A 72,089-nucleotide genomic window follows, 5' to 3' on the forward strand; every position below is an offset into this window, starting at 1 on the left:
ATAATAAATAAATTATTGATTATTAATAATGAATAATTAATGATTAGTTATGAAATTATTATTATTATCATAAAATAATACAAATTAAATAATAAAAGAACAAGCATATGTCTATGCTTATAAATATTAAATTAATTAATAATAATACATTCATAAATTATCATACGATAATACAATTAAATATTAATTTATTACTAATATATTAAAATAAACAAATAAAGCATATGCCTATGGTATCTGCTCTTCAGTTGAGAATTAATAAATTAATAATAATTAATAAATAAATAATGAATTATTATTATTAATAATAGTAATTAATAATACTACTAATACTATATTAATAATATAAAATTTGAATAATAAAACAATACAATTAAGCAATAATAATATATTTAAATAATAATAAAAAAACATATGCCTATGTCCTTTGCGCTTCAGTTGAGAATTAATAATAAATGTAATAAATTAATAATACATTATTATCATTATCATAAAGTAATCAAACTAGATAATAATAATAATAATAATAATAATAATATATTAAAATAATAAAATAATATAAAATTGATATGCCTATGTCTTCTGCTCTTCAGTTGCTCTTCATAAATTAGTAATAATAAATTAATAAAAATATTAGGGTTAGGTTATGGTTAATATTAAATAATAATAATAATAATAATAATAAAACAACAGTACAATTAAATAATAATATAACAAAAATATATTAAAATAATAATAAAAATCATTTGCGCTCTTCAGTAGAGAATACCAAATCTCAATCTCTTTGGCATTATAATATTTAGGTATACATTTTGTTTTTCAGAAATATAATATGAATATAAAATTTGCTGTGGTTTAAATTTAAATGAAAAAGTGTTTTTATTTTATTTATTTATTTGAGCATCTGAGCTGACTTTCTGATCATATCTGATATGTGTTTCCATTAGATATGAATGACAAAAAACCCCAAAAAACCCTTTTAGCTCACAACACTGCCATCTTGTGTCCAGCTGAACATGCACAAGTCTCTCCATGATCTCATCGCTCTAATTAGCTTCAAGGGATTCACAGCGAGCTGTAGTCTTCTGGTCTTCGATTTCCATTTGAGAATCAACCAGTTCATGTACATCTGACTTCTGTCCCGCAGCATTATCCTGCTCATCCTGTCGTCGTGTTACCTGGCCTTTCGTGTCTGCAGCCTGGAGCAGCAGCTCTCTTTCCTCAGCAACAACCCTGCACTGACTCTCAGAGAGAGGTAAATGTAATTCCACACTCTCTTACATCATTCACGCCGGTCTTACAGCTCATTTACCAGCGCTGTCTGTCTGCCCACTCAGGTAACTACTGACCGTCACCGCTGCACTTCACAGGAACGTCGTCCAGCGCCGGCGCTCTCTCTCTCTCTCTCTCTCTCTCTCTCTCTCTGTGGCCACCTTGCAACTATGCAAACAAACTCTCCTATGTATTGATGCAAAGTCTTTCTTGGATTGTGTTGACAATGAGCCTGAAGACTGGAAGTGTTCTCAAATAGTCATTGTGTTACTGGACCTAAAAGACGAAAAGGACCTGACCGGCCTACACAGGATGTAGACTGCAAGCCCTGTGTACATTATAAACAAAATGAAGGGCTGTTTCCCCAACACAAACTGTTTGTGTGGTCATTCGTCACCTAATAAGGGCAAACGTATCAATCGCTGTACAGTCAAATGACTTTCAATAGGTTATAAATCTCTTGAATATGTATAGCTCAGGATCTAATGCAGTATATTTAGATAAGATTATTTTATTTATTTATATGCAAGCCACTTGCCATGTCCTAGCACTTCCAGTAGGATTTAGCTGAACTGAAAATCTCTATTATGTACAGTATGCATACGGTTTGATCAGGTCGTGTGATCAGTCTTACTGTATTCACACCTGGCGAGAATGTTTATGGCATAATGAATGTTTACTCAAGTAAATCCAGAAGCTGTAGAATTCATGGACAATAAAATCATGCATTTTCATGTACTGTCCTAAGGTTATCGTTGTGCTGTTGTTGTTTCCTAAAGCATATTATGCAGATTTGATATGCTTAACCCTGTAATGCATGACATATGAAATAATAGTCAGAAAAATATATATATTTTTGAAATGGAACAGTTTATTAAATCTTTAGGCAAAATACAAAAAAGGTAAAAATTTGCTTCATTTTTTTGAGTATCATTTTTAATAAATCAGGCTCATATAGTATGATTATGGAACTCAAACTGGAGGAGGAAAAAACAGCTCAATTTTATTCAGATGCCCAAACTGAGCAAAATTTGGTGCAATTGCTGATAAAAAGAGGAAATTGTGATAGTTTAATGTAAATCAATGAGATCAACAGTGTAGCAGACTACTTACATAAAATATAAATATCAGTTGTCAAAGAGAAAATATATGAAATATATATATATATATATATATATATATATATATATATATATATATATATTATTATTATTAATTTTAAGCCAGAGTAACAGCTCTTGCACCACATATTTTCCTAATATAATTATTTTTTTATTAATAATAGGATTCATACATGATATTATGATGTTAATTTCAACATTTAATAGTGTTTAAATCACTTCATATGCTCCATCCACGTTTTCTTATTCTGTCCTGTTATGTTTTTACTTGTGTATATGTAGAGGTAAGTGTTCAGATCTGCCAAAAATTATTTATTATTAATTTCCCTTAAAAATGTCAACCAAATCCAATGTGCAGAACATGCCCACTGAGGACATCTGCTGGTCAAACACGTGCAAAATGGAGAGTTATTGTAAGGCAATCCCACTGCTTTACAATAACAAATAGCTATTAATGAGGCAGACACAAAACAAATACTGAACAGTCATTTAGTGGACATCATGTGACAGTCGAACCTTCTCACATTGCCTAAATAGAACCCATATGTAGAAATAAACTCAATTCACAAATGAATCTATGCTGCTGTATAACAAGTAAGCATGTTTTGCTTTATGTAACAGAGACCAGCTAGTTAGAGCTGTGCAGGTAAAACCTCAACCTCCCCTGATCTCTCTAGCGACTGATGCTAGTGACTGCGGTCTTTAGCCTCCTTGTTAGAGCACCCGACTCCCATGCCGGTGGACCCGGGTTTAAGTCCTGCTTAGAGCGGGCGGTTCAAACTGGAGGGGTTACATTGGTGCCGTGACCCGGATGGGAGTGAGGTTTAGGGGGGTGAGTGTAATGGAGACCAGCTAGTAAGAGCTGTTAGGGTAAAACCTCACGAGGCGCTCTAGCGACTGATGCTAGAGACTGCGGTCTTCAGTCTCCTTGTTAGAGCACCTGACTTCAAACAGGAGGGGTTACATTTACATGTATGCAGCTTTTGTCTATTTTAGTTCTTTCCTTCCTGATTTAGTCAAATCTTCTTCAACACACTGGAGTTCTGAAGATCCTTCTATCTAACTGAGAACTGCTTCATCCGGAAAGGCGTTAAAGTCACACCTGTTTTGCAAATGTCTCTCCAACTCAGGACCAGTTCAGCTGTTCAGTCTGTCTGGATCTACTGAAGGTTCCAGTGACCCTTTCCTGTGGACACAGGTACTGTATGAGCTGCATTACAAGCTGCTTTGATCAGGATGAACAGAAGGAAGTTTATAGCTGCCCCCAGTGCAGACAGACATTCACTCAAAGACCGGTGTTAGGAAAAAATGTGGTGCTTGCCGAAATGTTAGATAAACTGGTGAAGCTAAAACTCCAAACTGTGGTTCCTGCTTATTCATTATTATATTACACTCCAAATATCAACCAAATCCAATGTGCAGAACATGCCCACTGAGGACATCTGCTGGTCAAACAAAATGCGTGCAAAATGGACAGAAAAGATTCAGCATGGTATTTCTACCAGATGTAGTTTTTTTTCCCTTTCAGACACTTTTGGGGCCCTTAAAGGATTAGTTCACTTTTAAATAAACTTTTGCTTATAATTTACTCACCCCCATGTCATCCAAGATGTCCATGTCCTTCTTTCTTCAGTCGAAAAGAAATTAAGGTTTTTGATGAAAACATTCCAGGATTTTTCTCCATACAATGGGCTTGAATGGGCACCAGACGGTTCAAGGTCCTAAAGACAGTTTCAGTGCAGCTTCAAAGGGCTTTAAACAATACCAGACGATGAATAAGAGTCTTATCTAGCGAAACGATCAGTCATTTTTTTTAAATAAAAAAAAAATTAAGTTTTATAAGCACAAATGTTCTCCTTGCTCTGTTCTCGGATGCGCGTTCGTGACGTCACGTAATACGCAATTACGTTGAAAAGGTCACGCTTGACATAGGCGGAAGTACAGATTCGGTGTTTACAACTTAAACGTGCAAATACTAAGTGAAACGCCGTTTACAAAAAAAGGTAAAACAACAATGTCGGACGAGGAGAAGATGAGTTTTTCGCCTGCCCTACCCTTTGAACCGGAATACACAGAGGAAGAAATTAGGCAGATGGAAGAGACTGCTGCGGCGACACACACCTCTCAAGCATCGGGCAGACGAAGATCTAACGAGACGTGGTGGTGCACATGTGGCAAATGCCAACCATTGCCAACAGAGGAAGAATCTAGATGCTGCCACGACTGGACCATTTCAATCCCGCCATTAGAATCAGTCGGTGAGTCCCTGTTTCCATCTCGCTGCATTACCAGACAAAATTTCCACCGTTACTGATCAACAGCGTTTTAAGGGGGTCGCACACCGGACGCGAAGCTCAGCGCAGAGCCACGTCTTTAAAATTCGAACGCATTGTTTTTTATGAGTGTCCGCACACCGGCGGCGACATTCGGTGCCTGTCCGCGGCGCCCAGGAAGTTGTTCAAAATCCTGCTGCGCCACAGAGCGCCATGTACATTGTTTACATTAAATGTATAATTTCTTTTCGACTGAAGAAAGAAGGACATGGACATCTTGGATGACATGGGGGTGAGTAAATTATAAGCAAAAGTTTATTTAAAAATGAACTAATCCTTTAACACGATTAAAAGCTTCTGAACTTTGCACAGATGTTGGAATCGTCAGCCATTAGGCACTGGCACAAGTTGATTCAAATGATTCGGACGTGGCAAGGCAACAAATTTATGGTGAAAAAAGGGAAACAGGAAGTTTGTTGTAACTTCTGCATACATTGACTGATTTTGATGAAACTTAATTGTAGGAGGCTGATCACATGGATGTGACTATTGTGTTAAAGCCATAGCACCACTGCGTTCTGCTTTCAAAATGCTTTGAAATGGCCCTCTTATTTTTACCCGATTTGCTTCAAACTTCATCAGAATAATGTCAAGACACTGCAGATGTACACCTGTGAAAAGATTCTAATCTATATCTTGAATGCTGTTGTCATGGCAATGCATCAAACTTTAATATTCTTTTTGGGTGTTATTGAGACTCTTGGCGTACTACAATTTGAATGAAACTTATCGACCAGTAGACATGGGCAAAGCCTTAGAAACGGGCCAGTAGGAGGGGCTCAATAGTGCCACATTTTGACTAAAGTGGGGGGTGGTAGTTTTACCTACAGTCACCAAACTCGGTACATGTATTGTTCTCATTGAGCCGGACAACTTTCTAATTTACAGTCATTAGCTCCGACAAACAGGAAGTCAGCTATTTTTGTTTGAATGTGGATTTTTAAAATCAAGCTCTGATTTTTTTTTAACTACAGCTCCAAAGGGATTCACACCAAACTTCTTCAACATGATGCCAATATATTGAAGATGCTAAATTGTGAATTGGATATCCTGAATGGTGTTGCCATGGTTGAGGGATTAAAGTAATGACAAAAAGGGAAACTGGAAGTGTCTCATGTCTTCTAAATAATAAATTATACACCATTTATTTTTTATTATTTATATAATGAATGCATTATGTGCAAGTTAAAATATATGCAGATTTCGTGCTATCTGGTTGAAAGAAAGAAATAAAATCAAATGTAATGCATAGTATAACCACTTGATGGCAGCACAGGCCTTTTTAAACAGGGTTGAGAAAAGCCTTGTTGCTGAGAAGTGTGTTTTCAGACATAATTAATTACTTTTATAGCTATTGCATTAGGATATATTTAGACAATCAAAGACTACTTTCTGTCACAGTTTAGATTTTACTTTTTTGTAAATGTTGTTGAATTTACTGGCTCAACTAATAAAGAGTCTCCAACTTATCCCTGATCTCACTCTGCCTCTGTGGCACTGTTTCTACCTGGTATTAAGATGCATTTTGGTCAGTCAAATCACAAGTGGACGACGCTAAATACAGGTGTAAACGGGGTCTAAAATGTTTTGAGCTTGTCCACCTTCGACCGCTTCCAGAGGATACACATTTGACAGTATTAAATTTGTAAACGCTCATGTGGTCGAATGTGTTCAAACAGCCACAAAAGACCATCTAATCTCCACCAACTGACTTAATATGTAAGCATTATGGAAAGCACACTAGCCAGACGAGATTTAAACTTGTCAGCTGAAGACCCAAGTTTGGTTTGAAGATAAAAATGTACCAAGCACAATGTTCTCTCACCATTCCTGATTTCTAACACACTCACAGCTTTCGGCGTGGCCTTTCGGCTATCAGAGCAGAAACGAAAGCTGATGCTCTCTGTATGTTTTCCGTCATCTCTGGGCGAGTTCATATGTAAATTGTGTGAGCTTATTTTATCCATTAGATCGAAAGATCTGAAAAAACTTTTGGCTTTTGCCTGCATTCATGGATAAAAAATCTCTTAGGCCTTCTCTTTTTCTATCAATTTGAATAACAAAATGAAGACATAGATCCAGTTTATTTGTGCACTGACAGCACAGTTTTATATAATTAGTTTAATAATTAGTTTAATAAAAATATAAAAAGACTTTAAGATAAATACTTCTGGACTTACAATATTTTGAGCAGCAAATGCTAACTTCACGCTCATTTGAAATTTACCTATGTTGCTGAGAAAAGTGTTTTCAGACATAATGACTTGCTTTTATTAGGTATTGCATTTGGATATACTGTATATTAGACATTATCAAAATCTACTTTCTGTCACAGTTTAGATTTTTATTTTTTAAATGTTGTTGAATTTTAGGACTTAGGACAGGGATGGGCAACGTCAGTCCTGTAGTGCCACTGTCCTGCAGAGTTAAAAAAAAAAAAAACCTCACCTGCAAGTGACATATGATATCCTATGACATGAAATTCATCTAAATTTAATTGATCTCATGGATGTAGCTGTTGTGGTTCACAGTCATAGTGGCACCAGCTGGCTGCACTAAATTTGGACATAGTTCTTCTTTTACATTTACTTGCTTTAAATGAGCCCGCCATGCACAGTTGTCTTAAAGCCATCAGGGCTTGGGCCCATCACTGCATGCAGCTTTTATCATTTTATTTACGTTAAAAATAATAATAATACATTTAAAAAATCCTGGGGACAGGTTACAGTGGGAAACTGCCTTACAGTAACAAATAGCTAATAATAATAATAATAATAATGAGGCACACATAAAACAAATGCTGAACACTTAACTAAACGGTCATTTAGTGGACAACATGTATCATAATCTCATCTGCTCACATTGCTTAAATAGTGGCACCAATACGGGAACCCAGATGTACAAATAAATGCAATTCACAAATCACTCAATAACACATTCCCCAATACACCACAGTATGTGTGTTGAATCTATGCTGCTGAATAACAATTAATCACGTTTTTCTTTACATGCACAGTGCACAGCATAAATGAGTACACCCCTTCTGAACAAGTATAAAAGATGTATTTTCTTTATGATCACTATTACAATTCATGGAAAGATGGCAAAACTAAAATGTATTAAACATATACATAATAAAAACTGAGAAATATATGTCATTAATAGCCATAAAATAAGTAAATTAGCCAATTTTGTTTAAATTAAAGATTTTTAATTCAACAAATGTATAATGTTCTAGTACTTAGTATGCCCTCCATAATTTTGAATGTACTGCTCTGACCCTTCTTGGCACAGAGGGTACAAGTTCATGACAAATTGTCACATCTGTCCTGTTTAACTCCTGGATGATGAGCTCCTTAAATGATCTTTAATGGGGAGTGTTGCTCAACTCGTCTCTACAGAATCCCCCACATGTTTTTCACCTTGGGAAAATGCATATCCTCATTGTCATGTTGAAAAAATGCCCAGCAATGCAGGGAACGAGGAAAGGGTAACATCTTCTGTTTCAAGTTTGTGTATTAAATTACACAGTGGTGTGTGAATTCATGACAGCATTGATAAAACACAACTCCCTCACACCCTCAGCACTCATACATCCCTATATAAGAGCTTTACTACCACTGAACTTTACTGTGGGAACCAGGCACTTCTCACTGTACTCCTCCTCTAGCAACACCAGAACATTTTGGATGCTGTTAGATCCAAAATGATTGATTTAGTCTCATGAGACCAGAGTATTGATTCCCAGAATCTATATTTTGTAAATATGGGCTTTGGAAATGTCTAACTGACTTTATTGTGCTTTGGCTACAGTAGTTAGTTCCAGTGAGAACAACAACCATGCATGTCATTTCTGCAGGCTGCATCTTACTCTGTGAGATAAACAGTCACTCTTTTGATTTGGTTCAACATATTTACCTGTTCAAACATTGTCCAGTGTGATCAAACATTACCTTAAACTTGCACCAGAACATTTTTATTTTGTTTTATTTAGTAACTTTTAGGAGGGTGTACTCATTTTTGCTACACAACATTTTATCACCTTGATAAGAAAATCTTATTTTACTGAATAATTTTGACATGCTTCTTTGGCAATTGATTAAGCAGACTTGCTGGAACATTATATTGCTAAAGAACGCTAACATGTCTTCTAAGTAACTGAGTAATTGCTGACATTCATAAGTTTCAGAGGGGGTGTACTCATTTATGTTGTGCATTGTATGCAGCCTTTGTCTATTTAATTAACTTTCCTTCCTTTTAGTCAAATCTTCTTCACCACACTGGCGTTCCAAAGCTCCTTCTGTACTGAGTCAAAGTGCCAAATTTGATTGCAGAACAGCTTCAACTGGAAAATCATTAAAGACACACCCATTTTGCCTCACCAACACAGAACCAGTATATCAGGTGATATTTGAGAGAAACTAAAACTTCAGTGTTATTGAACTGTTGTTTGTCGCTCTTCATCCATGTGTACTTGCAGTGAAATGGCGGAGACTACTTTTTTCCAGGACCAGTTCAGCTGTTCAATCTGTCTGGATCTACTGAAGGTTCCAGTGACCCTTTCCTGTGGACACAGTTACTGTATGAGCTGCATTACAAGCTGCTTTGATCAGGATGAACAGAAGGAAGTTTATAGCTGCCCCCAGTGCAGACAGACCTTCACTCCAAGACCAGTCTTAGGAAAAAATGTGGTGCTTGCCGAAATGTTAGATAAACTGGTGAAGCTAAAACTCCAAACTGTGGTTCCTGCTCAGTGTTATGCTGGACCTGGAGAAGTAGAGTGTGATGTCTGTACTGGAAGAAAGTACAAAGCTGTCAAGTCCTGTCTTGTGTGTATGGAGTCTTACTGTCAAAGTCATTTTGAACGTCATGAGGAATTTCGTTCAGGAAAGCAACACAAAATAACTGATGCCACAGGACAAATCCAGGAGATGATCTGTCATGAGCATAATAGGATTTTAGAGGTTTATTGTCATAAAGATCAGCAGTTTATTTGTGTGCTGTGTATGGTGGATGAACATAAAAATCACGACACTGTATCGGTTGCAGTACAGAGGAAAGAGAAAGAGGTATGAATTGACTTTGGTTAATTCTGATACTAATTCTTAATGACCAATACGTGCATCTTCAAAGATTATCATATAGGGGTTCACAATCACAACTAATAGCACAACTAAATGTATGTCATGGTAACTTTTTGGCTTTGGCTTTCTTTCTCTCTTTCTTTTGTCCTGCAGAAAAACTTTAAGGAGACTCTGAGAAAATTCCAGCAGAGAATCCAGGAGAAGGAGAAAAATCTTCAGGAGCTGAGAAGTGCTGTGGAGTCTTATAAGGTGAGTTTTTAGAAGGACAACTGCTGGCAGTTGGAAGAGCTGTTTCAGACCCAGTCCAAACTCTCCTCCAATCATTCAGTGAAGAGCCTGGACCACTTTCAGTAGCACTGAAGCCCAGTTTGGGTAACCCAGTTAGAGCTGAGGTAGTAATGAACCAATGTTTGTCCTAACAGTGCTCTGCACAGACCGCAGTGACGGAAAGTGAGAGGATCTTTACGGAGCTGATCCGCTCTATTGAGAGAAGATGCTCTGAAGTAACACAGCTCATAATAGATCAGGAAAAGGCTGCAGTGAGTCAAGCTGAAGAATTCCTGACGCAACTGGAGCAGGAGATTGCTAATCTGAGGAGGAGAGATGCTGAGCTGCAGGAGATTTCACATGCAGAGGACATCCAGTTCCTCCAGGTAACAAGAGCTCTCATAAATGGGTCAGTGATCTTTAATAATGTCTTGTAAAGCTTTTGACAATTGTAATGTCAGGAATTTAGTCAGGTGATGCCGTGTGATCTCATTCTGTAATCATGTCACTGATTGGCAACTGTGGCGAAGTAATCACAGCGAATGATAGGCGTTTATAGTCTGGGTAAACCCAGCCTGACCTGCCGGCGATTTGATTTCGCTCGGCAACTCAGTCTGGAAACCCGTGCATTCATTTCTACTGCTCCTGTTACACTTTTGCGGGAACCAATCACAGACTGGCTTATCCACCTTGCTCGCTATTGGCGGGTATAACACGATGACGATAGAGAAGCGACGGCAAGCAGCTTTCAAACTCTATCTGATCTACCCGTCACTCCAAAATAACAATCACAGTGACGCAGATTGTGTTAAACATTTACCTTATCTGAGAGAAATGTAGCAGAGCGTTGATCCGACAGTCTCTTCATAGGAAGATTACAAACAGCGATTAATGACACACAATGATTTGCTTCACGATGTGAGTACAAGACTCTTTTACTTCAATGCCCCTTGATGGTAGACAATATTTTTTATTATTTGCTCTGTTTCGTCTCCCTGCTTGTTGAATCTCGCACCGCCTGAGCTGACTGGAATTCTTTTTGGTTGTCATGACAATGACGTAGTTTAGGGCGGCTATATTCCGCGTTCATTTACACGGAACCAGAACAGTATCAGAGTCGCCTTTATACTCTCGACGATGCTGAATGACTTCTTTAGTTAGCAAACAAATTGCTCGAGTGGGTGTAAATACCGATCACTTTCATGTTTTTTTGCACAACCTGCAAAAATCGCTCGATGCCATTGCTGCTTCTGCAAACCGCGGATCAAAGCTACAAACCAATACAAACTGAACCTGCGTCTCAATCAGCTCCCTAGGTCGTGAATCAGTATATCATGAAAGTGAATGTGGCTGATTCCCTGATCAGTGCCCTGACTATTGAACTAGGGAGCTGATTGAGACACACGGTAAACATGGAGTTTTCGCATCGCTCTGCAAAGTACGTCACCCGAATCGTTGATCTGATTGGTTGAAGGACTATCCAATTGCGTGACTAATGCTCGTTGATCACGCCTCTTGTGCAGTAGGAAATACATACAGACTCCCCAGACCAATGTTCAATTTTAAATTGAGCTTGGTCTGGTGATAGCCAGACTAAGGCGTTTACATTTTTAAAGAAGTTTGTAAATGAAACATGCTAAGAAAGAAAAAAATGTGTATTGAGAAATGGCCCATCAGATTGAACGTGTTAAGCTATTGATACATGTGAGTTTGGATGCTTAGTGAGCATGACCTTTTACACTTTTCATGTGAAATTGCTCTGTTGTTTGTGTGTCCGTAGAGTTTCCAGTCTCTCTCTGTCCTGCCTACGGACTCACCCAACATCACTGTTAGTTCTCTCCTCTCCTTTGATAATGTACAAAAATCTGTCTCTCATCTGAGAAAGAAACTTGAGGATTTCTGCCAAGAGGAGATAAAAATTATGTCTGGTAGAGGTAAAGTACTGCATGGTGTATTAACTCTCAGAAATACAGTAGGTCAATGTGCAAGCAAGTACAAAGGTGAAATTACAAAGTACTCTATAAGACATTTACATCAGTCAGTGAGTGTTTACATGAACATTTTACAAAACCATCATAAGTCTAAGTAGATCGTAGAAACCATTGACACTGCAAGGCCCACCCAAATGGCCCAGTGACAGTTTCCCATAGAGCGGGTAAAGGTTTTCATGTATATTCTGTGTCTTTTCAGTGCACAAAGTAGTTTTATTCCAAATAAACTTTTATGTGACTCCATTTTATCACAGTCTCGAATTTGGGTTAGAATGCCAATTGATTATTGACATTTATATAATAATCTAGACACTCAATTACTCTTTTTAACTCTTTACTTTCATTGTACTTGTTCATTTGGATACCAATGTCACTCAGGGTCTTGTGCCAGCTGTTCTTTTATGCAGATACAAACTCGCCAGTCTTGGTCACTAGACAGAGGTCATTGACTTTACTATTTAGATGGCCGCTCCTATGCTTTCTCTCTCTAAAAATATTTTGTGTAGTCCTCATAGATCCGTATGCACTTGAATAAAGCAGTACTATCTCAGAGGTCACAACCACTACTATAGATATAACCTGACCAATATTACATTCTCTGATTGTCAGAAAGTCCGTCCTGGAACGGAAAACAGGCAGCGGTTTCTGGCTAATTTAACAGTTGTTGCCAGCAGACTGATGTGAGAAAACAGCTTTACCTGTGTGCTCCGGATATTGTTTATGTTGTGAGTTCATGCAAACATGAACAACACAACTTTCCATAACTCCCCACAATTATTATATTGTAAATGGATATCACTGACTGCCTGACAAGTTTGAAGTAGATAAATTTCCTCCAGTGCCGGAATCATTGTCCATATTCGTCCGCCATCAGATCAGTGAATTAAAGTAAATGTTGGGAGGTGCTTCCCCACTCTGATTGTAGCTTTAGTGGTCATGCCATGGTTTCCCATGTACATCTATCTAGAGTAACATTATTAAACAGAGGTAAGGCTCACACTATTTAGGTTGGTCGATCAACATTCTGTTGTCCTAAACAGAAATTCCCTTTTTAGCCTTTACAGTCTAAGTGCACTTGAAGTCTTGAACCAGTGCCAAGTGTTAGTCAGAGCTCTATAATCTCAGCTGGCATGCCCTATGCTCAACTCAAAACTGAACTTTAGTCTGTTACTAACCTGAACGCAAATTTGCGGTAACAATGGATACAATGTAATTCACTAGGGTTAATAATTTCAGAGTAAGTCAGAATAAATTCAAATGTAAGGTAAATGTATCATTCCAATTTCATAATTAATTCAAAGTTGATCAATACAAAACATCAAATGCTCAGAAATAAAGAGTAAAAGATGCATACCTGACCTCAGAAAAATACATAATTCAGAGGACATTCAGCATTACAGACTAATCTCGATACAGAATCGCTCTGAGCCTTTTGAAAAACTTTAAATACTCCAAGACCAAGACAAAACATCCTCCAAATGGAGGCATGAACTAACAATTTTAATATACATTAATCAACCCATAGGGTACATTAATGTACCCTAAGGGCACACCCTCTACAGTAAGCAAAGTATTTCTAAACTCACTAACTTGCATTACCTTTGGTTTATCTCTCTGGACAAGAGACTATTGGTACAGTCACAATGAGACATTTCAAATGATGCCAAATATGATGGTTAATTCAAGCGCATTAACACAGAACATTATATTTTTTAATATAATCATTTTGAGGTAATGAGTGAAGAGAAGAATATGTAATGGGAAGGAAGTGGGAGAGAAGGAACAAATACAAAGGAAGGACAGAGGGAAAGAAGTTTCCCCACATCTTCACTCTGTGAGGTGTGGAGACAATTGCCTGTACTGTGTGTGTTTGTATTGTCCATATCTCAGGAGATCAAAGTATCTGAGGTTCTTTCAGCCTTACAACACCAACGGTCTCAATGATTTACTCTGGCTTACGATGCCTTTGGAAAATGCAGACACATTTTTATATATATATATATATATATATATATATATATATATATAAATAAAACTTACATCACAAGAAAACTGATTGCATGAAATGTTGAAATTGTTGGATTTTTCTTTTTATTATCAAATGTAAAGAGACGTGCAAAAGACATGTGCACAATAAATAAGCTTCCAGAACATTATATGTTCCCTTTCAAAAGCTACACTCAACTTTGCACTTTGGGAACAGCTTTGCATGGCCATCTGTGAATACTGTGTATAAAGGCAGGAACACACCAAGCCGTCGCCGACGAACTAGTGGCGACTGCGGGGTTGGCGCATGTCGGCAGCCCCGCAGTCGCCACTAGTTCGTCGGCGACGGCTTGGTGTGGTGGGTCCAAAGTTGCCCTGACACACCAAACCGACAGCCAACAGCCAAGTAGCACGTCCATTCTGCGCCTGCGTAAGATGAAATGTCTTTCCGTACAAGCAGGTGGCAGTAGCTGAACAGCCAATCAGCATGATCAGGTGGCCCGACAGACCGACGAGCTCCGACGGCGATTCAACATGTCGAATCGGCCAAAAAAAGCTGATGTGGACCAACTTCAGCCGACGGTGCGGAACACTGTGAAAACTGTGAAAACTGCCCGACGGCCAACCGTCAGCTTGGTGTGTTCCTGCCTTAACACGTCAATGAAACTGACATTGAACTTGACAGCCTCAGACGGTAAAGTCATAGTAATGCGTGTTCGTCTAAGGCTATAATTAGATGTGCCACAGATACATCTTCAGGTATCACTCTGTCTGAAGAATGGTCCTGGAACGGTCCAAAATGGACATCAGTGTGACAATGAACTGCAGCATCTCGTTCCCGTTTTATCAGGGAACAGGGTTACAGTCAAATAACCCGAGATGTTCACTTTCAAAAGCTACACTCAATGCTGCGCTTTGCGCTTTGGGAACGAGAATACCTATGCCACCGCACTGTGGATGTCTGGAACCCTTACGGTTGTGTAGTGTGTGTGCTCACAAGCATGCAAAAGGTCTTAGACATGAGCTTGTAATGTTGACTCAAGGACGTGAGAGCCCGGATTAACATGAAAATCCAAACTATAAAATCTTATGAATGTGTGCGGAGAGGTCCAACCTGCCGCATCACATACTTGTTGCAACACCCCTGGTGGAATGAACCCCAACTCCTAGAGGCGAAGCTTGACCGGACGCCTCATAGGCTAGACCAATGGCATCCCTCACCCAATTTGACATTGTTTGCTTGTTTGCCCCCCTATTTTGACCTCTATATCAGATGAAGAGTTGCTCTGACTTATGCCACTGGCAAGTGTGGTGGACGAAGGCCTGAAGAGCACAGACTGGACAGTATGTGAAGTCTCTCCTGATTCTGCGTTGTGAACGGTGGAGGGCAGAAGGCTTCAAGAGTGACCGGATGGCTGGTTGAGAAAGGAACCTTAAGCAGGTAGTCAGGATGAGGATGCAAGATCATTTTCACCATTCCTGGGGCAAAATCTAAGCAAGATGGTGAGATAGACAAGAGCCTGCAAATCCCCAATTCCCCAAAGTGATAGCCATAAGAAAAAACATTTTCAGAGTTTAGAAGCTTGTCATAAGCTGACTCTAATGGTTCAAAGGGGGTCTGAACCAGACGTTCAAGGACTATGGCCAAGTCCCTTTGTTCTAACAGGAGGCCTCAGCCACCTCACCCTACGAATGAAGGCGAGCAGAGGATGTTTCCCCAGTGGCACCCAGTCAATCAAGGGGTGGCAAGCTGATAAAGCGGCCACATAAACCCTGAGAGTGGGCGGGGCATGTGCCTGCTGATAAGGCACAAGCCCCACCAGAACTGTACCAATCTTCTTCTAGTGGAGGGAGCCCTAGCACTTAGTGTCCTTCATTTGGTACCCCTCAGGAGCCAAACATGAAGGTTCTACAGTTCGGGCCGGGGATGAAATATTGTCCCCTGCGCCCAAGGCGAGTCGCTGAGGAGAGATAATCTCCGAGATCCATACTCTGTTCAGCCAACACGGTGCTATCAGAAAGAGGCAAGACCCTTGTTGGTGACTCTGGCTAGAACTCCCAGGAGCAGAGAAACCAGAGGAAACACATACAAGCGCATTCTGCCATATATGCATCTAGACCCAGGGATGAATCAGAGAGAAGTAGAGGGGACATTGCGCTGTCTGTTGGGAGGTGAAGCGATCCATATCTCAGTTTCATAAAATCTTAACCAGATTTGCTTTACTACCTTGGGGTGGAGTTTTCTACTCCCTCATCGATATGCACTGTCTGGACAGTAGAAATGCTCCCACATTGAGATATCTGGAACTTGTCCTGAACCCAAAGAAGCTGCACTAGCCTGTTCAGATGGCGCAAAAGCAAACCACCCTTGCGATTTGTATTAGAGGCTACCGCAGTGATGTCCACCCGCATTAGGACATGGTAACCCATTGACTGCTGGAGGAAGTACTTCAGGGCCAGAAATACAGCCATCAATTTTAGGCAATTGATTTGCCAATCGAGATAATTACCTCACCATATCCCTTGGTCTGGACGGCCACCTAAGACCGCTCCCCAGCCCGTACGGGAAGTGTCTGTTGTTAGCATCTTGCAATGTCAACGCACTCAGAGTGGGACCCAAGGTGAGGAAACGGGGTCTGAGCCACATAGAAAGGGAATGAAGCCGCAGTGCTTAACCCTTACCATAAACATGGATTTTTGAAAGTGCACGAAGCGTTCAGCGTGTGACTTACCATAAACATGGATTTTTAGAAAGGGCATGAAGCACTCAGCACATGCCTTTGCCCTGTGTTAGTATTCACAGATGGTCACGCAAAGCTGTTCCCAAAGCACAAAGTGCAGCATCTCGTTCCCGCTCTATCAGGGAACAGGGTTGCAGTCAAGTAACCCGAGACATTTCATATGTTGAAAGGATATTGCTTGTTGTTGGTTTATTAAGGATAATTAGTCATAAGATTGTGATTGTTGTTGTGACGGAAACTGATATAACATTCATGTTCATTATTATTATTTTTTGTACATAAATGTCTACTGTTTATTGATTTTCATAGTGAACCACATCCAGATTATTCCCGTTCCTGAACCCAAGACCAGGGAAGAGTTCCTCCAGTGTAAGTTCATTTGAATATATACAAACACAGAAAGATAGATATTTCAGTGGCTCTAAAATAGTGGCTCAAAAATGTCACATGTCTGATAAGCTGGGGGGGGGGGGGGGGGGGGGACAATGCTGAATATAAAAAATTAAATGCAACTAACCATATAGTAATCATCATATACTCTAAAAAAGTGTTGGGTTGAAAATGGACAAACCCAGTGATGGGGTTGTTTTAACCCAGTTTTATTTAACTCAACTATTGTTAAAAAATTACTGTATTACCTAAAATGAACCCGAAATGTATTAATATGATTCAAAATGAATAATAATTAAACAATAAACAATTTATTCAATTGGTTATTAATAAATATTCACCTTTTGATTATTATTGTTGTCTCTAGTAATTATGTGTCTGATTTTTAATTTCCAACATATTTGGGGTTCATTTTAAGCCAGACATATAGTAATTTTTAAACAATAGTTGAGTTAAATAAAACTGCCCAGCACATTGGGCAAACATTTAACCCAAATGCTGGGTTAAAACAACCCAATCACTGGGTTTGTTTTTAACCCAGCATTTTTTAGAGTGTAGGGAGGCCAAAAAAGAGATGAGAAAAAAGAGACTTCCATATCTTCTATTGATGTCCAGTCAAACACTCTTTCGCTTTTTTTTGCTAATACAATGTTTGATTTAGAGTTTGTCATGAGATAAACTGGTAAATCACAGTTCTGCTGTTGTTAATGCATTTACAAAATATCAGTTTTCCAATTCAGACTGTCATATTATTGAGCCCATTGTCATTTTTTTAAGGACATTTCTGTATTATTGGTCCTCAAAATAAATAAATAAAATCTTTGTTTGGAACATTTAACATTACACATGTTAAAACACAGGCAACTAAACTAAACTAAAAAACAGCAACTGTGGCCAATAACACATACACATTCATTCTTGTACCATCAATATCAGTGAGACACAATGGTCTCAACTTTTTTCTCTAAAGCATCCTATTTTTTTTACCTTTATTAGACCATAGTCGCTTTACTCTGGATCCAAACACGGTGAACAAAAAACTCAGCCTGTCTGAAGGGAACAGAATGGCTACTTACACTAACAAATTCAGCCAGTATCCTGATCATCCAGACCGATTTGATTATTGGGAGCAGGTGTTGTGTAGAGAGAGAGAGTGTGTGGACGCTGTTACTGGGAGGTTGAGCTGAGCAGTGGTGTGGGTATATCAGTGGCATATAAGGGCATCAGCAGAAAAGGAACAGCTAATGCATGTTTGCTGGGATGTAATGGTCAGTCCTGGAAACTGTCTTGTAATCCCTGGAATAGCTCATTTTACCACAATAACAGAGAGACCAAACTGCCTCTAGTGCCCAGCTCCTGTATAGGTGTGTATGTGGATCACAGTGCAGGAACTCTGTCCTTCTACAATGTCTCTGATTCAATGACCCTCATTCACAGAGAACAGACCACATTCACTGAGCCTCTCTATCCTGGGTTCAGGGTTATTGAGAAATCATCAGTGAAATTGTGTGATCTATAAGTATCACGGGTGTAAAAGATATATTGTTCCGCACGTAGCATAAATGAGTACACCCCCTCTGAAACTTCTGAAAGTCATTACTCAATTACTTAGAAGACATGTTAGGGTTCTTTAGCAATATAATGTTCCAGCAAGTCTGCTTAATCAATTACCAAAGAAGCATGTCAAAATTATTCTGGAAAATAAGATTTTCTTATCAAGGTGATAAAATGTTGTGTAGCAAAAATGAGTACACCCTCTTAAAAGTTACTAAATAAAATGAAATAAAAATTTTCTGGTGTAAGTTTAAAGCAAAGTTTGATCAACAGGTAAGTATGTTGAACCAAACCACTTAAAGAGAAGTAATTTCTTGACAATTAAAAGTGTTATAAAAGTGCAGACTTAATGCTAACAACAATGGAAGCACTTGGGAGAGAACTGTCAGGAGACTTATTTCCTAGCACAAAAGAGGACAGTGGTACAAGAGGATTACCAAATCATTGTTTTAAGTGTGAAAATATAGCAAAATGATCACAGAAATTCAAAAACAATTTATTTTAGTGATGAGGGATTTTTTTGTTAGACAAAGAGCAGGAGAAATACCAAGTGAGTGTCTCAGAGCCAGCAAACGCTAAGAAAAGAGTGACTGTTTATCTCACAGAGTAAGATGCAGCCTGCAGAAATGACATGCATGGTTGCTGTTCTCACTGGAACTAACTACTGTAGCCAAAGCACAATAAAGTCAGTTAGCCATTTCCAAAGCCCATATTTACAAAATATAGATTCTGGGAATCAATACTCTGGTCTCATGAGACTAAATCAATCATTTTGGATCTAACAGCATCCAAAATGTTCTGGTGTTGCTAGAGGAGGAGTACAGTGAGAAGTGCCTGGTTCCCACAGTAAAGTTCAGTGGTAGTAAAGCTCTTATATAGGGATGTATGAGTGCTGAGGGTGTGAGGGAGTTGTGCTTTATCAATGCTGTCATGAATTCACCACACCACCGTGTAATTTAATACACAAACTTGAAACAGAAGATGTTACCCTTTCCTCATTCCCTGCATTGGGGATTTTTTCAACATGACAATGAGGATATGCATTCTCCCATGGTGAAAAACCTTCTGTGCACATGTATTGCATTCAATCTTAACACTCTTGAGCGCCTGTGGGGGATTCTGTAGAGACGAGTTGAGCAACACTAACCATAAAGATCAGGGCATTTAAAGAGCTCATCATCCAGGAGTTAATCAGGACAGATGTGACAATTTGTCATGAACTTCTACACTCCGTGCCAAGAAGGGTCAGAGCAGTACATTTGCTGAATTAAATATAGGGTGTACTCATTTCTGCAATCCTTAATTTAAACAAAATTGGCTAATTTACTTATTTTATGGCTATTAATGACATATTTCTCAGTTTTTATTATGTATATGTTTAATACATTTTAGTTTTGCCATCTTTCCATGAATTGTATTAGCGATCATAAAGAAAATATATTTGTTTAGAGGGGGTGTACTCATTTCTGTGCACTGTAGTTAGGTTAAAGCACAGGTACTTTGTTTTACTCAAAAGTCAAAGCATCTAACAAAAAATTTAGAAATTAAAAGTAGGCCCATCTACTTTTAATTAAACGTATAAGCCAAATTAATACCCGTTGGTCACTTTATTTTTACTTTTCGAATATTTTCAACAGAAATGTTTTGGGTGAGTTTGGGTCAGTTGTGTCAAAGGTGAAATTACTGTCCTAATAATAAGAATTCTAATATAATTCTTCTAATACAATAATTCTACGGAGGTTTTTTTTAGTTCAAAACTAGAATATAATCATTACTTCTTTTGTTTAAATTTAGGGTTAGGATGTGTGATTTTAAATTGTGATGTGCAAATTTGTACAATATTTTTAAGTTGGGCCAACTCAGATTTAAAAATACACATTAAATTGCACAACATTGTATGTTCAAGTGTTCTTTTCACTTTTATGCTAGCTAAACTACGAATAGTAGCTTCAACATTTAAATTCCTCCACTTTCATTAAACAGCTTCAATAAACACTTAAAGGCACGATATGTATTTTTTTCCCCGCTAGGGGTCACTAACTCTTCAAAACAATAACAAAGGCGTAGATTGATGATGCAGTGAATGAGCGTGGAATCATGGAACTTGTCGTCATGCCGATGGATCTAATAATGTTTATGGGGAAATAATGTTTATGCATGAGTGAATGCATTCATGTTTTTAACATGACTGTGGTATGAAGCAGGGCGTGGCCGAGAATCACGGGTGTGATTGATAATGACAGACAGATATCAGTGCCACACACGAGTCCCAGGGGATAGAAAGGAATGAGGACATTTCATTCTACCGAACTGCTCGTAAGTGCTAAAACACGACTAATACAGGTCAGTTTATTTGACAAATTAAAATTGTGAGGTAACGCAGCGCTGTTTTACTTGGTCTCAACTTACACACTTTCTAAAACTGCATTTGAGTGTGTTGAAAGTTGTATTGTTATTCTGTGTATTAGTTTGTTGGCTGTATGAGACTAACAGTAAGCTAGATCAACATTAGAATATCATAATGATTCATTTGAACAGATATCTACTAAGTATAAAATTCCAAGAAAACACTTCTTTAAATACTTACAGATAAGGAGTTTTGTTCTTTCTATGCAGAACCACTCATTAAACTTGCCAGTACTTTCTTCTTTGGAGGAATTAATTACTAAAAAATGTAATAATAAAGGATTAATATCAGTTTTTTATAACTGGCTTGCATCAGGGTCTACTGAATCATCAACTCCGAAACTTGAATTATGGAAGGTGGGATTGAATGAGGATATTTCTGAGGATGAATGGAGACAAGTCTGTAAAAATTCTCAGAAACAGTTAGGTAGCGTTAGCCTAAAACTACTTCAATATAACTGGTTGATGCAGACTTACATAACTCCTATCAAACTAAATAGGTTTAATAAAAATATTCCTGATACATGCTTTAAATGCAGAGAGGCTCAAGGATCATTTGTGCACTGTGTTTGGGAATGCAATATTATTAGAGACTTTTGGGTGGAAGTGATTAATATTACAAAGATAATTTTATCCTTGAATATTCCTCTAGATGCAAAAATGATTCTGTTACATTTATATCCAAAGGACCTTAAACTAAATCCTCAGCAGAGTAAATTTATAGATTATGCTATATTACAAGATAAAAGAATGATAGCTCTAAGCTGGAAAAGGCCTGACCCTCCAGTTATTGGAGCGTGATTAAGGCCATGACGCAGTGTATGGCCATGGAAAAAATAACATATTTTATTAAGAACAAAATGGGTAGATATTTGTCTTTTTTAATATATCTGCATCGGCCGATATCTGTGTTTAGTAGCGCCGATTTAAAGCCAGGCATGTCCGCGGGCAGCCCTGTGTTATTTTTCACAGCGCATCACCGCATAACTGACGTGCTGTGAGGATAATAAAAGATTAGACTATCAGCTCCTCTTTGAAAATGTTTTAAACATTTTAAAACAAGCTGTTTAATACTATTCTTCTCATTTCTTTCAATATGTACGGGCCACAAGATAAATAATGGAATAAATTAAGACAGTTATATAGGCTACCGTTATCAGCATGTTATGTTGAAAATCGACTCTGAGGGAAAACGCTTCGTTACTGCAGCGTCAGGCAGCTCCGTCACTTTTACTTTCACTTTGAATACTGACCGAGGTTGATCTTTTACCGGCATAACTCTTCCGCCAAGTTTGCACGTTGCTTCTTGTGTGATATCCATTGGCTCCCCTTCTTGGTTGAAACTTTCGGCTCGCCATAGCGGGGGGGCCGTGCGGATTTGCGCTATACGCCACTGCGCATGAAGTGTATGACATTTGTTCGGAAGCATGGTTTGATGCAGACAATAGCCGGGTTTCCATCCAACTTTGAATTAATGAAATTCAGCTCAAGAATATGCGCATCTGCGTGTGTTTCCATCAACTGTGTAATAAAAATGGACATCAGACTAATAAAGTGATATGTTCCGACCAATGACTATATATATATATATATGCCGCACAATTATCCTCATTAAACCTGTCTAACGTTAACCGTCAAGAATGTCAGAAATCGGTAAAAGTTTAGAACTGTTCATGCATACAAGGCTGTGCAACATGACAACGTTTTTAATTGATTTTTATTTATAAAGTTGTATTTATTCTATTTAAATGTTTAAGTTTACATTTATGTTCCAACAAAATTCTGCTTGATAAATGCTCTAAAAATTATGTAAATGATTGACAGATTTTGTTTATATTAGCCTACCTGTTTTATATATTTAATACTTGGTCAGTTTATTGATTTGTTTGGTTAACTTTGGATAAATATTTTATTTTAATACAGTGCAGTGCACAAAAAGATTAAGATTCGAGAGATGGTTCAAGTCAGTGTTCAATAAATAATGTTTAAGTTTAGAAATGTTGTGCATCCACTTGTTATTAGTGTGACATTTTAGCATGCAAATGAAGGGGAAAACTTCAAGATATCGGCCCTAAAAATCGGCAGCACATATCGGCCATCGGCTGACCCTGACCTCTAAAAATCGGCATCGGCATCGGCTATAGAAAAACCCATATCGGTCGATCTCTAAAAATGGGTGTATATGAAGAAATATGGAAGCCATTTAACTACTACATTAACAACAATAATATTGGTTATTTATTACAGGAGATGTAACTTTGTATGAGTGTTTGTTAGTTTCTGTTTTGTGTTTTGCAGGAAAATGTAACTTATGTGTAAAGTACAGTAATGTATATTTGGTTTTTGGGTACCCTGTGATAGCTGTTTTGCATTTAGTTTGTTTCTTGTTTGAGACTTTTGTGTATTTCTATATGGGAGGAACGAGTGATGTGTTCTATTGTTGGGGTGGGAAATAACTGTGACAAATTGGAAATGTGTTTCCCTGTTACCTGTCATGTATAATTAAAAACAATAAACACATTGTTCAAAAAAAAAAAGAATATCATAATGATGATATTCTAACATTTCATCGTGTTGAGCTATATAACATTGATTCGTCTTATGTACATTTGCTTACCTGTCTAATAACGTGCAAGAGCGGTGTCTCTGTCAAGTCAAAGTTTATTGCAAAGCTCTTGCCATCTCTGAAACGCCACGCCGATATTGATCCTGGTTTTATTCCTCCTTTTGTCCCAAAGTTTGCTTGCCATGGTCCATAATGTTCGAACGAAACAACAATGTGCCGCTAGACGTTACGCAGCTGTCCGCGTCTGTTGCCATGTTTACTATGCAGTACAAGGGGAAACCAGGGATAACGCAGATATTACGTCATTGACAGGCGACAAGTGACAAGGGAGGGACGGGCGCTATTAAAAATTGTGAATTTCTCAGAATTTACAAATTCTTGGAAACATTCAGGATAATGTAAGTACACAGCTGAACGAAGTATATAACACTATGCAATTGTTTTTTGAATATTTTAATATAAAAATCTTACATATTGTGCCTTTAACAAACCCACAACCATAAACAAAATCTTGTGTAGTAAACTATAGATTAAAACTTGCCAATGTGTACTGCAAATATTGTTGCTTCATTGTTTGTGATGTTCCTTATTTGTAAGTTGGTTTGGATAAATGTGTTTGTCAAATGAATAAATGTAAATGTATATCCAACATAATTTCATCGGATTTACTTATTTAGTCAACTATGAAAGAACCAATTTATACTGCATATAAGTTTAAATACGACATAAAACTTTTTTCTAGATTTTAATTGGATTACTTTAAATTTAAGCTGGATATATGGTAAGAGAGAGAGAGAGAAAGCACACAGACACAAAAATAACATCTAAAAAATTCAAAAAGGCATATGGTAATGTCTGCCACAGTCCTGCAGTGTGTAACTCTACATTTGTGTCCCAAAACTATGCAGCTTTTGCAATGTGTTCATTTTACACCGTTTCATTACCAGCCACCAGATGGAGGCATTACTCCCTATCTAGACACCAAACAAGATGAGAACAAAGTTAGACGGAAAGACGAGACAACCCAGAAACACAGATTCAACCTACAAAAATATGTTTATTTGTCATTATACTGTACAATATTTTGAAAGAAATATATTTAGAAATCTCCACCTTCATATCATCACATACATGGACTGATTTACCAGTAATTACTATACTGGAATAATGACATGTACGTGAAGATATAAAAACAGCAGTGATTACTAAAGATGAATCATGATGCAGATACAACAATACAGAAACTCATAGATGCATGTTGATTTTGTGAAGCAAATAGTTAAACTTATAACAACCAGAAACAAAAAATAAGCTTTTATAAAGTGCATTTAAGGCTACAGTCTTGTCTCTGGTCCACACTACAATAATACGTCAATTTATAGAGCCACTACTACACAAACACATAAAAACATCTGTTGAGACCAGTCTAGAAGGAACAGTTCATCATTTCATTAATCACCTTTTCTTTTCTTTGTTGCGTGAAATATATAAGGAGATGTTGAGCAGAATGTTCATGCTGCTCTTTCCCATACAATTTTCCCATACAAATACAACCAGTTAATTTTCACTTTTGGGTGAACCATTTCCTTCATGTCAAACTTTAGAGAGTTAATCTATAAAAGAAATATATTGTTACACACTTAAGAGGCTCTGAGAAGTAAAAAATAACTGCAATAGAGCCTAGGCCTCAGGTGAAGAAATCTTTAGATATGGCCTCTACGAAGTTCGGGGCAGACATTAAGATACCAATGGTGCAGAGAATGGTGAACAGGGAAAAGGCCATGAGACAAAGACGGTCAATAACAGATGCTGCAAACTTCCACTCGTTACACAAAGTCTCTTCCTCGTCTTGGTCCCGGAAGCGTTTGGCAATGTACCGAACCTCATCTAAGATTTTGGAGATGTCAGTTTCGCCAGGGCCGCTGCTAACGGAAGACGCCTGAGCCCCAGGGAGCAGCACATCCTCCTCACCTGCGGCGACGAGCCGGCTGCAGATCACCCCTGAATCTGGTGAAGTGGCGTAGTGAATAGTGTCCATTCCACGGAAGCCGATGTACAGCAGGTTTCCGTTGGTGGACTGTGCGGCTCCAGTGCTGATGTTCAGATCCACGCTGGAGAAGCTGCTGCGCGGCTGCTTATTGTGACAAGCTGAGCGAACTCTGTCCTCGCCGGGCCTCTTCATCCGCAGGAACCAGGCGCACCAGTTCAACAGCACCACACGGGTCTAATGGGAAAATTAACTGTTAAATACAGGGTTTGTATGTTTATGAAAAGTCGTGGAGTTTTAAAATAGCAATTTCCAGGCCTGATTTTGTCTTCTCTCTCCCTTGCTTTCTCTCTCTTATGATGCACAAATGGCTGCACTACAAGCGAGCTGCACACTCTCTGGACAATTGACAGAATTGTCACTCACCCAGTCGGGCAAGTTTTGCATCAGTTTATCTTTTGCAAGTCTTTTTAAGTCTTCTTAAGTATCCTCTTTAACAAAGTCAATTATGTCTTAAGTGAACGGAAACATTTGAGAGAGAAAACATGTGTGTATTAGTATATTGGGCCCTGTTTCCACCTGGTATTAGGATGCGTTTTGGTCGATCGGATCACAAGTGGAGGAGGAAGACGCATTCTTGTTTACACCTGGTGTGTTAATTCATCTCTTTTGTCCACTTTCAAACATTTCTGTCCTGATTTCTTTGAGGGGAGGGTATTTGGGTAGGTAAATATAAGTTTTTTTTTTTTTTTCAGATCTTTTAATCTATTGAACAAAATAAGCTCATGCAATGTACATATGAATGTGCCCAGAAATGACGGAAAAACATGGGGCATCAGCTTTCGTTTCTGCTCTGACAGCTGCAAGTCCACACCAAACGCTGTGAATGCGTGTTAGAAATCAGGAACGTTGAGAGAACATTGTGCTTGGTACATTTTTCATCTTCAAACCAAACTTGGGTTTTCAGTCGTCAAAGTTTAAATCCTGTCTGGCTAGAGCGCTTCCAATAATGTTTGGCATTAGGTCAGTCGGTGTAGAGTAGGTGGTTTTGAGGCTGTCTGAACACATTCAACCACATGAGCGTCTAGACTACGAAAGTAATCCTGTCGAATGGGTTTTCAACTATCTCTGGATGCGGTCAAAAGTGAACAAGCTCAAAACGTTTTAAACCATGTTTACACCTGTATTTAGCGCCATCCACTTGTGATTCAATTGACCAAAATCTTAATACCAGGTGTAAACGGCCTTGGATCCATGCATTCACTCTTAAAGTGACAGCAGCCTAAAAAACATGCTGCCATCTGTGTCATTAACGGTGATCAAACAACAAAAGTCAAAGAGAAAATCACTCACTGCTCTTGAATGAATAACTTTTGTAACTTTAAGGATTAATCTGTTTTCAATTTACAGTAAATTTATGTTTTTTAATATACAGTGAAGACTTTCTAGTGTTATTTTTCATTTGATTATTCAATTGCTGTAGTATTTCTGTACCTGAATACTACTGTTAGGCCCACCTAAAAGAACTTTAATTTCTATCTTTATTCTTTTGTACATATTTGTACTACTGCTTGTAATTTATTTGTTCATATTTTACTGACTGTTTGTAAATTCAATTCAAAATTTTAAATCAAGCTTCCTTGTGCTGTCTGTAAGCTTTTGCAAAAAAAAAAAAAAAAAAAACATTGTAAAACACAAATACAAAGAGTGAGAAAATATTTAGAATTTAGGTGAGATAATTGTTTTGTTTTTTGGTTTTTTTTTAAATGTAAAGAAAATTACATTTTATTCTTAGTTTACATGTATACATAAAAACGGAACATTAGGACATGAATATTTGCCTCAAGTGTCATGAAAAATTCAAGGAAAATTATTGGTAAATTTGTGTACGAAACCTGTATATACCACTGTTTTCCAAACACAAACATGGAAGTAAACATTAAACTACTAAATTCAACCAGATGGGTTTATACGTCAAATAGAAATAGAAGCAAGAACAAGAGCCTCACCCATTTTGGCATTTTTCCTCCATCAGGATCATGGTAGTGGTATTGTAATACCCAGACTGTGGCTATCACAGACAGTCCAACAATCACCATGGTGGTGGCGAAATACTGAGCTAATCAGAGGATAGAGAGAATTACATGAACAAACTAGAGAAAAACCTACTAAAGACAAAAAAATTAAGTCAAGTTACATTTATTTGTATTGTGCTTTATACAAAAAAGATGGTCTCAAAGCAAAAACAAAAATAAATGGAAAATAACAGTGTTCCAAAATTAATCGATTATGAAATCACTTAAATTTCAGTTAAGTTGCAATTTTTTTTAGCAATTTAGTCTAAGTCAAGTACTTAACATGATTTAGTATGTTAGTTTAGTACCTTTAAACATGACAAAAGTATTTTAAAGTAAAACTTTTTTATAATTAGACATTACAAAGTGGACTTTTTAAAAGTGTGTTAAGAAACAGTCATTAGAGTGTACTCTTTAAGTACACTTAATTGGCCTTTTATTTCATTAATATTACATTATCTGCAAGTAGTTAAGATTTGAAGTGCACTTCTTTTTAACAAGTGCCTAATAGGGCAGGTCAGAAATGTTGTGAAGTTTATTTGAACAAATTCTTTTATTGAGATGGGGTGTATCAATGAACTGGTTCAAATGAGTCATTTGAATCATCGCATAAAAGTGTTCCTGAATGTTATACAGATAAAGCTTCAAACTCACAGTTTTACTCCAATACAAAAGCTCTCCTTTACAGTGATTAATAAAGGTTTTGCAAAGTGGTTTAACCAAATAAATTATTAGAAAGTACAAAACTATTTGATCACAAATCATCATTACAAATTTGACTCACCTATTAAGGGTACAGAGTCTGATGTCGCCGGCATTATCTCTGCTACCAGAAGCATGAAAACTGTCAATGAGAGCAGGACGGTGATCCCTGACAATCAAAATATATATATATATATATTACTCCCCCTCCAACACTGTGACAGTTTTCAAATGAAATCACAACACTGAAGACAAATAAAGAGAGGAAACTTGGGCTAGTGGTAACTCTGAATAGTTTTAGCATATTAGATATGACAATGTTAATGTATTTGGTCTTGGCGGACTAAATCTGCTACACATATGGACATGGACAAGTATGGACTTGCTGCTACTGCCAAAAGATACAGACAAGCTGCTGTGAACATGCAAGATATGATGCTGTTGCATTAATAGGCATATGTAAATCCCGTAGCAGATCTAGGCAGGTGGAGCTGGGGAGGTGGAGGCAAGTTGGCTGGAGAATTAGCAGAGGACAATCAGCTTGTGCCATGTAGTAATTATGTGACTGCTTGCAGATTTTCAGCCTGTGCCATCTAGAGTTTCACTGAACTACATATATGTATGTATATACATATGTGTTTCAAACAGCTAGAGTACACTACACTATATTTCTGTGAATTCTATCTCTCTAACATTTGACTATACAGTAACTGTCATTATGAGAAATATTCAGTTGGAGTAAAAAAACTAGCAACTATCCCCAGTATACTGTAGCTACTGTCAAGATGACCCAAGAGAATGCAAAATACATAATTGAGTGCCCTAATTAGATCAGAAAATAAGCAGAGCTATATAAGGTGAAACTTAAAAGTACTGTATCATACACAGTCGGCTAACTGCTGGTATTTAGAGTATTGATCTTGAGTAACTCACAGAGCAACGGCCAATGACTCACTCGGTGGAAAGTAATGTTGGCAGCCTCACCACACTAATACCATTTAGGAATGACAAAATGAAAAAAAAAAAAAAATGCGTTCTGCGGTGGGTTCAGTCTCTTCCAGAGCGCTCCCTCACTCGGTGCGACAGCATCCTCTAAAATAAATCCTGCAGGCCAGATAAATTGAGGCATTTGGCCTTCAAAGCTCTCCAACTGCATTAATCACTGAAGCGATCTTTGGTAAGCCATCAATCTCACTACACGCCACTTACAGTAGCTTACAGGGATGCCGACATAAATCGTGTGCCGCCTGTGCCAAAATGAATTTCATATGATGTTGGTTTAAATGTGGATATTTCACTAAGTCAGCAAAAAAAGGAAGTGTGAGAAATAAAATTAATGATTCAAAATGGCAAATGTGACATTTATGCACTTCCATTTACAGCAGTACAAGAGTGAGGCTCCCATAATAAACCCCTTTTAAAGGTGAAGTGTTTCATTTCTTTCAAAAGGCGCTTTTCCACTGTTAGGCCAAACAGTTCAAAGAACGGTGAGGAACGTTTACAGTTATATTTCCACTTGAGCTTGGCCTGGAATTCTAGAATGCGTGTAGTGACGTTGCAGCTCAGGGTTGGTCACTTGTCTATTGCCTGGCTACCAGTTTCTCTGTAGTTGGCCAAGCGCAGTATATGAGTGAAATGAAAAAAAAAAAAAAAAAAAAAAAAATATGATCATGCTTCAAAACGCAGACCCCATTTACATCTCATACCATCTGTAAACTCATTATCAAGGCAACAACTGACAGATTTGTATTACATTCCAAAGCGGAATCCATTATCAGAACCACAGTGGAAATTGAAACCATATGGAATCGAATGAAACAGTTAAAGGGATAGTTCACCCAAAAAATTACCCCATGATTTACTCATCTTCAAGCCATCCTAGGTGTATATGACTTTCAGAAGAACACAATCAGAGTTATGTTAAATAATATCCAAGCTTTATAATGGCAGTAAATAGAGGATGCGATTTTGAAGCCCAAAAAGTGCATCCATCCATCATAAAAGATATCGACACAGCTTTGAGGGGTTAATAAAGGCCTTCTGAAGCAAAGCGATGCATTAAACATCCATATTTAAAACTTTAAAAATTAAAATAACTAGCTTCCGGCAGACAATTTACAATTTACAGCGAAAGAGTGACCTCTAAATGGGAATTTTTAAAGAGAAATGTCTGAGGATTTCGATATAAGAGAAGAGGAGCTTGAGTTTGTTGCACAGCCTCAATTGTTTGAACAGCGAGAGCCGTCAAAGCTTATGATACTCCTGCTTCAAACATCGCGTCAGGGGTTATTCTTGTGGTGCAAGTCAACTCGCGTACGGCCCTTACTGGAAGCTAGTTATTTTAGTATTTAAACTTTTAAACATGGATATTTTTCTTACACAAACCCATCGCTTTGCTTCAGAAGGCCTTTATGAACCCCCCGAAGCCGTCTGGAGTACTTTTATGATGGATGGATGCACTTTTTTGGGCTTCAAAATCTCATCCTCTATTCACTGCCATTATGAAGTTTGGAAGAGCCAGGACATTATTTAATATAACTCCGATTGTATTCCTCTGAAAGGTTAAAGTCATATACACCTAGGATGGCTTGAGAGTGAGTAAATCATGGGGTAATTTTCATTTTTGGGTGAACTATTCCTTTAAGCAATGAGAATGGTTTGGCTTGACGGTGGAAAAGCAGATAATGTCTTGGTGGTTTCCCAAAAGGAGTGGAAGGTAGAAACAGTTTTTCCTTCCCAAAAATTCAAGTCAAGGATATTTAGGAAAACATGACATTTCAAACTAATTACAGATTTGTAAAGTGCACATTAACATTTTAAAATGATGACAGAGTCATTCTGTGTGTAGCTCACCAAGAGAGATCTTCTCGCCTGAGTCAGCAGGCAACAGGAAGACGAGCAGAGCCAGAGTAGAGATGAGCACACAGGGAATAAGCAGATTAAGACCGTAGTATAGCGTCCGTCTCCGCATCACCACAGTGAAAGTCACATCTGGGTACGGCTCCTTGCAGCAGTCATAGAATCTCTCATTCCTTCGACCTGGAACCTCTACAGTACATATTATTGGCAACCTTATAAAGGGAATGTTTTGTGAAATGACCAATCACACCTGTTACTGTACATTCACCTTACAGTCATGGGTCGACTGTCACAAGGTTGAAGGTCAGTGCAAAAATGCTTAATATCGCCATTAATATCGCAATTAGCAAATGCGATGCTGTCAGAGTTAAACAAAAACAGATCACTGGGATTAATTTCCCATAACAGAGTTGAACTATTGTATGGAAGCTTGTTTCCACCACTAAATAAAAATAAAAAAGGTATTTGCGACTTTTTATCTCACACTTCTGACTTTTTTCTCTCAATTGCGAGTTATAATTTCAGAATTGTGAGATGTAAACTGGAAATTCTGACTTCTTTTCTCAGAATTGTGGGATATAAGTTTGCAATGGCGAGTTATAAAGTCCATTTCTGAGGTAAAAAAAAAAGACTGATACAAAAGTGGCAATTCTGACTTTATCTCATAATTGTGAGTTTATATCATGCAATTCTGAGAAAAAAAATTAAAAGTTAAAATTGCATGATAAAAAGCTGCAATTACACCTTTTTTATTTTTTATAACAAGCTTCCATACTACTGAGCTTGATAACCCTTGTGAAAAAGAAGTAAACTTTAGCAAACTTTTAAAAAGAGTACTTATTACTGAAATGTACTTTGAAACTGAACGTGATGTTTTTGGACAGTTAATTGCATGAAAATATATTATAGTTTAAATTTATATTAAATGTAGCTGAAATCTTTATATGTAATTTCAAAATTCTATTGTCTTTGAAATATGTTTAAAGTGTATTGCTGAATGTACTGACAAGCATTTATAATAATTAAGATATACTTTAATGTCATTTCTATTGAAACTTGTATGTCATTTGCAACAATAAATTGGCAGTTTAGTACAATTTTAAATATATTCATTTAAATGTAATATCGAATAACATACTACAGTTGAGAATTTTAAATATGTACTTTAGTCAACACATCAAGAAAGTGTCAAGCTTCTTTAAACAAAATGTATTTTAAAGTAAAAATTTTAGTTATAAAAGTGCATTTTTAAAAGAAACAGTCATAAAAATGTGCTCTCTTTAAAGGATTAGTTCACTTTTAAATAAAATTTCAATGGCCTCCAGATGGTTGAAGGTCAAAATTACAGTTTCAGTGCAGCTTCAAAAGGCTTTAAACGATACCAGACGAGGAATAAGGGGCTTATCTAGTGAAATCAAGTCAGTCATTTATCGAAAAAAATACAACTGTATACTTCATATAAACAAACGTTCGCCTTCTAAGTGCCTCCGGCAAAACCGCATTTCTGTATTCTCCAAAAAGTTTACGCTGTATGTCCTACGCCTTCCCTATTCTACTTACGGTTACATCTAAAAATGTAACTGGTGCTGCGTTCGTTCCGTAAGTAGAATAGGGAAGGCGTAGGACATACAGCGTAAACTTTTTGGAGAATACAGAAATGCGGTTTTGGCAGAGGCACTTACACTCAAAAAAAAAGAACTTTCACTGTTGTTAGTTTCACTCAAACCACCCTTGTTCACATTACTTAAAAAACTCATGTAACTACATGAACGTAATTTAACTGTGTTGTTTCTACTAAAATTGAGTATTGTCAGCTTTACTTAGTAAGTGTTCAGTCAACTTAACATTGGGGATTAAAGTGTTATTTTATGTGTTTTTCAGTAAAGGGAAATATGTTGTTAGTTTATGTTAGTGTTTAATGTTCAGTTATGTTGGACATTTAGAGTAGTTTCTGTAATGTTTTTTAATTTTGTGGTTACCATCATGCAGAAGAGCGTCGCCTGTGTTTAGGCTGTGAGCGCTCATATACGCATGTTTATATAGGATGAAATTCCTGCTCTCAATTCAATTGAGTTTGTTCAATTAGTCCTTTTTTGAGTGCATTTTGGGGTAAGGGGCTGCATTCTGATATGTTGTATCCTTTTTATTTAAATGATTATTCAAAAAATCAACATAACATTATTAAGTAAACTGCACATATAAATATTATGTAACAGTGACGTTCAAATGATTTGTATTTACTCAAAGAAATTTTGTCAACTTTACTTGAATTCTTTTGTTCATTCAACTAAATAGTTTTTTGTACAAACTTGAGTGTAGAAGGTGAACGTTTGTTTATATAAAGCATATACAGTTGTATTTTTTTCGAAAATGACTGATTGTTTCGCTAGATAAGACCCTTATTCCTCGTCTGGTATCGTTTAAAGCCCTTTGAAGCTGCATTGAAACTGTAATTTTGACCTTCAACCTGGAATGTTTTCATCAAAAACCTTAATTTATTTTCGACTGAAGAGAGAAAGACATGAACATCTTGGATGACATGGGGGTGAGTAAATTATCAGGAAAAGTTTATTTGAAAGTGGTACTAATCCTTTAAATACAATTAAGTAGCCTTTTGTTTCATTAATATTATCTACAGATATATTTTTTTGGGGGGAAAAAATATACTTTTAAGATTTTAAGTGCACTTTTTTACAAGGGAAGGCTAAAATACTGTAAGCAATGAAAACAATAAAATACTGATAAAGTCTGTAAGAGAAATGTCTGTTCTATTAAATATACATACATATATATAAGTATATCACCTTACCCACAAGGTCCCACTCTCCATTAGCGATATATCCTGTGATGTCAGCATCAATCATCTGCAGGTCCAGAGACCATCCCCCATACGTCCAGGAGCCAAATTTCAAATCACACCTCTGAAGATCAAAGGGGAACCAGCGAACATCGATGTGGCAGGTGCTTTTGAATATCCCTGTGAACATATATGTGAGCTGACTGCTGTGGAACATTTTCATTGCAGGGTAATAAAACAACCCGCAGCACATCTGAGAGCACTTTATAGCCATAATAGTAAAAACTATAATAAAAATGCATATCATTGTTCATCATTACTATTACTGCAATGGTAGGAACATTATTATAAATAACAATCTCATGCAAAAATGTGAAAATTTGATCTATATGAACCATAACGTTGATGAAAATGAACATCTGGGGAACTGTTCAATTAGAAGACTGCCACAACATACATTCAAGGTCCCAGTAAAGACATGCGTATGTAATTTAGTTTAGCACGGATGGTTCAGTACATCATCTTCCATCCATGTTCTTTCATTGCCATAAAGCATAACTAGGCATCTGACAAAGCTTTATGGAGGTTCAAGAGGAGGCAATCTTTTCAATGTCACCACATAGAGAATTTACTGCAAACTCACTGCCAGGACTACATCTGCTCATGAATCAAATGTTTATCTCAGGACAGAGCCTGCTAAAGCTTTCACAGCAAGAAACAAGAGGTGAAAAGTAAAGGATGCAGTGGGGGCAAATGCCGCACAGGCAGATCTCCATTCACATCAGATAGTTTATCAATGAGACAACTCTTTAAACTAAAAATATAAGTAACAACTTTAGCTTTCCATATAATCATACTTGCTGATTTTCTTGCATAAAAGAAATAAATTTAAAGGTGCACTACGTAATGTTTTTGGTTCATGTTGTTGTGCTGGCCAATACAAAAGATTTTATTTCACTGACACTTATTGATTCTGGTTTGTGACACCATTGCATAAATATCCTATTTCTCACACATAATTATTTGTTACCAATATAAATTTTATTTCCACAGCAAAAAAAGTGTCTTATAATATTGAGCTTATCAAAATTAAATGAGTAGTGATGTGTTTCTGCCAGGTAATTGTGACTTTATTTCTTTGTAAATGTGACTTTATAGAGTTTATACTTTAGTGTGTTCACACTTGGCAGCTTTGGGGCTCGATTTGGTTCTCTTGGTTCTTTTGGTCGAGACCAAAAAAGAAAATAATATATTTAGTCCTGATTCACTTAGCATTGACACTGTCATTTTTAACACCAAACCTAAAGATATATATATATAAAAAAAAAAAAAAAAAAAAGGTCTTTTATGACGTATATTTTGTGATTGAACTTGTCGAGCATCCAAAACAATGCTGTGTCCTGGACTAAATGCACTCGCTGTTACATATGATGGTATTTTGACCTGCTTAGAACTTGTGAAAAGCTTATGAAATGTGTAAAGGAGTCAAAAAAGCAGCAAGGAGACGTTGTTCAGACGCAACATCGCGACTATGACGAGAAGAACCAGGTACGCTTGAGCATCCTGTCCTTTTTAGGGTCGCATCCTATGACATCACGTCCTGTTTTTGGTTCGTTTACATGTTTTTGTTCCATGTTGCGTTCATATTTCAGTCGAACTGCAGCAGAGTTTGGAAGCGGAGCGAGTCCCACCTTTTCAGCTCACTTGTTTGTTGCACACCTGGGTTTGGATGGCAGTGTTCACATTTATTCAAATGAACCGAACTAACAGAGCAATCGCACTAGAGTTCGTTTTTATCAAACCAAACCTGCCAAGTGTGAACACACCCTAAAACGAATGCTCTGTTAATGTGGTTCATTTGAATAAGTGTGAACTGTTGAACACTGCAATCCCAACCCTGTTGGACACAAAACAATCGAACTCTGGTGCGGTTCGACTGAAACATGAAAGCAATATGGACCAAAGACATCTAAGGACGTGATGTCACAAGATTCGACCATAAAAAAAGGACAGAATGCTCAAGAAATCCAGGCTCTTCTTGTCATAGTCACAATGTTGCCCATTAAGCCCAAAGTATACTTCACTTTTTACGCGTACGCGAGGGTCAGCGTACAGTGCACGTGACGCGAATTTCATCATAAGAATAGTATGCACGTACTGTACGTTTTTTGTAACCGGACATTCTTTTTCCAGTAATTATTTTATCCACAAGGTGGCAACCGTGCCTTGGGGATATCGATTCACAAGGTAGTCAAAGAAAAACTGCACAAACACAACCGATCAGAACACATGCAAGCTACAGTGACAATGGAGGCCTACATAGACCAGAGATTGTGTGAAGAGGTTAGAAAGTACCCTCATTTGTAAAACTCTAGCATGAAAGAATACAAAGATGTTTACATGGGTTGTAACTCATAGCGAGAGATTGCTTAAAACTGCGAATGCGTCAAACGGCGGTGTATGCATACGAGTTAAATGAAGTATGCTTTGCAAGGCTGTGCATTCGACTGTGCACATACACTAGCATACGTGTAAAAAAAAACAAAGTATACTTACTGCTTTACTGTTCGGTGCAGGCGTTTGAACCGCATCTCCTTGCAGCAGATCTGTGTTTGTGTGTGACAGAGGAATTCCTGCCACTGTTATTACTCCTTTACACATTTTATAAACTCTTCGCAAGTTCTCAACTGGTAAAAATACCACAATACGAACACATTTAGCCCAGCACACAGCATTGTTTGGATGTTCAGTAAGTTCCGTAACAAAACATGCGCCATAAAAGCTGTAAAAGAACTAAATGTAGCCTATCATTTTCTTTTTTGGTCCAGACCAAAAGAACCAAGAGAACCAAACTACAAGTGTGAACCAAGGTTATAATCGTTAACAAAAACGAACGAAAAAAACGAAAACTAGGTGGGAAAAAACATTGTCGTTAACTGAAATAAAATAAAAACGAGGCATTACAAAAAAACGATAACTAACTAAAACTGTAATGTGTGTTTGGCAAAACTAACTAAAATAAAATAAAATTATAGATTAAATGACGCGAGAAGCGATTGCTACTATAGCAAGTTAATTTTTTTTTTTCAAATCTTTTGCGTTCCCTCGCAAAGATTGCGTTCCCTCGCAAAGATGTTTTGCGTTCCCTCGCAAAGATTGCGTTCCCTCGCAAAGATGTTTTGCGTTCCCTCGCAAAGATGTTTTGCGTTCCCTCGCAAAGATGTTTTGCGTTCCCTCGCAAAGATTGCGTTCCCTCGCAAAGATGTTTTGCGTTCCCTCGCAAAGATGTTTTGCGTTCCCTCGCAAAGATTGCGTTCCCTCGCAAAGATGTTTTGCGTTCCCTCGCAAAGATGTTTTGCGTTCCCTCGCAAAGATGTTTTGCGTTCCCTCGCAAAGATTGCGTTCCCTCGCAAAGATGTTTTGCGTTCCCTCGCAAAGATGTTTTGCGTTCCCTCGCAAAGTTATAATCGTTGCCTTGCTGTGAGCTCAGACAAACACTTCCTCTTTAATGTCCCGCTGGCTGGCAGTAGTGTTTTAGTTAGTAACATACGTTAATAATGCACACAAATAATGCGCGGCTCATAGAGTTTGAACTTGTTGGACTCAAAAATGAATGCAGTCAGTGCTTATGTCAAGCAGTTCGGTTGGTAATATATTCACAGATTCGAGCTTCCCGGATTAATAATTCGTGAGCTAAACGTTGTTAAAACACAAATGCAGCTACTTCCAATCATAGTAGCCTAGACAACAAGCTACAACAACCCAATTTTCCTCAAATGTGTTTTATAATAAATTGGTCTCTATGAGCAGGCGGCGGAGATACACGCCTGAAGGGACCGTCTGAAAAGTGCAAAACCCGAAACCCTTTTGCTCATTTTATATTACGAAAAATACTCAATAACTTCACTGTAACATACTGTACTGGCACCAAATTCAGTTCATACATCACTGCTCTCCTGCTGGTTATAGGTACTACAACACTTAGTTTGGCAAGTAGCACTTAAAGGCCTTCTTTACACAAATGATGTTGGTACACAGCTTACATACAACAGCTTTTGCATGATAATGGCTTACTGGATTTGATGGCATTACAATTTATTTAATATTTTTACTAATAACAGTTAAGTTATTATTATATTATTTTATTTAATAATTAATAATCATAAACGTTATGCATTTTTTTTATTTTTTTTTTTATCAAACTAAGTGTTGGGTTTTGCACTTTTCAGACGGTCCCTTCAGGCGTGTATCTCCGCCGCCTGCTCATAGAGACCAATTTATTATAAAACACATTTGAGGAAAATTGGGTTGTTGTAGCTTGTTGTCTAGGTTACTATGATTGGAAGTAGCTTCATTTGTGTTTTTAACAACGTTTAGCTCACGAGTTACTAATCCGGGAAGCTCGAATCTGTGAATATATTGCCAACTGAACTGCTTGACATAAGCACTGACTGCATTTCTTCATTTTTGAGTCCAACAAGTTCAAACTCTATGAGCCGCGCATTATTTGTGTGCATTATTAACGTATGTTACTAACTGAAACACTACTGTCAGCCAGCGGGACATTAAAGAGGAAGTGTTTGTCCGAGTTCACAGCAAGGGAACGATTATAACTTTGCGAGGGAACGCAAAAGTTTTGCGTGGGAACGCAAAACATCTTTGCGAGGGAACGCAATCTTTGCGAGGGAACGCAAAACATCTTTGCGAGGGAACGCAAAAGATTTGAAAAAAAAAAATTCCTCCCATCCCAAATTTTTTTTCCACCACCACGTAAAATTTCCTTCCTTCCCTTTTTTTTTTCTACCACCATGTCCCTTTAGGGGCTCCGTAATGTATGTCTTCTTTAGTCTGTTGGCTCTTTAGGTTTTTTACTGGCACACGTCACTTACACATTTTGCACTTACTGCGGAGTGTTGAGACTGTTTACATATTTGTGCCCATATGTACATTTTATGTACTGGTTTTATTTTTGAATGAATATTTTCTAAAATTGTATGATGTTTTTGTTGAGTTATTATTACACAATACTTTTTCTGACCTTTTTGAACCTTGCCCCTGACAAATAACCCAAATTACAAAAAAAGACTAAAACTAACACTAAAACTAATAAAAACTAAACTAAAACTAAGCATTTTCAAAAAATAAAAACTAAATTAAACTAGCAAACCCACTTTAAAAACTAATTAAAACTAAACTGAATTTGAAAACAAAAAGTCAAAATGAAATAAAAATAAAAACTAATGAAAAATGCAAAACTATAATAACCTTGGTGTGAACACACCCATCTGAGCTTTAAATGGGCTTCCACAGCAATCCAACCATTGTAGAATAAAAAAATAAAAAAAATTCTAGACCAAGTGGGAAAAATCACTTGAGGCACTATAAACAGTGAAAAGTACCTGGTGGAAGGTATTGGCAGGCACCGGAGGAGTTCACCAGCACATTAGTATGAAATGTGGCATCAAACCTTTCATCAGCACTGTGGAGAACACAACAGTGATATATGAACATCTCAGAGAAACACTTCTGATTAGTCCAATATAAATGGAATGCATTATTTTACACCACTAAAAGGAAACAGTCAAATTAAAATTGCTCCATGTTCAATTTCGTAAATGTGTTTGTCTAAATGAATTCTCATTCAGATAATGGAGGCATGTTCAAGAATAAAGGAATTCAGTCTCAGAAAATACCACGATTGTCCAGGCTGCTAGACCAATACAACCAATAAATAAATAAAATGAAATTGCTACTCTGCACCAGTGGTTTCATTTGATTCCATTTTAGTTTCCATGTACACTCTAAAAAATGCTGGGTTAAAAACAACCCAAGTTGGGTTGAAAATGGACAAACCCAGTGATTGGGTTGTTTTAACCCAGTGGTTGGGTTAAATGTTTGCCCAACCTGCTGGGTAGTTTTATTTAAACCAACTATTGTTTAAAAATTGCTATATAGCTAGCTTAAAATGAACCCAAAATAGTTGGGAAATTAAAAACCAGATGCAATTAGAGGCAACAATAATAGACAAAAGTTGAATGTTTATTAATAAGCGTTAATATTTTATTAATATAAATTTAATAGTTTAATAGTTTATTAATATAAATTGTATTAATAAGCAATTTAATAAATGCTTATTGTTTAATAATTATTCATTGAACATTAATAAATGTTCATTTCCAACATACTTTGGGTTAATTTTAATTAAGCAATACAGTCATTTTTAAACAATAGTTGAGTTAAATAAAACTACCCAGCAGGTTGGGCAAACATTTAACCCTACCGCTGGGTTAAAACAACCCAATTGCTGGGTTTGTCCATTTTCAACCCAACTTGGGTTGTTTTTAACCCAGCATTTTTTAGAGTGTAGTGATTCACTGACCTGATTTGTTTGACCTCAATGTAGAGGCGAATTCTGCATTTTCTCTGGCAGATTCACTTGAAGCAAATTCTATACCATCTATGCTTCTTTTCCAGTAGACAGGGATAAATGAGGCCAAACCTTTGTTTTCCATGACAGTGCAAACTCAGTGTCCAATCTCTGTTACCAGCACTTCTTTCCAGGCAATTTAGCACCCTTCAAGAAATCCTTCATGAACAGGATTTACACTTTACACAGGAAAAGCGTTTGGAACCCCTTAGTGAAGAACAAACCTGTTATAAAGTAAGATGTCAGGCTTCCAGATCTGACTGTCAGGGAATCTTACACTCGTCACTCCAGGATATTCAGAGGAGTTCCACTGAAGATAGTAGTCATACCAGTACTAAAATAAAGAGAATCAGGAACAACATGGAAATGTATGCTTAAAAATTATAATGTATAAATTGTGATAACAATTATTTTATGAAGCAAAGTCAAAGAAATGTAATTTAGACACAATTTATATGGAATAGACCGCAGAGATCTTCATAAAAACTGTAGATTATATATATGTAGATATACACCGATCAGGCATGACATTATGAGCAGTGACAGGTGAAGTGAATCACACTGATTATCTCTTCATCATGGCACCTGTTAGTGGGTGGATATATTAGGCAGCAAGTGAACATTTTGTCCTCAAAGTTGATGTGTTAGAAGAAAAATGGGCAAGCGTAAGGATTTGAGCGAGGGCCAAATTGTGATGGCTAGACGACTGGGTCAGAGCATCTCCAAAACTGCAGCTCTTGTGGGGTGTTCCTGGTCTGCAGTGGTCAGTATCTATCAAGAGTGGTCCAAGGAAGGAACAGTGGTGAACCGGCGACAGGGTCATGGGCGGCTGAGGCTCATTGATGTACGTAGACAGCGAAAGCTGGACCCGTGTGGTCCGATCCAACAGACGAGCTACTGTAGCTCAGATTGCTCAAGAAGTTAATGCTGGTTCTGATAGAAAGGTGTCAGAATACACAGTGCATCACAGTTTGTTGTGTATGGAGCTGCATAGCTGCAGACCAGTCAGGGTGCCCATGCTGACCCCTGTCCAACAGTGGACACGTGAGCATCAGAACTGGACCACGGAGCAATTGAAGACACCACTGGTCTGATGAATCACGTTTTCTTTTACATCACATGGATGGCCGGGTGTGTGTGCGTCACTTACCTGGGGAACACATGACACCAGGATGCACTATGGGAAGAAGGCAAGCCGGCGGAGGCAGTGTGATGCTTTGGGCAATGTTCTGCTGGGAAACCTTGGGTCCTGCCATCCATGTGGATGTTACTTTGACACGTACCACCTACCTAAGCATTGTTGCAGACCATTTACACCCTTTCTTGGAAACGGTATTCCCTGGTGGCTGTGGCTCTTTCAGCAGGATAATGCTCCTGCCACAAAGCAAAAATGGTTCAGGAATGGTTTGAGGAGCACAACAACAAGTTTGAGGTGTTGACTTGGCCTCCAAATTCCCCAGATCTCAATCCAATCGAGCATCTGTAGGATGTGCTGAACAAACAAGTCCAATCCATGGAGGCTCCACCTCGCAACTTACAGGATTAAAGGATCTGCTGCTAACATCTTGGTGTCAGATACCACAGCACACCTTCAGGGGTCTAGTGGAGTCCATGCCTCAACAGGTCAGGGCTGTTTTGGCAGCAAAAGGGGGACCAACACAATATTAGGAAGGTGGTCATAATGTTATGCCTGACCGGTGTATATATCAAGTATATCTACATACATAGAGTATAATCACGTAAAGTAATATATACCATATAGCAAATCTCAACAGCTTGATTACTTGTATCATCACAAAATGTTAAGTATTATCACCCAGCTCTAATCTGCTAAATGTGACTATAAGGCATTAAGATATTATGAATATTAAAATTACTTTCTGTAAAGCTGCTTTGAAACAATGTGTATTGTGAAATGCGCTATACACATAACATTTGACTTGACTTGACGGTGAGTGTTAATGTCTTACCAGCTGTAACCAGATGTTGGTTGTAAGTACTTGATTCTTCTCATCCTGTAGTAGATGGACAAAGATGCACTTTTATAAATAAATCATATTTTACATAGTCTTAACTCTTAAGACACAAGAGTACACTTCTGCATACTTTTTACTGAAATAATATACTTCAAAAGTGCAAAGTCGATGTAATGTTTATGGACACTTAGTTGCATGTTAACGGCAATTAAATGAAAATGTATTATAGATTACATTTTAAATGCTTTAAAGGGTCAGTTCACCTAAAAATGAAATATGTTGTATAGACTATGAAGAATGAACTATAGACTGTCAATGGAGGGACAGAAATGGTTCAGATTTCATTAAAAAGATCTTCATTTGTGTTCAAAAAATGAACGAAAGGGGTTGTTGAGTAATTAATGACATTGTACATCTATCCCTCACAGCTGCATTTTCATGAGTGTAAAATTCAAGCATAGCATTGATTGGGAAATGTTCTGAACAATTCAACATCACAAGTGCCAGGTTTTGTGAACAAGACACATGATATGGTGTAACGGAACAAATTTACTTGGATTATCATAAAGCATCATTCATGGTCACATGAACAATGGGAATATTCAGTGTCCCATCTCTTATTACTGAGTGAATAAACTTACCACATCCATAATCTGCATGAGACTGAAGGTGAAATACACAGTGAGTGATTGTGTGTCATTAAACACAGGTCTCTCCAGTGGGTTATAGTCTTTCATCAGGATCTCTGTAGAGTCTCCTCTGATGCTCTCCCTGAAGTGACACTGCCGGAGAATGAACAATGTGTCACGGTTGCAGAGATTCACCTTCACTGCTAACTGCTTTCAGAAGAGGTTTGCAGCGTGAAGTGAATGAGATATTCAAGAGAATGCTTGCACATCAGCACAGGCAGCTGCTCAAGCTCATTTGGAGGTACGTGTATTGATCTGAAACTCTCATCAAAGCTTTTCTGCTGGGTTTCAGTGATTAAATCTCCAGTAGGAAGTCTGACTGATTAGACTCAAGCACTTTCCCCTAAGTATGCATCTAACTTCCTGTATTTTTGTTTTACATTTGACAGATTTGGACAGCGAACAGCATTGTGCTCTTTCCAGAAAACTTTGATAAACCTCATCAAGATATTATGTTAAAGATGATTAACCTTCTGCCGCCGTTTGTAAATTTTACTTTTTTTTTTTTCGGAATGGTACGAAACTTGGTAAAGATTTTGGCACCTGGTGTGTGAACACAAAAGAAAGAAAAAATAAAATTCTTGTAGTCACACTTGTATTGTTCATGGTCAAAAATGACGCCATTGGAAATGAATGGGAGACGAATTTCATCTATTGGAAACGTTTGGTACTGCACCCAAACAAAATCTTACTGAAAGCTCAGTTTTTGAGATATCAACCTCAAATTTGGAACACAACTTGTTTAGATTTATGGCTTTGATTTTCTCACAGTTTGATAGTAAAACATGTTTTGGAAAATATATATATTTCATATCAAATCTGAAAATGGTATTTTTGTGCATTTTTCATAACAATAAAGATAAAAGTTTTATAACTTTTTAAGTTCACTTAAGTTTATTTCACTTCAGCAAGTGCTTTCTTTAAAAGGAGACCAAACCTAAGTCTGTGATCCAAAATTTTTAAGATTTACATCAGTTTAAGTTGGAAATTTCATTTTCAGGTCCATGCTCAAAAAGTGAATAAATGGATTATAACTACTGCATAAATATAATTTAGTATCATAGAATCCACTAAAATACAAAGTCTTAATTAAAAACATAACACTTAAATAAAGTACAATCATTTCATTGAAATAATATATATATATCGGTCATTTTTGACCAACATGCAAACAGAGGGTTAAGTACTTGTTCTAAACTAGCTTTCTAAACTCTAGCTTCTTTCCCAAAGTTCAATCACCGCCCTCTCTCATCTAGCTGTACAATAAATGAGATCTTTCTCCCAGTGTAATTCCCTTAAGATCACATCCATTCATAATCTAATTCCACTGAGGACATCCTTACGTCAGTCTTTTTCTTTATTCCAAGATGCACTTTTTATTCATGAGTGTCAAAGAAAGAAATGAGAGAGCTGGACTCGCTAGTATCAGAGACACTATATTGTGCACAAAGACAAAGCATCCAGTGTAACCACATATTCAGGGGCACTAATGGAAGTGCACTCAAAGACTTTCTGAAAAACGAATTAGTGGTAACAGAACGAGACCTTAAATATACAAGCCACAGCAATTAGAAAAATTAAGATAAACTGACTTAAAGCCACGTTATATACAGCATACATAAACTTGCACATGCCAACATAAAGCCATGACCTTACATCTGATCAGACCCAATGAATATATTGTCCTAACCTATTAACCCTTATTGCCATTCTGGCCTGTATCCTCGTATAAACAAGCCCCAAACCAAAACATCAAAATTATTTGATGTCACAGTAGCAGTTGAAATTTTGTAATCCAGCAGACATGCAACACGAACACGAACTATTATTGAACATTTTGACTTCATTAGAGCCAATAACTGCACAAAGCTCACAGGTATTGCATAATCAAATGTCCATTAGGTTTCTTACCACTCCATAGGCAGGTTGTGGTGGTAAAATAAAGAGTATATTCCCAAATTCCCATGTTCCTATAAAAATACATTTGCAGAAATGATTAGCTCTATGTGATGTAGGTTTGTGGTAAAGAGTCTCTCTCGGCATCCCACAGGCAGAAGTGAGTACAGTCTCTTGCAGCATCATCAACAAAAGGGCACTATATGCTCCGCCCCCTCCAGCATACATTATTACAGTCTCTCTCTCTCTCTCATGAGAAAAAAAAAAACATTAAAAAAACATAAAAACTAAACAAATACAATTAAAATATTCAAATAGAAATTAAAATAAACAATAATGATGATATGATATGATAATTTCCAAAGCAACTGCAATGCCTTACATGAGGTTTCCTTAAGGCATTGTGTTTTCACTTCCCAAGGCTCCTGGTGCTGCATGATTTGGGTGGAAGATGTAAGACTTGGCAAATGCCCCGCTGCACTGAACAACCAGCCAGATAGATTCAGCTCTGCAACTTGCTGCTCAGCACATTGAGAACAGACTTTTAAGAGAACATCTTAAAGGTGGCTTCTGTGATTTTTTTTTTTTTTCTTTCTTTTTGCTCATTAAAAATAGCTTTGAACAAAGAAATTAATAGCAGTTTTGAAAAATCAGTTTTTCATGGAGTGGGTTGTCTCATGCACTGAAAACAAATGTATTGGATTTAGATGATTAAATCGTCTACATTAGTTCATTTAAATGATTTAAATCCCAAAATATTGTACATGAAACACTAGTTTCCCCTAGGGCTGGGCGATATGATCACAATAATTTTTTTCCCATATCATTTGATATCGATATTTATCGCAATATGCATTTACCTGCCATTAATGGGGAAGGAAATGCCTTCCACATATTTGTTAGACCTAAGTAATGTAATGAAATGAAAAATAACAATTAATTTATATTTTTACATTTTTTGTCAAATAATACGGAAGAGGATTAGGGCCAAGCAATAATAAAAAAATAAAACCATCTCGGGATTAAAGTTGTTAAATTTTGAGAAAAAAAGTCGAGATAAAATGTTGAGAATAAACTCGTTAAATTACGAGAAAAAAATCGTTAAATTTCGAGAAAAAAGTCAAGATAAAATGTTGAGAATAAACTCGTTAAATTACGAGAAACTCGTTAAATTCGTTAAATTACGAATTTGTTCTCATAATTTAACAACTTTTTTCTCGTAATTTAATGACTTTATTCTCATAATTTAAAGGTACCCTCGAATGAAAAATTGAATTTATCTTGGCATAGTTAAATAACAAGAGTTCAGTACATGGAAATGACAGTGAGTCTCAAACTCCATTGTTTCCTCCTTCTTATATAAATCTCATTTGTTTAAAAGACCTCCGGAAAACAGGCGAATCTCAACATAACACGGACTGTTACGTAACAGCCGGGGTGTACGCCCCCAATATTTGCATATGCCAGCCCATGTTCCCAACATTACCATTATGAAAGGCATTAGACAAGGGCAGCCAGTATTAACATCTGGATGTGCATAGCTGAATCAACAAACTAGGTAAGCAAGCAAGAACAACAGCGAAAAATGGCAGATGGAGCAATAATAACTGACATGATCCATGATATCATGATATTTTTAGTGATATTTGTAAATTGTCTTTCTAAATGTTTCGTTAGCATGTTGCTAATGTACTGTTAAATGTGGTTAAAGTTACCATTGTTTCTTACTGTATTCACGGAGACAAGAGCCGTTGCTATTTTCATTTTTAAACACTTGCAGTCTGTATAATGCATAAACACAACTTCATTCTTTATAAATCTCTCCAACAGTGTGTAATGTTAGCTTTAGCCACGCAGCATAGCCTCAAACTCATTCAGAATCAATGTAAACAATATAACAGTATACAATACTCACATAATCCGACGCATGCATGCCGCATGCATGACGAACACTTTGTAAAGATCCATTTTGAGGGTTATATTAGCTGTGTAAACTTTGTTAAGGCACTGTTTAAGGCAAGTGCGAGCTCTGTGGGCGGGGAGCACGGGATTTAAAGGGGCCACAGCATAAATCGGCGCGTTGATGATGCCCCAAAATAGGCAGTTAAAAAAATTAATAAAAAAAATCTATGGGGTATTTTGAGCTGAAACTTCACAGACACATTCAGGGGACACCTTAGACTTATATTACGTCTTACAAAACATAATCTAGGGCACCTTTAATGAGTTTATTCTCAACATTTTATTTTGACTTTTTTCTCGAAATTTAACGAGTTTTTTCTCGAAATTTAACAACTTTAATCTCAAGATTTTTTTACACAACAAAAATCTATAAATTGAAAACATGGATGAAAAAAATATCTTGGTTGTATGATATTCCTTAGAAATAATATTATTATTATTACTTTGAGAAGTACATTAGTACAGGCTACAGTAGGGATATATTTCTGTCATAATTTCTTAAAGTTAACCCAAACTTTTATTTTGACAATTTGCTGTGAAGATCTTTCAGTTTTAGTTTCAGCTTCAGTGTTTATTTGATGGTTTTCTCAAATGAAACAGTGAAAAGTTTGTGAAGCAACTGTTGTGAAGTTCATGTATTCTGAAACGTGACGTGCGTCACATCTGTGAGTTTGTGTATCAAATGAAACCGCTGCATTCATTCACACAGAGGCTGCATCCAAAAACTTAAAAATGCTGCCTTCAGAGGACGCATTCCAAGGTAGGAAGGCATCGAGGCACGTCTGAATCCAAATTTAGCTTCACTTCCTGTCTCCTGACATACCTTCATCTGATCGATTTTTGAAGGCAGTATAAATGTATCCTTCACTGCCTTTGATATCCCGCAATCCTATGCATTCCATTTAGTGATAGATGAGCTAGAAAAAGAAAGATAGAGCCCCGAAAGTAGTAGTTTCTGGTCAGTTTGTGTGTAAATGTACATTTTTGACCAAAGTTTTTCACTTCTGATGTCATTTCTAGCGAGAAATTGCTACTGTAGTAAATAAATATTTGTTTAATTCTCAACAAAGCTCGCTCTATTTTGCTGTAGATTATTAACTGTTATGTTGCCTCCGAAGTATGTCAAAATCAGTTTCGTGAGGTACCTTTGTGCACAGACACTGCCTGCAAAGTCATTGCCTATAGGGCAGTGAGGAAACTAGTCAGCTTAAAGGATTAGTTCACTTTCAAATGAAAATTACCCCAAGCTTTACTCACCCTCAAGCCATCTTAGGTGTATATGACTTTCTTCTTTCTGATGAACAGAATCAGAGAAATATTAAAGGTGCCGTAGAACGTCTTTTTAAAAGATCTAATATAAGTCTAAGGTGTTCCCTGAATGTGTCTGTGAAGTTTCAGCTCAAAATACCCCATAGATTTTTTTTAATAAATTTTTTTAACTGCCTATTTTTGGGGCATCATTAAATATGAGCCGATGTAGGCTGCGGCCCCTTTAAATGCTCACGCTCCCCGCCCACCGAGCTCGCACTTGCCTTTAACAGTGCATAAACAAAGTTTACACAGCTAATATAACCCTCAAAATGGATCTTTACAAAGTGTTCGACGTGCAACATGTCTAATCGCGTAAGTATTGTATTTATTTGGATGTTTACATTTGATTCTGAATGAGTTTGAGGCTATGCTGCGTGGCTAAAGCTAACATTACACACTGTTGGAGAGATTTATAAAGAATGAAGATGTGTTTATGCATTATACAGACTGCAAGTGTTTAAAAATGAAAATAGCAACGGCTCTCGTCTCCGTGAATACAGTAAGAAACAATGGTAACTTTAACCACATTTAACAGTACATTAGCAACTATTTTCGCTATTGTTCTTGCTTGCTTACCTAGTCTGATGATTTAGCTGTGCACAGATCCAGACGTTAATACTGGCTGCCCTTGTGTAATGCCTCGATCATGGGCTGGCATATGCAAATATCGGGGGCGTACATATTAATGATCCTGACTGTTACGTAACAGTCGGTGTTATGTTGAGATTCGCCTGTTCTTCGGAGGTCTTTTAAACAAATGAGATTTATATAAGAAGGAGGAAACAATGGAGTTTGAGACTCACTGTATGTCATTTCCATGTACTGAACTCTTGTTATTCAACTATGCCAAGGTAAATTCAATTTTCAATTCGATGGCACCTTTAAAGAATATCCTGATGCATCCGAGCTTTATAATGGCAGTTAGCAATACCAACGAGTATGAAGCTGAAGAAACTGCATCCATCCATCCATCATAAACATACTCCACACGGCTCTGGGGGGTTAATAAAGGCCTTCTGAAGCGATGCATTTGTGTAAGAAAAATATCCATATTTAACAAGTTATAAAGTAAAATATCTACCTTCCGCCAGACCTCCTCCATATTCAAGTTACGAAGGAACTGGCATCGCATCAGTTAATCCTTTTCCGTAAGTTGAATAGGAAAGGTGTAGGATGTGTTTGTTGAAGTTTTTCCTTAGTTGAATACAGCCTGGCGGAAGCTAGATATTTTACTTCATAACTTGAGCGTTGAGAGTGAGTGAATTTCATTTAAAAGTGAACTAATCCTTTAAGTTTGTGGATGCAGCCAGAGACAAGCAGAAAACACTTATTAGCAACATGCACTGACTGGCTGTTGTTGTGTTTATTTCTGCTGTGTGATAGGCTGTTAATCCATATTGAGTAATCCTTAAAGTCCCTAATGGAACCCTAAACTTTTGCAATCTTCCTTGGAAGTTTTCGTAACGCCACTTTGACTGTCGGGTAGAAGTCTGCTGGGGAGCGCTTCAGTGTGGGCTCGGCAAAAGATACCGGTTAGTTTAACGGAAACGTGCATGCGGCAACAACTGTAAGTCCACAAGTCGGCAAGTGCACATGAAGTGTGCCATTTGGGGTAGGGCCAGTGTTGTCAACAGCAAAACTAGTACTTGACTGGTTCACATTCGCCCTAGGAACAGGTGTGTGTGATCAATGCTCTGGTGAGTGTGAGCATAGAGTGTTGTGAGAGGGAGAGCCTGGTGTAGCCTTGTGTAGCCGCTCCCGAAAGCCAGGGTCCTCGATATTGGAGTGCAAAATAACAAACTGGCTGCCTAAGCTAACAAAGAACCGAGAGAGTGTTTAACAGTTTGTAAGGTGCCCGCCAAACAGAGAAAAATTTGATCCGTGCACTCCAATACATTATTACCCGCTCCCACAACGGCACGGGGGAAATGGAGGCTGTTTTTTTATCTCGTCATGCTTGATCAATTCTCAGCAGATGGACAGATGGCCAAGCTCATTACACACCAAATATCTGCATGAAATCTACACTTCCGTTTTCAATTCTCTGTGATTTCACACTTGAACGCTCTCATATCCCCTTCATCATCACACAATGATACACATGTGCTTTAGTGTCCGTACCATCCAAACGCTTCAGCTTGGGGAGCTACAGAGAATCCTTTCTGTAAAGATGTCTGAAGTGTAATCAGAGCATGCAGTCAAATTATTGGCAAGGCAAGGCAAGGCAATTTTATTTGTATAGCACATTTCATACACAATGGTAATTCAAAGTGCTTTACATAAATAAGAATAATAAAAATAGAACATAAGGAATAGAAATAACAGTAAAAACAGAGCTATCTTTTGCTATCTGGATGGATGAGCTAGGAAGTCTTTTTGTTTTTTTTTGTTGTTGTTGTCCATCAGAGTGGATCTCAACGGATCTATCCATCAGAGCAGATCTAAATGGATCTTCCTCACACGACAGGACTGCTGCCTGTTAAAGGATTACTCCACTTTTAAATAAACTTTTGCTGATAATTTACTCACCCCTATGTCATCCAAGATGTCCATGTCTTTCTTTCTTCAGTCGAAAAGAAATGAAGGTTTTTGATGTAAACATTCTAGGATTTTTCTCCATATCATTCATTTCAATGGGCACCAAATGGTTGAAGGTCCAAATGGCAGCTTCAGTGCAGCTTCATAGGGCTTTAAACGACACCAGACGATACCAGACGATGAATAAGGGTCTTATCTAGCGAAACGATTGGTCATTTAAAAAAAAAAAAAAAAAAAGTTTAAGTTTTATAAGCACAAATGTTGGCCTTCCTCTTTTCTCCGATGCGCTTTCGTGATGTCACGTAATACGCAATTACGTTGAAAAGGTCACAGTTGACGTAGGCGGAAGTATCGAGTCAGTGTTTACATTACAAATGTGCGGAAGGAGGATCGTATAACGTTACACCATAGACAGTAAAAGAAATGGACACAGCGACCCCATTGGAACTCAATTGAGACAAGTGAAGCCCATTTTTAGCGATTTTTAGCACTTCCGTTTCTGACGCGCAGACTCAAACTAAGCTTGATGACGTCAGCAACCTGTCTGACAGATGTAAATCTTCTAGTAGCTGTGCGTGCAAACTGCCATCGTTAATCTTGCAGAGACGGCGAGCTTGAGCGGGAGTTCTTTGGCGTGAGTGAGCAGGAGTAAGTATTCTGATTAATTATTTTGTATAGTATTTTAAAATGTAACGCCAGTACGCCATATTAAGTTAATGCACACTATTGCCTGCGAGCTTCTCCTCCTGTCTGTACGGTAATTTCTCTACTGTGCGACAGAGAGTCGAGTGGTTATGACGCAATCGTTAGCCTATTTTTTAAAAACTGTTTCTACGGGGCCATAATGTAACATAGAAGGTAATGGAGCCCTTTATACATTGTCGTGTATCTTTAGAAATAAATAATGGACAAATGGAGTCTTTAAACGCCTCAGATGTAAAGTTATTCGCTGTCAAAGTGACGCCAAAATGAATGGGAGTCAATGGGATGCTAACGCAAGTGAAGTTCTGCTACAAGATGGCGGCACGCGGCCGACTTCAACTTCCGGTCGACTTCCTTGGGCACTGCGTTACACATATTCAAATGTCTTTGTGTCAGTTTATTGTTTAACCCTTTGAGCGGTACGTTCCCACATATGGGATGTTTATTTCTGTGCCCCTGGGCGTACGGTTCCACATATGTGATTTAGAATGTTCAGCGACGTCACATAACTGCTAGATTCAAACTGTGCTTTCGCGCTCTGGCTGCGAGACGGACGCACGCTCTCTTGTCATCACAGCTATGCAGTGTTTTCAGCCACATAATGTTTCTTTTAAGGTTTCAGACATTTAAATACGCATAAGCACCATTAAACAATACATTTGGAGTTTATAAAATACACACTGATGTCAGACGTCAGTGGAAGCATCAATAAACAGTGAATTAAAATATAATTTGCCGACATTTATTCATATCAGACACACATAATGGGTCTAAGTAACTATAAGTTTACTCTCTTATTCTTCCAGTTTACCAGCCAGTTACTTGCATATATTTCAGGAGAAACTGATGTATTCACCTCCTGTAAATCAGACTGACAGAACTCTGTGAACTGCAGCGCAAACTAAGATGGCGGCGCCCATCTCGCATTATAGATCAAGATAAAGATCATTTATAAAGGTTTTTAAACGACAAAACACACTCACTCACACATATTTGAGAATCGGAATATCATATAGTTGAAGACATGTAAGCAAGTTTGCGAATATTTTAAATAAAAAAGGAAAAACAAAATAATAGTGATCCATCTCTCATACAGTGTTATTGTGGCTGCGTTCAGCGCTCGTGACACGCACGCGTCGCCATGGAAACAATAAGGGCAAACGTTCTAAAATAAGGGTCGCCTTAAAAAAAACTCACTCTGGCGGTCAGTTAGAATATTTTAAACTCACGCTTGAAAGGTGTGCGTATCCTGGGTGTTTTAATATTAGAAAGCCTAAAAGAAAATTTTTGTCAGGACAGAAATTTGTGACTTTTCAGAGATTTCCTATACACAATCCTGAGCGAATGAAACTGTGGTTGCTACGCCTACGTCAACCGTGACTTTTTCAATGTAATTGCGTATTACGTGACGTCACGAACACGCATCGGAGAAAAGAGCAAGGCCAGCATTTGTGCTTATAAAACTTTAAAATGACCGATCGTTTCGCTAGATAAGACCCTTATTCATCGTCTGGTATCGTCTGGTGTCGTTTAAAGCCCTTTGAAGCTGCATTGAAGCTGCCATTTGGACCTTCAACCGTTTGGTGCCCATTGAAATGAACGATATGGAGAAAAGTCCTAGAATGTTTCAAAAAACCTTAATTTCTTTTCGACTGAAGAAAGAAAGACATGGACATCTTGGATGACATGGGGGTGAGTAAATTATCAGGAAAAGTTTATTTAAAAGTGAACTAATCCTTTAAGGCACTTCAAACTGATAAACAAAGTTTCAATCTCCCCTTTTGCCAAGACACCTCAAACTGCACCACACACAGCCCTAATCCCCGTTCCGGAGATATCTATGCAACACAGTTCAAATTTCCCCTTTGGAAAGTGTCCTGACTGTAATCCAGAGATATCTTAACCATGCACCACAGCTCAGATTTCCCCATGGTTTGTCCCCTTATCCAAATTTACCAAATTTTAACCTAATCACAAATGCTTTCTTCCTAATTCTTCCAGCTCTTTCAACCAGACAGCAATATTTAAAATGCATTAAAAGTCAGAAATAACAAGATGATACATAAAAGATATAAAATACATTAAAAATGAAATAAAAACAAGAAAAGGAATTAAAAGAATAAAAAGATAATACATATAAAATAAAATGCAAACAGTTCGGACATAGCACAGTGCTCAATCAGCAAATGCATAAAGCTACTGCTCTACGTGTTTTTCCATCATCTCTGGGCAAGTTCATATGTAACTTCTGCAAGCTTATTTTGTCCATTAGATCGAAAGATCTGAACATACATTTACCCACCCATAGACCCTCCCCTCGAAGAAATCAGGACAGAAGTGGTTGAAAGTGGACAAAAGAGACGGATTAAAACACCAAGCGTAAATGGGAATGTGTCTTTCTCGTCTACTTGTGATCCGATCGACCAAAAGCATCTTAATACCAGGTGTAAACAGTGCCTAAAGGTCTTTAAGCAGTGAGGTTCATGTCTTACCTTTAAGCATGAGCTCCTGGGCCTGAAAAAGGATCCGTTGACAGTGATATTGAAGATCTGCAGACCCCACGAGCACCTCTTAGCAGTTCTGGTTGTTCAGATAAGAGAAAATGCACTTTACAGTTTAAGTTAGTCAAGCTAATTGTATGTGGCTTTTTTGCTATCCAAGATGGTTTACCAGGTACACTGGCTTGTACTTTAGTACATCAGCCATGTAGACAAGCTAGTCTACTACCAGCTAGAAACCATGTCAACAGGTTTTAGTCTATAAAGGACTATAAAGGTAAACCTCCTAGATCATCACTGTCCTGCAGAGTTTAGCTCCAACCAGCTCCAAAACACCTGCCTGGAAGTTTCTTGGACTGTGTTTGAAATCGTCCCCTGTATCCTCATTCACTATTCCCTACATTTCTCTACTAATATAGTCTACTTGATATATAGTCTATGTGAATTCGGACACTAAGTGCGCCGGAAGGGGTTCTGCTTTTGCATAGTTTGTGCTTGCTGTTTAAAATGATTTGAAACTGGCAGCTCCAGTAGTAATGTAAAGATTTATATTGAATTCTGTCTTGGAAACTAGCATGTATTAAACTATTTAATAATCAATCAAAAAGGTATTTATACCTGTATGATATTACGCTGTAGCCACACTGGACCAGCGGTTTTGAAAATGGATGGATGGTTCAGCTGCAGGCACCATCTTCTGGAGAGACACGGGAATTCAGTCGGCACGTCCCTCACAGTGAATTATGGAAACTAGTCATGGATAATAAATTCTCTTCAGTTGTAGACTCGTTAATGCGGTGCATTGTGGGATTGAATGAGTGCATTCAATAACGTCCACTATGGTTTTGGACACCACTACAAATGGCTGTCCCCTCAAATAGTGCCTATTTAAGGGTATGGGGGGTGATTTCAACACAGCTTTGTAATCCTGAAGATCTTGATTAGCTAGTGCAGGTGTGTTTAATTAGGGTTGGAGCTAAACTCTGCTGGACAGTGGCCCTCCAGGAACTGGGTTTGACCCCCTTGTCCTAGATGAACGTCAGTTTATGCCCACGGGTTATATTCTGAGCCGGTTTCCCGGAAGCGGCCGACTGCTGACGGACACACACATTAGTGAACGAGCAGCGCTTTCCCATGAGGCTGCCTCATCAGAAGTCCAATACAATAAAACTTCACTTCCCATCTGATACATTAGCACTGCATCAATGTGAGATATCACCAGCGTACATTCACATCTGCTTCACCACTGACTAAAACCCAGGACCACAGCAGGTTACGGTCAGGCGACCTCACTCAAACAGCTGAGATGACTTTTATTTAAAGGAAACACCAGTGACAGGTCTGCATGAAATCCTCTGGTATCTTGTCAAACGTTCTGTTGATTTTCCCTGTGATCAGCTGCAACACGGTCACCACACGAGAGTTTTCAGAAAGCCCAATACCACCAAACAGGATGACATTTCATTTCACAGAGCCGTGGAGGTAATTGCAAAAGAAATTATTTTCAGTCATGGAGACTAGATGGCAGGAGAGCAGCAGTGAGATGGACAGTGTAATACGGCTCCTGTCCACAGCGGGATTCACAGCTCAAGTGTGGACCAATCATGAGGATGACTGGGAAAGGTGGACAGGCATGAGTCAACAGTCTGTGTGAGGAATTACATTATTATAACTGTCGGCTCAAACTGCATCTGAGAATTCTCTTAAGAAATTTTAAATTCTTTTAATAAAAAAAATTCTTCACACTGTGAAAAATAGTCATTTTAACACATAAAGGTGTTACTTTTATGTTCTTGTCTTTATGTGCTTCTTGGACCACATATATTACCAGCACCAAAATTACTTCCTGTAACATTTGTAACAGAAAGAAGAAAGTCATATACACCTAGGATGGCTTGAGGGTGAGTAATAGCTTGGGCTAATTTTCATTTCAAAGTGAACTAACCCTTTAACAAATAGTCAACTGAGATGCTTAGCCTTTAAAAATGTCATCATTTATGAGCTATGTGAGATACAGTAGTGACCGCCTTCCGTATTCAACATACGCAGAAAGTGTAAACCTTTTGCAGTTCACAAAGCTTACGCTACGTCCTACGCCTTCCCTATTCAACTTACGGAAAAAGTGTGACTGACGTGATGCCAGTTTACACTTTCTTCGTAATGTGTGCATTGTGCATTGCTTCGCTTCAGAAGGCCTTTATTAACCCTCCGGAGCCACGTGGATCACATATTTATGATGGATGGAAGAGGATGGAAACTTTTTCTTCAGCTCATACTCGTGAACCCTATTTCACTGCCATTATAAAGCTTCGGATGCGTCAAGGATATTTATTAATATTTCTTCAATTATGTTCATCAGGAACAAGAAAGTCATAATTTTCATATGAAAGTGAACTAATCCTTTAATATCTGCTGACACTTTATTTTGATGCTCCGCAACAGACATTCTACTGACTATAAGTATCTTTGCAAACTTATTCTACTAACTCGAACCCTAACACCTAACCCTAACAGTCTAATAATGCACTAAATTAGAGTTAGTTGACATATACTGTAGTTGCCAATTAATGAGAGGTAATTAATGTAGTTGAAAAGTTACAAATAGTTAGTAGATTGTCTGAAGTGGACTATTGAAATAAAGTCTAACTTAATTTTTAAGACAGCACAGTCTCATCTAGAGTAAATTCAATGATTTTCCATTGGGACATTTCTGAATATTTTGATGATATGAGGACACCTGTGTTTCATCCATTGGAAAAACAGATGGATATGGAAATTACGGTCACTAAGAATCTGACCAGATTACAAGATGTTAACATTAGAAGCTCATTGACTTGTTGGATTGCATTTTTCTTTAGTCAACACACAATAGAGTACTAATTCAAAGTCTTTAATAGGTAAACCAAAATGCAGGAGATCACAGGAAAATACACAGGAATACAAATTAGCATGAACACACTCAAAGTAAAGACGACACAGAACAATGAACAAAGAACTAAGGGCTTAAATACACAGGGTAGATAATCAACAGAACATGAAACAGGTGCAAAACTCAAATCAGTAACCAAAGTAACTAACAATGACAGGGAACACAACAACAAAACCCGAGGGGCTGTTTACACAACACCATTTTCAACTAAAAACGGAAAACTTTGAATGTGTTTTTGCCATTCATTTACATGACAACACCATTTTGGAGGCCTGAAAACAAACTTTTTAAAACAGGTTTCAAAGTCAAGGGCCCCATTTCACAGACAGGGCTTAGCCTATAAGCCAGGATTAGGCCTTCAATTCAATTCAGTTCACATTTATTTGTATAGTGCTTTTCACGATACATATTTCAAAGCAGCTTTACAGAGAATGCATGTCAACATCACAATTTAAAGAATGCAGTTAGCATTCTAACTTGATTTACAATCACCGTTAGCAGTTTAACTGAAGGTAGAAGCAATGAGCTCCTGGAAAAATGAATTACATTAACAATAATTAGGATATAGAAATTGGGCAATGTGCATGTTGATCCAGATGATTGCGTCTTCTGAAGTCCTCACAGGAGTTGGCGCCATCTCTTCATAGGTGTTGGTCATCTGAGGTCTTCTTAAGAGGCTGGATCCAAACTGAAGCTGATGTCCTCTCTAGTCACCTCGCCTTAGTTCAGTTAGGGCATTTAAGTAACTTTTATAAATGCTCACTAGAAAAAAAACATTACTGGTGTGCATCGTGAGACATATTTTAAGATCTGTCAGTACAAATTTCTTTCAGTTGAAACAGTTCAAACATGCATTTTAGTCTAGGACTAGCTTAAGCCTTGTCTGTGAAACCGGGGGCAAGTTTAAGACAATACCATTATTGTCCCTGTGTAAACTACAAAAATGGCAATTTGTGAAAACGATGCCATGTGCATGATTATTAAGTGTTCTAGTGTTATTAAGTGTTGTAGTGTTAAGTGTTGTACAGCATTTCTAGTCATTTTTGCAGAAAAATCTGTCATTGCTTCATCCCTGTTATGGACAGAAGGGTAGGAGACTACAGGGTTGCACGTAGAAGGTGGTTTATTAACAAACAGCAGTGAAACACAGATGAACAGGAAGATATAATGAGTCTTTGCAATGGTGAAACTGTGAATATAGATGAACTGTCCTTTGTAGGCAGATATAATGAGTCTTTGCAATGGTGAAACTGGAATATAGATACTGTCCTTTGTATTGCAGGTTGACGAATTGTAGGTGGCTGGAAGCAGAGTGATGCAAACATAATTTCTCAACAATAAATCCTATCTTGTAACCATTTCCTAGTGTTATTTCAAATCACCTGAAATGAAATTTGCTCATCTGTTACATGAGCAATATCACACTCGTAGCCGTGCGATATGGCTGTATATCAGCACGCTGTGATTACCTACGGCCTCGTGCCTACGGACGAATCACAGCCGTGCTGATATACAGCCATATCGCACAGCTACGAGTTCGACAGTTCGACGGCACGAGTGTGTAAATAAATAACAACAACAACGGAGTGTCTTTAAAAACCTCTTATGTGAAGCACTACTTCCTTCCGCCACGGATTCCAATCTTAAGTTGACAGTTGGACCGAGCCTCCGTTACTAATTCTAAAACGTCACTTCAGAACTAGTAACGAAGGAACGTTTAAAATCTCAAGATGACAGTTGGACCAAGCCTCCGTTACTAACTCTAAAACGTCACTTTAGAACTAGTAACGAAGGAACGTTGAGTCGCTTCATTGAAACGCATTGAATTTTGTACAGTATGAGAGAGAGAGAGAGGGAGCCTGAGAGAGTAGGCTATTACCTGTGTGTCTGATATATTGCATTACATTCATTCTTCAAGTCGATGTCCATAATATTAAATCCATTATAAAAGTCCGTTTAAATGTCCGCTGAGGAAAGCGATCTTGTATTTGTCCTTTTTACAGCTATGGGAGAACAACACAACACAGTGCTAAAACAACTTCCTTTGTAAAAGTTCCTTTCAATTTAAAAGTCTCTTGGGACTCGCTGACTCATTCATCTGTAAAGTGTTGCCGCCATGCGTATTAATGTAACTTTCACTCAATCCATATTATGCACTAATGGACATATTTGGACAAAAAAACAATACATAAATGCTACACCTTGTATCTCTATATTTCCTCATTTTTGTTTTATTATTAAAAAACAAAACAAAACAAAAAACAATGATATAGGTCACCCTTTAAGCTTGTATGTGGTTTTTTACAAAAATGAAATGAATGAAAAGGATTTTAAAGAGCGTGTGCCAAAACCTCGTAACTCCATTGGATCCTCAAACTGTCAGTCAAACCTCTTAAACCCGCCCACCTTGTGAAAGAAGTGCGCACGCAGTTTGGTCATCTCTTCTATGCAACGCAAAGGTAAATAAAGATCTGATGTTTGAAAAAAAAAAAAAATTATAAAGCCTTTTCTTTACTCAAAAAACACTATGTCTATAAAGGGTATGTATTTAAAGGGAGCAAGAAGATGAAGCGGAGAAGAGTCTTCGTCTGATATGTCCCGTCTAGTTGTAGCCAATATGCTATGCTATACAAATAAGGTAATTATTATCACATTAAACATAGCACAATTCGACTTGCTGTGGAACAAATAATAGATTAATAAGACCAAAGATTGCTCGTTTTATGTAATTGAATTATGTCTCATGTTTAACCACTATAAGAGCCAGCGGTAAATCTCCGAAGCACTGGCCGAGATTAAGCTGTTGTTGGCGGGTAATTTACACAAGCTCTGAACGGCCGCTGACGCCCTGGAGCTCGCATCTCCGAAAACATCAAAACAAATTGTAAAATAGGCGCTATTATTAAATATACGTCACATAATTCACGTCTAAACAACTACATTCTCGCCTAAAAACAATTAAAACTACAGTTCATGGTACAACAAGTAGTATTTGTAAAAAATACGGTTGATTTGATCGGCCGCCATGACGGTCACTTCAAGCGGAGTGTTACAAACGGTGAGAAGGTAGGAGTGCTGTTATCACTGAAATATCGCATGGCTATCAGCCAATCAGATTCGAGAACCAGACAGAACTGTTGTATAAACTTTGTTAACGTCTAGTTACATCCGCAAACGGATATGATGGTTTGGTCCCACTTTGCAGTACAATAAGTGTTTTTAACTATGGATATTTGATACAATGCACTTATCGTGAACATACATGCTTTTACATTGTACTTATATTTAAAAAATACCTGCATGTAATTACAGCTGTGTAATTATTAATTTCTGTAATTACACTTTGACTATTTCCATACCCCTTAACCCACCCGTAAGCCTACCCATACCACCAAACCTGTCCCTAACCTTACCGTATCCCACCTCAATAGAAGCAAAAGGGTTTAGCAATACAACATAAGTACAGATCTTATTTTACTGTGGTAACTTTACTGGGCTGCTCATCTGATTTAGCCTAGTTATTATTGTATACTGAATTAAACTTAATGTGTTGTTCACTGCTGCTCTTCTATATCCAGCTAAACTACTGGTACAAAGGCGGTTAGATTGTTAATGTGATCAAATTACTTCCACGGAGACGAGAAGCCTACAGGGAGCCAATATTTTCTGCTAAAATAAAAGAAACAATACCAACAGTAACCAGCAGAGGGAAGTGTCAGACTGATGATTCCACGCGCACTCTCAGCTCACACAACACGTTCAAATGCAGTCAGACTCATATTTCAAGCAGTCAGTGACTACAGTATCCTGTATATTTGGAGTTTTTTAACCCTTTTTTACCGTTTAGATGAATACTGTGTGTGGATATTCTATATTAAATGAAATCTGATGATTCACAGGATTCCAATGCTGTCATTTAAAACCTCAAAGTGATATTATACAGCCTAATTATTTCACAACCATGATACAATTAAACACCCCATGTGTTATGAATGTAACCTTGCATATTTTTATTGTCACTATAATTTCTTTTTTAATTATTATTAAAAATGTATTTGCATGAGCACATGTCGAACATGTCAGATAACATGCTTTTTTTGTTGCCCTCGAGGGGTTCGAGGGGTTGCCCTCATGTACCTCGCAACAATTAAAACTGCCTCACGGGTCTCCCCACGGTGCAATATTTTTATTATGAACATAATTTATGTACAGTATGTAAATAAATCTATTCATTCAATTACCTGTTCATACCCTTATCTCTGTGGCACATTACATTCCCTTTTTCATAAATGTAAATATGCTATTCATGTCTTATATGTCATGTTAGTTTTTCTATTTTCTACTTTATTCATTGTAGTATTTCTCTGTGCACAAGAAGCTTCTGTCAACAAGACAAAAGATTCTTCAATAATATAAGATACTGAAGATGAACGTAGCATTTATCCCTGCTTTTCCCTACAATAGACTGTTCCCTGTAATGTGTGACAGGTTATGTTCTATGGAAAAATACAGCAAAAATGTTAGACATTAAAATAGCTTCCTGATGTATTAATTTCCATCACTCAGTCTGGCTTTTTAGTCATCATAATAGATTTGCACAAAGCAAACTGACTTTTTTTGGAAATGAGAAACGAGACTGAAAGCACAAGTCTGTCCCAACGCTGAGTATCTCATCAGCATGTCCTGAGTCACTGCACATCTGCCACTGTTACCTGCAGATCCCAGTCTCAAATCAGAGAAGACACACTTTAATATCTTATATGCTACTATGCTCAGGATTCCTTTGATACACATTAAAATTTCAGTGTTTTTTCTTCTTCATTATACAACTGAGGACATCCAAGGACAAATGTGCAAGGAATTTCGTTCGAAAACAGAAAAATAGAAAGAGAAAGAAAGGGAGAACTGACTGTCTCTGAATATGAAAAATGGAAATGGAGTGCGTCTCATGACCTCCACAAGGGCTGGTGAGTCCCGTGGATCAATATGATCATGTTATCAGGGCTCGGACATTTTATTGTGATATGACACCGCTGAGAGACAGGACAATTTATTTATCATGACACATAATAACAATATAGGTAATATAAAATATGTAATCAATTATTATTATTAAATATTATTAAACCATTTTTATTTGTAAAAATATTTTGAATATAATTATATATATGCCTAAAGAAAGTACACCCTTTTGTATTCTATGGTTTTACGTATCAGGACATAATAAAAATCCAGCTGGTCTTTAGCAGGTCTTAAAATTCTCCATTTTGGGCAAGTTTTTGTTAAATAAATAATGACACAGTGTAATATGTCATGTGTTGTTGTTCATCTGAGGTTATATTTACCTCATTTTAAGACCTGCCCTGATCCAAGGGATATATATATATATATATATATATATATATATATATATATATATATATATATATATATATATATAAGCAATAAGGTACGCGAGGCTGTGCTGTATCGTGAATAAGTCACGGCTGAAGGCGTTGTTAGGCACGATGCGAAGCAGTCTGACTGCATTTGAACCCCTTCAGCCGTGACTTATTCACGATACAGCACTAGCCTCAAATACCTTATTGCTTTTATAAAACGGTTACCACACAATACAAATATTAAAGCCAAAAAAATGTATCAGTGCAACTTTCATGAAGTAAAATTACTAAAAGCCTTGCTTCCGCTGGAAAAAAATAGTCCCTGACCGTGAACAGCAGCAGAAGTTACATTATTACGCCATTAGATGGCAGCAAAGACTGTCTTTATGAGTGTGTCAGTCAGTAGCAAAGACTTTTACATTGAAAAGACTGAATTGTTGTGAACACAGAACAAGACGCAACTGACAAATGCTTTGACTAGCGCTGTCAGTCACGGGAAAACCCCTTAACTGTTAAAAGGACAAGATAATACATTGGACATTTAAACAGATTTTTTATTATGAACATAGGACTGACCTGAAGGAAAATGCTAAATCTGAATGCAGGTAATAAACTCACTCATGCAATCTTTTTCTCACAATACTCTTCTACATAATACAGTGAGCTTCAATGAACAATATCAACTGAGAACAAACAGTTTATGTTGCTAAGAGTGGTTGCTAAGGGTGTTGTGTAGTGATACACAGAACCGTTGGGTGAAGCGGTCATAGCCGTGTTTTATTGTGAATTAAACACAGCTATTGACCATTCAGAATCAAGGACAGGAACTAATTGTTTCATAAATATAGATTTAATATTTTACAGTTCCTTTTTTATTAAATGTACAGGGACTCATACCAGTACTGTTACACTGAAAGAAAATGTCCTGGCAGAAAATGTGTAATTCAATAGCCTACAGAAAATTCCATCATAGAAAAATGGTACATGGGGATGTACTTTTACAAACTTTTCTTAGAGTGTACAAAAAGTGCAAACATTCATTGATGCTCAAGAAGGCAACACACCATATTAAAGAGGATGTAGTCATTTGTAAACAGCATGATCGGTGTAAATTGTTTGTCTTGTTGGAAATATGTAAATATTTAATAACATTATTTTTTATTCAAAGGTTCACAATCAGTGAGTGAGTAATCTGCACAATTGTGTAGGGCAATTTTCTATACAAGAAGGCCTATATTTAACACTATATACGTATATTTAAGTGCTAAAACAGTTGTTTCTACCTGTCTGTTAACCAAGGACTTTAAAAGGCTGCATCCGAAATTGCATATGCTCTCTTGAGTATATACTTATTTTGAATAAGTAATTAGGCTACAACCACTAAAAAAGTATGTTCTATATAGTATAAATGTAATCCGGACGTACTACATCCGCATTGTGGTCATTATCATGTGATCTACCAGCGTCAATTGCGTTGCTTAATTCCATTCATAAATCCTCTCCGTGGCCTCATGGGATAGTAAAGTCTCCATCGTATGCACATTTCATTGAAATGCGCAATGAAAGGGACTTTGCTGTTAACCTCGAGTCTGCAGTCCATTTTAAGAATCCAGTGTTTTGTGACTTAGCGCTGCAGGTGAGAGCATTGTCTTTTGGTCACATGAAGAAAAAAGCTGCATTTATTGCAAAAAGCTCTATTATCGGGGTCACTTTGATATCCCATCAATCACAGCCGGCTCCACATTGTAATAGCTCCCTAAGCAGTCATTGCATTGTTATAAATACTTGGCCAGAGCGACCAGGCAATGCAATTACTGTTTAAGAGAGCCTATGGACAAGTAACAAATGCCCTTAGAGCATAATTGCATTGCTAGGGGTTGCTTTCTGGTCAGGTCTGAAATTATGCTTCTTTGGATCGATTTCATTCAAACAGGCACGATTTGAATTAAGGTTGTGAGACTAGGAGACAGCTGCAGATAAAAAAGACGAAAGTTTTCTTCATTTACTCTGGTCTGACTGTTGTTGTAGCTGATAGCAATGCATTTTAGGCCTAGTCCACACGTACATGGGTATTTTTATAAACTGAGTTTTTCCTTCTTCATTTAAAAAAATCACGTCCAGATGAAAATGCAAAAAAACACGCTATGAAGCGCTGTTAAGAGCATGCCAAACCAAGAGGTGGCAATATAACCCTAACCATAAAGCCATGTTGGACCGATAAGAAGCCTGTAAAAGCCCCGGTTCAGACATCACAAAGTCTACATGACAACAGTGCAGCCGGAGTATCTGAAAATCTTCACCCTGGCAGGAATTTTTTTAAAAAAGTTTGGTTTTAGTTTTAGTGACCGGATACTGTGTTTGCGTGTGGACGAATGGCCTAACCTCCTAGAAAAAGCTGCGGTTTTAAAAAATACCCATGTTCGTGTGGACAGGCACTTACTCTGGAAAAAGAGCCCCTCTTTCTGAAAATCACAATGTGCTCTGATTGGTCAGCTGGAGCAGTGTGTTGTGATTGGTCAACAACTTCAAGTGTGTTTCTGAAATGTCATGCCTCTTACCATAACCGTGTTTCAATACACTACTAACGCGACCCCTTTATTTTGCATATGCCTTAGACCCGTTTACTCCAAGAACATTTAATATGATAGATAACTATAACGATAACTATATTATAACTATATCTGTCTATTCTAAGCTCATGTGCTGCAGTTTCAAAGTGTGTACAACATGTTTTTGCTGTTCTTGTTGCATTTACAAGGCTTTAACCAGCAGATGTCCTCCGCATGCTATGTTGTGAGTGAATAGCTAGTGTAATCGATCTAATCTAACAGTGAATTTATATGACGAAGTCAATATAGTCATTATATTGGAATAAAAACAATGCCTAGTTTTTTAACACTGCAACTTCAAAGGAAGACAATGTTGTCGAAACTAGCGCTGGATACCTGAGGTAATTTTTATCTTACACTGTTTGCTAGCCTGGCATAATGATCGCATCGTTAATCCTTTTCACTATTTATTCTAAGGACATGACTAATTGTTTTCCATATATCCATTTTGAAAAGGGGGTTTGACATAGAAACTTGTTTACGGCATGAAATAAAAAAAAAAAAAAAAGGTAATTGCGACTTATCTCACAATTCTGACTTTTTTTCTCAGAATTCCGAGATATAAATTCAGAATTCTGAGTTATGAAGTCAGAATTTCATGATATAAAGTCAGAATTGCGAGATATAAAGTCAGAATTTCATGATATAAAGTCAGAATTTCATGATATAAAGTCAGAATTGTGAGTTATAAAGTCAGAATTGCGAGTTATAAAGTCAGAATTGTGAGTTATGAAGTCAGAATTTCATGATATAAAGTCAGAATTGCAAGTTATAAAGTCAGAATTTCATGATATAAAGTCAGAATTGTGACTTTAAAGCAGATTGCAAGTTATAAAGTCAGAATTTCATGATATAAAGTCAGAATTGCGAGATATAAAGTCAGAATTTCATGATATAAAGTCAGAATTAAAGCAGAATTGTGAGTTATGAAGTCAGTTATAAAGTCAGAATTTCATGATATAAAGTCAGAATTGCGAGTTATAAAGTCAGAATTGCGAGTTATAAAGTCAGATTGTGATTGCGAATTTCAGATATAAAGTCAGAATTTCATGATATAAAGTCAGAATTGCAAGTTAGAAAGTCAGAATTTCATGATATAAAGTCAGAATTTCATGATATAAAGTCAGAATTGCGAGATATAAAGTCAGAATTTCATGATATAAAGTCAGAATTGCAAGTCATAAAAGTTAGAAAGTCAGAATTTCATGATATAAAGTCAGAATTGCGAGATATAAAGTCAGAATTTCATGATATAAAGTCAGAATTTCATGATATAAAGTCAGAATTGTGAGTTATAAAGTCAGAATTGTGAGTTATGAAGTCAGAATTTCATGATATAAAGTCAGAATTTCATGATATAAAGTCAGAATTGTGAGTTATAAAGTCAGCATTTCATGATATAAAGTCAGAATTGCGAGTTATAAAGTCAGAATTGCGAGTTATAAAGTCAGAATTGCGAGTTATAAAGTCAGAATTTCATGATATAAAGTCAGAATTGCGAGTTATAAAGTCAGAATTTCATGATATAAAGTCAGAATTGCGAGTTGAAACTTTTTTTCTCAGAATTGCAAGTTTATATCTCACAATTGTGACTTTCTTCAGAAAAAAGTCAGAATTGTGAGATATAAAGTCAGAATTGCTTGATAACTCGCAATTGCGTATATCACGCAAACCTGACTTTATAACTTGCAATTGTGAGTTTATAGCAATTCTGAGAAATTAAGTCAGAATTGTGAGATAAAAAGATGCAACTACCTTTTTAATTTTTTAACTGTAGTGGCGGAAACAAGCTTCCATAGTTTGACTTGTCAAATTAGAATGGATTTTGATCGATTTGATTGTCAGTGTTTTATCGTTCAACAGCTGGAAAAAAATCATTCTGAAAGTGATCCCAACAATATCGTTTCTCTATATCGTTATAGCTGTGGTGTGGATAGCGCTTTTCTTTTATATTTTATAGTTCTAGAACTATATCTTTATCATTGTCTTTATAGTTATCGTTCTTGGTGTGAACTGGCCTTTAGACAGGAATTATTTAAATAGGAAGATTGGTTCCCAGAAGAAAATTCAAGACTACAAATTTAGTTGACAAGACTAAAATTTCAAAAATCAAAAACAAAAAAACTTTCAGTAGACAATAACTTGATCATTTCATGATCTAGGACCTTTATTTAGTGCTTGCCATTGTAAAGACTGTAAGTCTATCCCTTTCATCTGCTTTAATATGGTGTCTAACCTGACTAAGGTCTATCAGCAGAAGCAAGTGTCCAGACTTTCTCTGCAGCAGCAGCAATAACCAACAGCAGCAGCGTAGCACATCTATTCCCACCAAGACCAAATACATTAACACTGTTATATTCTATTGCAATTGTAAAAATATTCAGAAAGTTGTCATGATAGAACTTAATATACAGTATGTTGTATATCTGTGAAATCATTCATTTCAAAATAATGTTACAATCCTTCATGAAAAGGTTGTATTTTCCTTCATAAATGTATTTCAGAGAGACACGTTGGATGAGCAGCATGGTTCCGGCCTCCCTCTTGAAGGATTGGCAGCATTAATGGAACGGGGTTCTGACCCCTGGCTGGAGGAACGAGGACACCACCTAACAGACGCACTTCAGGTGTTGGGAAACACAGGGAGCTGAAGCGGCAGATGGGGAGGACATGACCTGAGACTGCTGGGACAGCTGGAAGCCTCACACCCCCTCTAGCCCACACACCTGTTACTTATTATGTTCAGTACATCACACTTGCCCTAAGGCTCACCTTAACACAAGCCCGGGCATTACTGAAGCTCACCGTGAGTAAGCAGGGCCTAGAATATTGCTGGAATACAACAGAGACCGTAGTAATAGTATATAGATATTGTGTGGACTCTTGACGCAGCTCATATTTCCTAAGCGTTATGCATTTATAATGTGTGTACAGTACAGTGAAAAAATGAATTCGACGTTTAACATACAGTATGTATTTATATAGAGATGACATTAGATCACTTTTTTTTCCCACATTTATTGGTGCTTTTGCTTTTTCACAGAACAAACAAACACAATAACAAAGAACTACTGTGACAAAATAAATAAATACATAAATGACAATGGTAATAATAACGATAATAGATATACTTTAGGCACAGTGCTAATATTATCAGTGATTACAGATCTTCAGTCTTCAGTTACCAGGGCTTGACATTAACACCTGCCAAATGCGGGTGGATTTCAGCAGTAATGCAATTTTAATTTATATATAGCCTAAATATACATTTTTCAATTGTAGGCTTTTAAAAAAGGCATGAGTAATAAACTAAGAGCAATATCACACATATTGATACTAAAATATCTGAAACGCTTCCAATACTCATTTTCCGCTGAATGGATACACGATACCAGCTGCGCTTTCTCGCTCTCTCATCTCTCCAACAGCGAGTTGACACACAAACCCGCCTTCCCCCTGTTACGGGTGCTGGGTTGTAGAGACGAAACGGATACGGACATCCACAATCAACAGGCATTTAATGATAGAAGGAGCATAACACAACCAACACATGCGATATAACATTTAGAACAGACAAGGTAGTGAAGGGAGTGAGTCCAATATATAGGGAGTGATGATGATAGAGTCCAGGTGCAGGTGATGAGTGATGATGAGGAGCTGACGAGGGAAGTGAGTGCAGGTGAAGAAACACGAGGATCATGGGAAATGGAGTTCCGGGGACAAGGGATCCGTGACACCCCCACTCACTCATTTCATTTGTGGATGAATTTTGTTCATGTTACAGGGCTTGAATTTCGGCATAGGATATTGCGCATAATTTTACTCAAAGTGTGCGCACATACAGCCACCTATCAGTACTAAATTGAGTTGTTTTTCACTGCTTATAGCACATAAACAGTCAAATACACACAAAATAATGTCATTTAAAGCATATGTGCATCAGTATAATGGATCGGTGCATCAGGTCTTAAAGTAACAGCAGGCTAATATACCTGCTGCCAAATTATGAGAAAATAAAAATATCTATATGGCCGTTTTTCCCCATGGTATCAACGTCAAAATTGTGGCCAGTGAAAAAGCTTGAGTGGTTAGTAACTTTGAAAAACCACAAGCCACAGTGGCTGGTGAGCAAAAAGGTTAACGTCAAGCCCTGTCACATACTAATAAATTCAGCAGGGGGACTGTAAGCTAAAAAGTATTACACTAGTTATCTTGATCCAAAACCTGTCCCCGGATTTTGTCAATACTCCAGGTCTGTCAATGTTAATGTATCTGAACCTCTCCAATGCAAGCATATATAATAGATATTTTAATCATGACAACTCTCAGAATAGTTTTAGGATGTTAATGGTTATGAAGTTGTTAACGTATTTGGTCTAGATCTGCTACGCTCCTGATTCAGAGCAAGTATGGACTTGCTACTGCTAATAGATACACAGACATGCTGTTGTGAACATGCAAGATATGCTGCTGCTGCATAAATCTCATAGCAGATCTAGGCAGGTGGAGCTGGGGAGGTGGAGGATCTCAGAGGAGCTCTGATAGCACTGCAGGACCAGCTTACAGCAAACACTGAACCAGACTATTTAAATGTTGAGAAAGCAATCTCATTGGCTGCAGGATCAGCAGAGACCAATAAGATTGGGCCATGCATGTGACTGCCAGTGTTGGGAGTAAGGCTTTACAAAAGTAATGCATTACAGTAATGTATTACTTTTTGCTGTAACGCAGTAGTGTAAGGCATTACTAATCAATTTTCAGTAATATTTTACTCGGTACATGTTCAGTAACGCTTGCGTTACAACACACTTTTAGCCCAAAATTTAACTGTTCAAAAAAAGAAGAAGAAGAAAAGAAAAACAAGACCACGAGACATTAAAGGATTAGTTCACTTTCTAATAAAAGTGTCCAGATAATTTACTCACCCCCATGTCATCCAAGATGTTCATGTCCTTCTTTCTTCAGTCAAAAAGAAATTAAGGTTTTAGGTGAAAACATTTCAGGATTATTCTCCTTATAGGATTATAGGATAATAAGGATTATAATCCTTATTTCAATTGGCCCCAAATGGTTGAAGGTCAAAATTACAGTTTCAGTGCAGCTTCAAATGGCTTTACATGATCCCAGATGAGGAATAAAGGTCTTATCTAGCGAAACGATTGGTCATTTTCTTTAAAAAATGAAAATGTATATGCTTTATAGACACAAACGATCGCATCACAAGTGCTTCCACTAGACCGCAATTCTGTATTCTTTAAAAAGCTTAAGCTGAATGTCCTACGCCTTCCCTATTCAATTTACGGAAAAAACAGAACTGGTGCCGCGTTCGTTTCGTAAGTTGAATAGGGATGGTGTAGGACATTCAGCTTAAGCTTTTTTGAAGAATACGACCGATCGTTTCGCTAGATAAAGCCCTTTGAAGCTGTACTGAAACTGTTTTGACCTTCAACTGTTTGGGGGCCAATTGAAGTCCACTATAAGGACATCTTGGATGACATGGGGGTGAGTAAATTATCAGGACATTTTTATTAGAAAGTGGTCTTTAACGAATGAAAAATGCCGCAAGTAAGTTCTATTACTTGTTCATGGTCAATCAATAGCGCGTGTGGTGTCCAAGTTTGTAAATAAAGACTAAATGACAGCTTCTGATAATATTTGTTTAGTGATTTATTTCATTCATCTCCCTCTCGCTGGTGTAACTATTGTGTGACGTAGTCCATGAAGGCGTGTTTAGGGTGGGTTTTACAGGAGTGCAGCGAGGCTAATGGCCCGACAGTGGAAACGCGGCATGATTTCGGCCTCTGTGCTCGTGCTGGCCAGTGGAAACGCGGCTAATGGGTGAAGATGGCAGAGGAAGACTGTACATTCGTGAGATGGACATATGCGCATTACGAGTTTGTCAGATAATCACTTTATACCTCTACCATACTTTTAATAGACTTGGATCCTTTCTCCTTTCTTGACTTTGTCAATTATAAGCTACATTGTTAGCCTGGATAGCCCACAGTCATTATGCTACATCATATCGCCCTCTACTGGATGTAAAATGCTCTACAGTACATTTTGTCATTTTTGGGGGTCATGAAACCCCAAAACATATTTTCTACTTCTGTAGTTATTTTGGTGAAAGTAACTCGAAAGTAATACAGGAGTAATGTAACACATTACAATTCTGAGACAGTAATATTGTAAGGTAAAGCATTTCTTTTAAATAACAGTAACAAGTAATCTATAATGTATTACAGTTTGGAAGTAACTTGCACAACACTGCTGATTGCATGTAAAGGACCTATCAGTCTGCGCCCTCTAGAGGTTCATGACTGAACTAGATATTTAACTTAAAGTTTTGTGAATCACATTTGCAAAATCAACCTCTTAGCAATTTTCATGCCAAATAATATAGTTTGTCCTTCATGCATCTTTAGATTACTGGATATTAAGAATCACTGCAAGTGGACAATGCTCAAGTTTCGGTCACAGTTTATAATACAGTAGGTGTCTTTAACTATGAAGTTCTTACATAAGAAATTATTAGGTACAATGTACTTGTGTTCATGTTGTATTGCAAAACACTTGTAATTACAGAAACTGTATTTACATGCAGATATTTTTAAATATAAGTACAATATAAAAACATGTATGTACATGTGCATTGTATCAAACGATTAATTTAATGTTAGTACTTAAAGACAATTAATATAGTGGAACCAAGTTTCTTTTTGAATACTTTATAGAAACAGTTAAATATACTCTCAAAATATTCCTGTAACATTAGAAAACCTTTTTAATATATATTTAGCAAACTAAATGTGAAAGTATTTAACATGATCAAAGACCTTTAATTGTATGGAATGTCATAAAATATAGATAATAAAGGATACCATTTATTATAAAAATAGGAAGATACAATAAATAGCACGAGGAGTTAGCAATCAGTCAGCAACAACTTTTGGGGGAAAATGTGTGCATGCATACAGTGTGTCTTCTTTTATCCCTTGAACTGGAGCTGGCCTTCAGAGAAAAATATGGTGAGGAAAACA

At 37.3% G+C, this 72,089-nt stretch overlaps 2 protein-coding genes and 1 pseudogene across 3 annotated transcripts in view; 2 read left to right on the top strand and 1 right to left on the bottom strand.

The window, feature by feature from the left end:
* The window catches only part of gramd2aa (GRAM domain containing 2Aa), a 39,787-nt gene extending 37,768 nt beyond the window's left edge, over window positions 1–2,019 (top strand). For both annotated transcript variants that reach the window (XM_048185575.1, XM_048185576.1), the window contains exons 11-12: window positions 1,148–1,255; window positions 1,338–2,019. In XM_048185575.1, coding sequence (XP_048041532.1) covers window positions 1,148–1,255; window positions 1,338–1,341 — 112 coding nt within the window. In that variant the 3' untranslated portion in view covers window positions 1,342–2,019. The remainder of the gene's footprint in view (window positions 1–1,147; window positions 1,256–1,337) is intronic.
* Window positions 2,020–9,169: 7,150 nt separating this feature from the next.
* LOC125265395 lies at window positions 9,170–18,844 on the top strand (annotated as a pseudogene).
* A 5,904-nt stretch (window positions 18,845–24,748) lies between these two features.
* chrna7a (cholinergic receptor, nicotinic, alpha 7a (neuronal)) lies at window positions 24,749–45,602 on the bottom strand. Its single transcript, XM_048185577.1, has 10 exons — window positions 45,135–45,602; window positions 43,176–43,316; window positions 42,529–42,573; window positions 40,783–40,892; window positions 39,531–39,610; window positions 34,144–34,311; window positions 31,329–31,523; window positions 28,558–28,644; window positions 27,708–27,817; window positions 24,749–25,935 (listed from the first exon to the last, which is right to left on the bottom strand). The coding sequence occupies exons 1-10, from the start codon at window positions 45,345–45,347 to the stop codon at window positions 25,399–25,401; spliced, it is 1,686 nt and encodes a 561-aa protein (XP_048041534.1). The 5' UTR covers window positions 45,348–45,602; the 3' UTR covers window positions 24,749–25,398.
* Between the last annotated feature and the right edge of the window lie 26,487 nt (window positions 45,603–72,089).

The sequence above is a fragment of the Megalobrama amblycephala genome, linkage group LG3 (assembly GCF_018812025.1).
Source record: "Megalobrama amblycephala isolate DHTTF-2021 linkage group LG3, ASM1881202v1, whole genome shotgun sequence".
In the NCBI taxonomy this organism is placed as follows: domain Eukaryota; kingdom Metazoa; phylum Chordata; class Actinopteri; order Cypriniformes; family Xenocyprididae; genus Megalobrama; species Megalobrama amblycephala.

Excerpts from the sequence above, each read along its gene's own strand:
- chrna7a (XM_048185577.1), bottom strand. The coding sequence starts at position 45,347 with ATGTATGCTGGAGGGGGCGGAGCATATAGTGCCCTTTTGTTGATGATG. Across the intron at positions 42,574-43,175 it reads TCATGCAGATTATGGATGTG|GATGAGAAGAATCAAGTACT; the intron begins GTAAGTTTATTC and ends CATCTACTACAG. Across the intron at positions 25,936-27,707 it reads GAGGAAAAATGCCAAAATGG|ACCCGTGTGGTGCTGTTGAA; the intron begins GTGAGGCTCTTG and ends TTTTCCCATTAG.